Raw genomic sequence first — 63,335 nt, forward strand, 5'->3', positions numbered from 1 at the left:
AGCACCCAGCAAGGTACTGCTCTTCCATTAAGTACCTAAAAACAATCAAAAGTTAAATTATTGCTAACGAGTGAGGAGAGAGGAACATTTATAAATACACTGTCAGATTAAACAAATACCCCTCATCTACAAGTTTTGTGTTATCGTCAGTGATGGCTAGAAAACATGCAAAAGTACATAAATTTATCATACTAGGGCATATATAGTTATAAGTGTCATATGAAGCATGGAAATGGATTTGCATATCTCTGAAATTGCCTTTGTGAGTTACTATTTTGATGTGTCTATCAGAGCTGAAGGGAGACTAACACAGGCTAAGCATGGATAGAAACAGAGTGATTTGGGGATTGGTGATAATTTGGTTTCAAAGCATTCTCTGGGGTTTTTCTCAAGTCTGGGGCAAATATGCGTGACAGGCTTGGGACTTCAATAATCAGAGATTTTCTGGGGAAAAGATGAAAACAGATTTTACTTGTATCAGTGCAATTGCTGCAGGGACCATTTTGTTTAATCTGAACTTTTATGGATTTGGGAAAATATTGTCGCTTAGCGTTACAGCTGTATGGGTGGCCTCTGTCTCCCTACCATCACTTGAGGAAAATGCTATTTAGGAAATGGTTTGGTTTCACACTACTACTTCAGGCTGCACAAGAAAAAAGTGGCCAAGGAGCAAAGGGGTGCAGAGGGTGAACCACCATCTAGAAATACACCTGTAAGTCCAAGTTTGAGGCAGAGAAGTGGAGGAACAAGCATGTCTGTGGACACACAGTAGCTTTTAGTAGCCAGGACAGCCAACCCTGCACTTTTCATAAGCACTAAATTCAATGAGTTTGCATTTGTCAGTATAGTGTGCCTCTTTCCTGAGCCCTTTGATTGCTGCTGCCTTATACGGCACCTGACATATGGGTCATTTCAGCAACATCTAAATTTTTGTTAGGCTGTCTGTTGAGGTAATGCTGCAGCTGATTCAAGATCAACATCACTTTGGCATTTAAGAATTGCAGCATATGGGCTAAAATCTATATCACACAGAATTTAAATGCTTCAGGGTGACAACCCCATGATGCTGCCCTGCAGAATTCTGGGTTGCCCCATGTCATAGGAGTGGTGGCTTGGGCACTAAGGGCCCAGCAGATCACCCTGGCTGGGATAGGAGAACCCTGCACTTCCAGCATGCAGCCCTGCTCTCAGCACTGCCACAGACAACAGCCTCTTAGGACGTGACCTCTGTGTCAAAACTTTCCAGACCGGTTGTGTTTTTATTATATTAACATCAAAGATAAAAGCAAAGCTTTCGTCTTTCAGGGATCAGCCCATGCCCTGAAGTTCAGTTCTGGATTTTGGCTTTTCTATTGGTCAGGGATGTTCTCACCCTGAATGTTTTACTTTCCCTTTTAGCTAAAATGTGTAAGTGTCCACAAAGAACATATATTATACAGTACATGCTACCATAACCTCCAGCAGTACCATGCAAGTATCCATGCCCACCACTGACTCCTAAACCTGGATAGTGCTGGCTTTCCTACACATTGGAACAAAATTATGTAATGAATGTATTGCATGTGGCATCAGAATCTGTCCTTTAGAGGACAAGTAGGTTGAGTTCAATAGAGGTTAAATCATAATAAATTCCAGCCACTCAAGCATGCACATCCCACTTAAAACTCCGCGGAGCAAGGCGAGCACCTCATTGTCTGTGCTTTAGCCTCTGGCCAGAGTGGCATTCACACTGTGATATTATATACAGATAATTATAGCCTGTATCTTTTTAGAACAGTTTCCATAAGCAAAGAAATTGCAGGAATGGTGTTATTCATCAGATACAAGCAGGCCATTTTATTTTCTTTTCAAATGTTCTAGTTAGAAAATTATTCTGCACTGTTGCCTGAGCTCAGTAATACTGCTGCAGGGATTTACCTTGTTTTGTTTGATTTGCGTTTTATTTGCTCAGCATATACTGCTTATGACCCAGGTTCTCACTTGGTAAATAGTGGTGTGATGAAGTTCACTTTGTGGATGTACTTAGATCCCTTATATCTCTTAGCGCAAACAAAAATTTGTGCATGAGGGAGAAAGCTCCACTGAGGTGCTCTGGCTGATACTCTGACAGCCACACACTGTTGATTTCTTAGTAGAAGTAGCCCTCTTTATTCTGCTCTCCAGATCGTAACTAACATCTCATCTACAGCTACTGTTTACTGGATGGAGAATGTGAGGAGGGGACTAGTGGTTTTGAATGATTTTGGTAGAGAACTGCCAAAGTGCTGTCTGCCCACAGTACAGGGGAAAAAAGAGGTCCTGGGGGACAAAGGTGAAGCCCTTTCAGAGCTTGTTATGTCTGGGTTTCCCTCTGCAGCTTCACAAGCAGGGAAGCTCTTTCTCTTGCCTACTTGTTTCTGCCTCCTTGCTCTGTCCTCTGAGCTTTTTCCAATGCATGGAGCACCATAGTAAACCACATCAACAAGCTTTCCTGAGCTGAAAATACCCTCTGTCTAATTATTTATTTATTGTCCTATATTATTTGTAGCTGGGATCAACTCTTTGGCATGGTTCCCTGAGAGGTCCCATGGGAGGGAGAGAGGGAGAAGTGCAAGAGTAACCATGCCCTCTGACTGCTGCCTCAGTCTTGAAGCAGTGAAAAAGTCTGTCTTTCTCAAGACAGCTGGCCCAAGTTCAGAGCTCCAACACTTGTCTGATCCCAAGAGAAGCACATTCAAATGAGTGTAGTTTGTCTTAGGGGTTGTTTCAACAAGCTGGGCTGTTTTATTGTATGATCTGACTGATGCCAAGCCACATAGAGTCGGTGAAGGGCACAGGTGGCCAGGAGGATGCCACCAGGGAAAGCTCCTCCTTCCAGCCATCCTTTGGTTCAGGTGTAGCATAAACACTGCAGCTTTTGCACTGGGCCTGTCTTGAGTATTGGGGCAGATCTTTGCTGGTAACCTCAGAGGTGCAACAAGTGCATTAGGTACATTTGGGGACCCTGAAGAGCACAGCAGGATGACTTATAGTTTTATTTCTGTGAGCAGTCCAAACTGCACCTGCTCCTGCACTGTGTTAGAGTGCTTTCCAAAATCACACTGTTCTAAAGATCAGATATGAGATGCCTAAACTGAGCATCCAAGCTGAGGTTTTGAACAGTCTGAGAATCTGTAATTACTGTTTTTTCCTTGGTTTTAGGATAACATTGCTTAAAATTCAAGATGTCCTCTGGGATGACTCCTTGACTTTTCCAGTCAGTTCAAAGACTCTTCATCCCTGTCCCCAAGAGCAACCAACACTTTTTCCAGAGCAGACTAGCCATATGACAGTACTTCTAACTTTCAAAATGTGACCACTCTGCAGAATAAAAACCTACCTATGACTCTGATAATTTGTGGACCTTGTACTTGAAGCAGACATCAAATACAGATTTGAAGTATGAACTCAATGCAACAGTTAAGTTTGAAACTGGAACAGAAACTAAAACAATAAATCCTGTTTAGAATTTCTAAAGCAAGTGTTAAGAAATTCAGAAATTCAAAATATATAAAAAGGATCAAGCAGCTTAGATGATGTACTCCCAGCCTGTCATAGTGTTCCCATTCACCAGCAGTTGCCGCTCTGATTCCAAACACTATAATGTTTCTCTAGATGTATAATGAGAAATAACTGAGGAATGTGAGTGAACAGCCTTGCTTTAAACATGGCCCAGAGTATTTAATCTGTTATAACTGTAACTCCTAATGCTGATGATTGTACTGAGAAGTACCACATGTTCAGTGAATAGTTTTGATGATTGGTAAGTGTGTTTTTATCACTGTCATTCCACTGTTTTTCCTACTAATAAAGCATCAGTTGTTCAGTAAATCTTCAATAGGTGTTGTCTTTTGTTACTAGAACTGAAACATATTTCCAGCTTTCTCAAGAGTCTTTATTTGCTTTGCAGCACCCCAGTTTGTGATTGGTATTTCTGTGAATTATGGCTCTACAAAACTATCATTTCATATATTCATTTCTCCAAGTTAAAACAATATAATTCTTTCAATATGGAAAGCTGTGCAGTCAGGCTGGGGTTGCATTATGCAAACGATGAGATAACAGCCTCCTTTTGCTCCCACTGAAGAGCAAAGTGGAGCTGAAGGAGCCCCTGGAAGGGGTTGTGAAGTTTTTTACCACATTGTCTTCTGTATCATTCTACTTTTCTCTGTATTAGCATAACTGAGAGATGTGTTCATTTGACCCCTGTAGGGATAGCACAGGGAATGACTGTATGAGTACAGAATTTTTCAGGGTTGTGTCTGGTGTTTTTCTTCAGAGCAAGTTTGCATTTTGCTCATGCATTGCAATCAAATACAATCTTGATAACTTTTTTCAGTTCCTCTAGATTTAATAAAGCAGAGTAATATTATTTCAGGAGGGGATTAATTTTTCCATCGTGCTGTTATAAATATTTGAAATCTCAGTGGTGCTCTGTGTGACACCTCTTCCTTCCCCACCAGGCAGAAATGGATTTGAGTGCCAAAGATGAATATGCCAGAAAATCTAAATCTGTCATACTCCCAAAATGTCAGAGTGGCAAGAGATGTGTAAGCCCTGGAGGTTCAGTTAGACCTTAAAACCCGAATTTGTAGCTTAAGGGGTCCTTCAGGAAGCCCCCCTTCCTTCCTCTGAGCTTACAAGGAGACCCAATGCCCCTGAAAATAATGTAAAATAGGTCCTCAGGAAAGTCACTTTTGGTGACACCTGGCAACATGCCAGTTTCAGTAGTGTTTAGTGGAACTGTATCAATGTCCTCTCTTCGGGAACTGAGTTATGTCTGTGATGCAGAAAACTTAGTGCTACCTATGTACAAAAGCCTCGTATTGCAGCTTTTCTATAACAGACAGTGATGGGCAGTTATTCCAACTCTAAATTCTGGTACATCTCTGTCCCTGGGAAACACTGCATACTTCCTACACTATTGCCATTGGAGTCATGACAGATAATGTTTTTGTTTCTTATGAAGATGATGCTTAACTTACTGTAGTGCTTTTAAAGACAAGTGAGAAACAAATCTTTGCCCTGTAGTTAATTCTTCCTTTCCTTCATGGAGCTTTCTCCTTTCCTCCACAGTTTGTCAAGGGACAAATAACAAGCTGACCCAACTGGGACATGTGGAAGACCATTTCACCAGCCTGCAGAGGATGTACAACAATTGTGAGGTGGTACTCAGCAACCTGGAGATTACATACGTGGAGCACAATCGTGACCTCTCTTTCCTGAAGGTTAGTGCTCATGGCCAATGAGGTCTTCTCCGCTACAACAAATCCTACTCCGTTTTTTAAGTGCAAAGGATCAGCTGCTGATAAAATTCTGTGATGATCCAAAAACATAGCTAGTTAAGGTTCTAGTTAAGCATACCTGTAGGCTGCAGGATGCACTCAACCCTGCTAAAGAAATCAGGTACTTTGAGAAATAGCTTTTCAAGCACTGCGCTGGGTGCCATAGAGATGGGTTTCTTCTCATTTATAATTAGAATTACATCCATACCTATTATCTCACTTCTCAGAGAGCAAAAGGCTTTGTGGTGCTGTTGGGCAAAGCAAAGCACAAAGCGAGTGGCAGATTGTGAAGTGTGGAGACCTTTTTCCTGCCCTCCAAACTGCGATCCTTTCCCCTGCCATAGTGGTGAGTGCCTCTCCAGCCTGAAGTGCTCACACCCTCAGCAGGCAGGCAAGTCCTGTACAATAACTTCCCACATGGATTCTTGAAGTGATCTTCAAGATAATACCCTGTGATTGACACATGGGCTACTCCCATCTCAACATTTGTTTTGTGCACAAGTTCATGGGCAAATTAAGGCAAGCTGAGGAGGGAGTGAACCGGGGATGGATGTTTAAACACAGCCATGGCATGTGGAGGAGCCATGGCTGACATAGGCACCTGCAGGTTCTCCACCAGCAAGTAACAAGCAATATCAAAAAATCTGTGGTTTGAACATATGGGTTACAAATATGATGGTATTGCCATACTTCTTTCCCAAACACAACCTGATTGGGGAGCTCAGGGTTCCAAGGAACATAATGAGTCTCTTGAAAATTTACTGGTAGTCTTCACAGAAGAGGAAAATATCTTTAGTAGCCTGAAGGATTTTCACTTGCAGTGATTTTTGTAGGGGATAGAAATGTATACGTTTCACAATGCAAGACAGGAACAAACCCACATGCAGGAACAGTACCTCACTTGTCTTTTTTTCCTGTAAAGATATAAATTTTTTAAGAAGGAAAAGGTTGCCTAGTCTCTCACTTTAATGAGCATGGGAAGGGACACAGAAGGGACCATGTAAAAGCCTGAATCAGGCAGCATCTGTATGCTGCCAGTTGCTGAAGGCTAGGCAAGTGTTTATGGGAAGCATCACACTTAGTTGCCATTTCATACATGCTTGCCCTTTTCTCCTGCATGCCCTAGTCAGCCCCACTTACCCTTACTTGGAGACAGAACCAGGGGTATGCTGGACCTTTGGAATGACCCCCTGGTACCTGCTGAAAGGGTGAGTTTATACATGCTTAACCACCAAGGTTTTGCACATAGTCCCTTTTTCTTCTTGGATTTATTTTATTTTTAATGAGATTAGGTGATCTCCCATCCCTTAAAATTGAAAGATGGTGGGTTGAAGGAGTGGGAGGAGGAAAGCCATTATTGAAGAGTACTATGGATTAAGCCACTTGTTTCTTCTGTTGCTCTCTCAGTCAATACAGGAGGTTGCAGGCTACGTGCTTATCGCCCTTAACATGGTGGATGTCATTCCCCTGGAAAACCTCCAGATCATCCGAGGCAATGTGCTGTATGACAACTCTTATGCCCTGGCTGTTTTATCCAACTACCACATGAATAAAACCCAGGGACTCCGACAGCTGCCAATGAAGCGGCTTTCAGGTGAGACACGGGCAAGAAGGGGAGGCACCTCTAAAGCCAACTTCAACTGTCACTTTTTGATGTCAAGATCTGTTGGAGATTGCCTCTCAAAGTCATGGGCCATCAAAACCTGCTTTAAAAGCAAGGATCTGAATGTAGTTTTCTAATTGCTCTCCTGCTAGCCAGTCTTCTGCAAAAGACAAAGAAAACTCATCAAGATTCATCTTTGTTCCCGAAACTGGCAAAGAAGCACCCATTTGTTATTTTGTATTATTTGATTCTAGTGCATACATATCGATATTTTCTGCTAGATCTCATTGGGAACTGGTAATATGTGTGTCTCACATGGTCTCTGACTGGGCACACCAGCAGTGCCTACTCTGCTGACCACTGTGGGCCCTAGAGGTGGCACCAGGCAGAAGACTACACATAGTGGCATCTTGGTGGCATCCAAGAAAAGCTGGTTCTGCAGAACCTAGTGGTCTGATCCGGGTCTTAGTTACACCATCAGGAGTCTGATGCCCTGATTGTTCCTTTCTGTCAGTATCATGTGACTGAGGGGGAGAAAGATGTAACTTACTTCTCTTTCTTTAGAGCAGAGAGATTTTGGGGACATCTCTGGGGCAAAATAGGGATTTGCTTCATGTAGCAATTTTTTTTTTCTTTAACAGAAATTCTCAATGGAGGTGTTAAAATCAGCAACAACCCCAAACTGTGCAACATGGATACTGTTCTTTGGAATGACATCATTGACACAAGCAAGAAACCTCCCACAGTACTTGAATTCGCAAGCAACCTGTCTTCTTGTGAGTATTAACTTACGAAAAGTGCTATGTGTCCCCCTCCATTTCAGAGAGTAAAATGAACATCCCACCTTTCATGCAGTGGGTTCCTATTCCAACAATTTCTAACAAAGGCCATCCAGCTCTGTGACAAGAGAAGTGCTTTCATTTCTGCACCACTGGCCTAAGACAGAATTTTTCATGATGGTTAGGTCCTTAACTCATAACTCAGCAAAGTTCTTGGGAATGTTCCTCTTGATTTAGGACAGTATCCTGCATATGTGCTCAGCTCAGAAAGACAGCCCAGAAAAACAATGTGCATTCATTTTCTTTCCAGCGTTCTTCTGTTTACATTGTAAGGCTCTGGTCTAGAAAAACTATAAGGGCAGCTTCATGGAGTTACTTGAAGACTTAGAGCTAGGGCCCAAGTAATGCCACAAAATTCTCCTGTTTTGGGCTGCACAGATTACCCTGGCAAAAGTATTAATAAATAGGTAGATAAATCTGACACTTCAGATCAACAGGGAGATGAGGGGGTATTTAAAAGTTTGTACAGCATATGCTTAGAGCAGGCTCAAGCTAATCCTTCAGCCTTATGAGTCCCTCATAAAATCCCAAGTCATTTCACAGAAAGGAGAGTTTATTTTCATTTCTGAACATTTCATTTCTGGAACTTAAAGTTGGCAGGAAAACATATTTTCTTTATCTTCTTCCAGTTGCATAATTGCCTGAGCTAATAGCCAACTTCTGTGTTGACTTATTTTTCTATGGAGCCCTGGCGTAATCAAGGAGTTGCAAACTATACATGTCAGCACAGGAGTTTGGCTCTGAACACCACAGAAATGTTAGCCTTTAACTTTTCAACTTAAAAAAAATAAAGTTCTTTAGTCCCACACCGAATCAATCAACTCTTGGACAAGTATTGGCATTTGTTCAGCTATTTGATGGCTGATGGGGGGAAGGAGAATCACATGTTGTTAGTGGGAAAAAGCACTGGAGTAGGAAATGTCTTTTAAATGTAGTGAATTCCACATTAATCTCCTAAGACAGCCTTTTATGGCTTTAATAATGATGCCATACTCTAAAATAAGTTGTTTCTCTGGGACTTTGCTTGTCATTAAGAGAAAGAAGAAAGAACAGAGCAAGGAGGGAAGAATGGGAAAGAACCCAGCACTGAATGCTCGAGGTCAGGCAAGGTGTCTGTCCATCCTGCCCACCTCTCCATTAATCATTCATCTGCAGCATAGTCCTGCACAAGGAGTATTTTTGGCAGAGGATGGGAGGAGGGCATAAAGCAGACAAGTCAAATTACTTTGTGGTCAGAGTAGCTGGCAGTTGCCTGTGAATCCAGTTGGATTTGTTTTCTTTTTAGAACTGCCTTGTTCAGAAACACTGATTTACATGTGGCCTGTAGTGAGCAGCTGGCACATGCCTGACTTCAAGCCAGTGGTGACTTGCCATTGCATGAAAACCCCAGCAGAAGGGCCAGCCGGGCAGTAGCTGAGATTCCTGTTCCTGGGAAAAATATTCCTCTTTCGTAAGCTAGACTGACTGGGTATTGTGCTCACTTGCTCAAAGGTGTGGAGGTGGAGAACTGCACGTAGGAAAGCAGAGGTGAACAAAGGATAACAAATTCAGCTTACAAATTTTTTGAGCACTGTTATGTAGGTGCTTCCTACCCTGGTTTATCAGGAAGGAAAGCTCAAGTCATTGTTTTCTGTTGTTCAGGGTACCTTGTTATTTTCTTTGTTTACAGAGCATTATACTCTCTCTTGTGTTCTAGGTCCCAAATGCCATCAGAACTGCACAGAAGACCACTGTTGGGGCCCTGGTGAACAAAACTGCCAGACATGTAAGCCTGTATATTAGTTCAGAAACACCTTGTGTGCTCTAACATACATACTACATTTCTGTCTACTGAAAAAATAACTAATTTTGCAAGTAGGATGTTTCCTTGATACTAAGAGAGCAGAAACATCCATTTACAAGTGCCTGAGATTTTGCAACAGTTTATTTTTACTAAAGTAAAGGTTGAGGGGGAACACCATGACAATTTGTCTCACTGCTTTTTTTTTTCTCTCTAAAAAGTGGGGAAATACACTGGGTTTTGTTTTGTGAAAAGTTCAGTGGAAAAATGGCTGATCTAGACATAATGCAAATGGAAGAAACATCCTACATTCAGTTTTCCATTGCAAATAGTCACCTGAACCTAAGTTTTTTGTCTGCAAATATCAAGCCACATTTGTATGAGTTAGAGCTTGAGGAAAGAGGACCGTATACCTTTCCTGTCTTCACTTATTGCATGCTTCAGTTTTTGTCAGCTGGCTCTGCAGTTTGGCTCTCGGGGTGCACAATGGCTGCGCATACAAAGCCCTTCCTGGGCTGGTTCCTGCAGCTGAGGCTGCACAGCTGTCCCAGGACCTTGCGAAACCTCAGGTCTCAGCCCTGCAAGCTTCCAGCATTTACAAACCCTCACTGGAATCAGGAGTGCATGAAACAAAATCTTTTGCGGGCTCTTGCTCACCTCTCCAGGCATTTGAGACTCTGGCCAACTGAAAACGTATCCCACATTGCCATATGTGGGAAAGTTTGGGGGATATGTCTCTTTCTTCTGGAAATGAACGTGGGATACTTTATATGAAGTAAAAATGTTTGATGTAATGTATGTTTCCAGCAGGAAACTCTAGTCAATAGTTATCAAAGTGATGAGGTGCTTTATTCCCCTGCTAATTCTTACCAAAAAATTGTATCAAAATGCTGTTCATGTAGAACAATGCGCCTTTTATTCCCCTGTTGCTATCAGAGAAACTAATGCATACTGTGGAAATAATCTATTTCCTGGAAAATATACAACCTTGCTTATAGGTCTACAAGAAAAAATAAAATAATACAGTTTGGATACAGAACTGTGTAATGGAAAAAGAATATATGATTTTGAAAAAATCACTGTTATATATCCTGTAGCTGGCTATTTTTTGAAATAATTTTCTGTTAATTAACAACCATGGTTTTCAGACTTATAGGAATTTCTGATAATATTGTAATTCATTTGTGCCAACTGTGAAGTTGATAACAGTTAGCACAGTGCACAGCTGAAATGCTCAGGATGCTGTATGAATCAGAGTAGCCATCAGGTTCTTCTGGCACTTTATGCCAGGCTTCATGGATCAGTAATTTTATTTTTTTTTTAAGAGAACAAACAATCCCATTTTGGGTCTCTGATACAAAAACATGCTAGCCATTCATTTGTGGGGTTTTTAAAAATTGTTCTGATGATCCTTTTCTCTGCTTTGATATTCAAATGAAGAAGCTTTCCCAATTCTCAACAAAATGTTTCAGGCAGTTTTTGCTTTTTTGCAAAAAGTTGGACCAGGGCCAGTTCTTTCCTTTGGGTTGTTGCACTGGTGCAAACCCTGAGGGAGTTAGGTAATGAAGATAAAATTTGGCCAAGAATTTGAACATTAAAGAAAAATAATTCAATGAGCATATGAAATCTGCTTGCTGAGTGAGTCTCCCCTATCTCTGCAAATTTTGGAAATATTTTACTGCATTAAAGGGACGTTTTACAGCACCACACCTACAATGTACAGTTTCCAGTTATAGTACGGAGTCCTGGCAATTCTGTCACATTGTTTTTCCCAAAGGTAGCACCATAATAGTAAATTTTCTCAATGAAATGGAGACAGATGTCTCCAACTCTCTGTTGCCCAGCTATAAGATGCAATGACTCTGTCACAGTTTTACTTGGTGAACAAGGCATTGGTGCAACAGGGTTGTTCTTTCTAAGCAGGACATATTTCCTGGCTAGGATCAGAGTTCTTAGCACCTCATAAGAGCCAAGATAATTACAGGCTGAACATGACCCCTTCTTACCACCACCCACACTCGCTCTCACCCCTCCCAAACTTTGGCCTTAAATGAGGACAGAACGTCCCATGAGGAAAATCTAGCACAGAACCTGCACCAGACCTTTTCTCCATATTTCTTGATCCCATTACAGCAGGTACAGCTGATGTTTTTCATTTTTTCTTGTATCTTCCAGTAACAAAAGTCATCTGTGCTCAGCAGTGCTCTGGTCGGTGCAGGGGAAAGGTGCCCAGCGACTGCTGCCACAACCAGTGCGCCGCGGGCTGCACCGGGCCTCGGGAGAGTGACTGCCTGGTAATGATGCTGCACCACCACCACAATGGCTTCAGTCCCTGACACGGCGAGCAGGGCTTTCAGCTGCATGTTCTCTAGCCTTCTGCGGCCCCAGAAGGCCTCCTGAGAGATGCTGACCTGGAGGGTGCTCCAGGGCTTCCCTGCATGGGTGGTTGTTGGGAGGGAAGATGACATGAACCTCACAGCACCCTGAGCTGGTCTTTACTGACTCTGCCCATGGACCTTCCTAGTGTATTCCAAACCAGTGCTAGTGCCTTTGACTGCCCAGTGAGCTCAACATTGTTGCAGAGCATGCAAGAGTTTGCTGTAGGCAACTTCCCCACGTGAACAAGCCCACAGCTGCCCCTATGGTTATCTGGGCCAGCACAGCTTTGCCTTGTACTCCTTAGCACTAGTCAGTAGTAATCTTGGTTTACTAAAGCAAGAACTTGTAAGGGACGTAAAGAAGTGATGGATCTTTATTATTTTGTATTTCCCCGAACTTCATGCGTGAAATTCAGGTTTCCCTTCCTGCTTTTGACTTGCCACAAAAGCACTGTATTTGGGGAGCCCTGGGGCAGTGAAGAGAGAAGAAACAAATGGAGCTTCTTTAGGGAATAAAGGTCTCATTGCTTTTCAACAAGTGTTTCAGGGATTTGGTGCATGCCATGGTTTTAACTCTTCCCCATGTTTGCACTGCACTTCATTGAGAATTCAGTGACATCTCAGAAATCACCATAGAAATTGTCCAACCTGGATTTTATTGTTATTACCTCTATTTCTGGTTTCCTTTTAGGATGCTATGATCCCCTTCCTGGTTCACAGGGAAGACAGTTACTCTCTCTCATCTGGAAAGCCAGGGGAGAAGAAAGGGAAAAAGGGAGTCATTATTAATTTAATGCAGATTTAGATTGGAAGAACCAACTTGCCCTTCATAAATGCCTGCTAAATTGTTCATTACCTGCAGCCAAATATAATGGCTTGAGTTTAATATTTAGCCAGAAAACTTAGTAATTGGCAGGAAAGGACTTGATTTGATTTAGTTTATTAAAAACTGGCCAAGAAAAGTACAGTTTGTCTTGATCTGGTTGCCGCTTGTAAGGGAAAATTTTTCTAAGGCATGCAGATTTGCTCCTGTTCCCACGTGAATCCCAGCCACTCCCCACCAGAGTGCCAAGGTTTCTTGCTTAGAAAAAGAAAAGCTCATGGTTTCTTTTTTAAAAAATATTGAACTCCATCGCCCAGCCTGAAGCAACCTTTCAACTTCAAAGCCTGAGGGACCATCCCTGTAGCTGCTTGGGGTTTCCATTAGAGCTAAACAGGAAGCAGATGAGGCCATCAGAGTATTTTGAAGACCTGATGTAAAATCACTGTCACTTTTTAAGGAAAAGGTAGTTTAATGTGTGCTGTTGTTCCATGACAGGCATGCCGCAAGTTTCGGGATGATGCTACATGCAAGGATACATGTCCCCCATTGGTCCTGTATAACCCCACCACTTACCAGATGGATGTGAACCCTGAAGGAAAATACAGCTTCGGAGCCACTTGTGTGAAGGAATGTCCACGTAAGTTCATTTCAGGTTGCAGCCCCAGAGGAGGTGGGGAGTTGGAGAAAAGGGGGAAGGGTCCTGTGTCATCCCTCTGTGTTGTGGTCAGGTTAAAAAGCACTTGTTCTCTTCAGTTTCTGTGGGAACAGGTCACAAAGTGAGCCTCTTGAAACAGTCTGCATCCATCACCTTGCCTGGTTTTCAATCTTTGCATTTTGACTTTTGAAAATTTTTCTCTTGGTGAAGAGAATAGCATCTTCCAAAAACCATTAAAACAATGGCTATATGGGATCAATGTTATGGATTACCAAAGCAGTATCAACTCTTAACTGGTTCTTAATTAGGACTGTTAAAAAGTAATTGATTTTAACACTCCATCTCACGGCCTGTAATCATTGTATTCTCTACAGATGCTTGCTTTTCCTTTCTTGCTGTTCCATTTCTGTACTTTTTTAATCCATCAAGACTTTAATGTTGTTTCGTTCTTCTGTGACCATTCCCCTCCCTGTAAAACGGTTGATAGCACTGTATGTTCATCTACCTTCAAATGATGTTTGTGATGTTCATAGTTAATGCCTGTACTTTCCTGAGTGTACCAAAAGCTCAAATCCCTTTTTTCTTACCAGTCTTGAAGTTCTTGTCTGGCCCTCAAAGCATCCCTCTTGTATTTCAGTCACCTTTGTATCCTTGTTTTTTTCCAGACAACTACGTGGTGACAGACCACGGCTCCTGCGTTCGCTCATGCAATGCTGATACTTATGAAGTGGAAGAAAATGGTGTTCGGAAGTGTAAAAAGTGTGATGGGCTGTGCAGCAAAGGTAAAAAAGGCATGGAATAAACCAGTGAGGCTTTGGGATGATAGAGAACTCACAAGGAAAAGTGCAGGGAGTTCTGATCTTAGTTAAGTGTAAATTCAATATAAATCAGATGCAGTAATAGTTTGGAGATCTGACAAGAGGTTTCATCAGGAAGCATGACTGTAGAGCATGCTTTCCAGGTGGGATATACCACAAGTACAGTAGAGAAAACTGTATGTTGTGTGCATGTATATCTTGCACATCAGCCTTCTCCTCCATTAGTCCTTCCCTGTGTCTCATCAAGGGAAATGGAAATGGGACAAAGAGAGCAGGGAATGTGCCAGAGCCTGTGCGCAGAGATGCTCAGACCAGAGCTGCACAGCTGGGCAAGCAGGAAGCAGTTATCCTGTGGCACTTTCTGAAAAGCAAAAATAGGCAAAAGATCTGTGAAACTCATCTTAGAGTGGGTGGTTTGACCATACAGGAATTCTTTCTGAACTTGTGGCACCTCCACATTTCTGCCCTGCCATGTGACTGGGCTTCACTTTTGTCCCCCCTAACTTTTGTATCTCTCCTTTAACAGTGTGCAATGGCATTGGAATAGGTGAGCTTAAGGGGATCCTCTCCATAAATGCCACAAATATCGACTCCTTCAAAAACTGTACCAAGATCAATGGAGACGTCAGCATTCTCCCAGTTGCATTTCTAGGGTGAGTTACCTGCTGGCCATCAAGTACTGAAAGGAAAAAGCTAGGGGAAATCCAGGCTAAGTTGTTCTTTTCCCAATTTCTCATTCTGTTTGTTTCAGTGATGCCTTCACGAAGACCCTACCTTTGGATCCCAAGAAGTTGGATGTCTTCAAAACAGTCAAAGAAATATCAGGTTAGCAGTGAATTTAAGCTGAGGTGTTTTTTGACTGATACTGCCAAAAACACAAATGGGGAGGAGGGAAGTTTTGAGCACATGAAGAGAAGTGCATGCAAAGTGTTTCTTGTCTCTGAGCTAACAAGGGTCACTCTTAACCAAGGTGGTCAGCAGCACATTGCCAGCATTACGCCCACATAACCCATACTGGTCTTCCATCCAAGGTGTGTGGTTTGGCCAGAACATCCCTTCTGTTGAACTGTCAGCCCTAGAGAAGAGTAAAAGCAGTGGAGATCCTCAGCCACCCAAGAAGCGTGTGGTGATGCAGAGGCGTGCCACTCCAGCTAAAAAAAGCCAAGTGTGTTTCTATTTGTGGAAAACCTTTCAGCAGCTCCTTAGGGAAGCGTGCTCAGGGGCTTGCGTCATCCTTATGGAGACACCCTCTCCAGCCTGATGAGCTCTTCCTTGGGGTGAATGTGTCTCCAGGAGCACAAAGCAGCCAGCAGAGCACTCAGCCACCGTCTTGCACCAAGTATCAATTAAAAGTAATTGTGTTCAGCCCATTATGCAATGAATGTAACATTGGGGCTGGGTCTACAGACATGACTCCAGTTCTCCTTTTGTTTCTCTCTCACCTGTGTGGTTCCCTTCAGGGTAGCAATGACTAACTGCAGAGCTTCATACAGCAGCCTGCAATTTTCCAAATTCTCCCCTTCCTCACAAGCACCTCAGCTGAGTGGGGCATTCTGTTTGCCTCAGAAAATACACTACAAGTAGCTATTCTGCTCTGTTCCTGCTTTTCAGTTTTCCTCTTCTCTGAGCTCATCTGCAAAATGGGATGGAGTGCTGCCTTTCTCCCACAGATCCAGAGCCTGCAGCCTCTCAGCCAGGGTATCTGCTGGCAGGAGCTATCATTGCTGGTGACTCGGTGTGGCAGGATGTGCAGCTCACCGACACGCTCTGTTGCTCTCCTAGGCCCTCGTGGTGGGCTAAGAAGTAAACTGTTTATTAAACAGGGTTTAAAAATATCTCCTTGCTCCCTAAAATGTCATGTTAGACTTTGAGATGGTCCTTCAGATAAGCATAGGGAAAGTACAAGCGCCTTCTCCTGGTGCAGGTTTTGCTACAGGAGAAGGTTCTGCTGCCAGTACTAATGGTGAGTTTATTTCCATTATGATTACTTTTTAATCTTCTTTTCCTCTTGCAGGATTTTTGTTGATTCAAGCCTGGCCTGAGAATGCTACTGATCTTTATGCTTTTGAAAATCTGGAGATTATACGAGGCAGAACAAAGCAACAGTAAGTAAATCATGTGCCACAGCCACTCTAAGAGAAACTCTGTTTTGAGCTTCTCTTGTCTGAGCACACCAAGGTTGCAAGCAGTGTGAGGCTCAGGTGTCCCGAAACTGATGCAAAATGGGGTAAACCCTGCAAGGAGTAGAGCACCATCTCTGAAGCATAGATAATGTGCCCTGGGAATAAAGACCCTCAGCTCTGTGCCATGTATGGAGGGCTGCCCTCAGCCTGTTTTCAGGACCAGGGTTTCCCCCACCATCCTGGAAGCACAAGCAGGACAGAAAATGCTCTTTACAGTCTGGGGTAAGTCATAATGTGATCAGAAGCACTATGGGATTTGAGGTAGCTGGGCAGTCATGGATGGAGGCTGCCAAGCAGTGCAAACATCAGCAATGCTTCCGAGTGCCCTCCTAGGCTTGCCCCAGAAGGAAGAGTGACTTGGTGGACAAGAACAAAGTAATAGCTGCTTTACCTACAACCATTGTTCCACTTCATTACTCGTCAGAACATGTGGGTCCTAACAGTTTTAGCTTAAAAAGCCCTTGCAAAACCAGATGTGAGTATTGCAGTTGTTACGTAATAGGCATGGCATGTACATGGCATTAAGTTTAGAAGGGTGAGCAGAACCTTGCTTGAAGAAAATGCAGTTCACAGCAGGATGCATTTGACAACTAAAAGAAAAACATGCTGAGTACATCCTGCTTGCTAATTACCTTTCTTCCATGTTTTTTCTATTTGTCCCACTCCATTTTAGTGGCCAGTATTCCCTTGCTGTTGTTAACTTGAAAATACAGTCCCTAGGGCTGCGCTCCCTCAAGGAAATAAGCGATGGAGATGTTGCCATTATGAAGAACAAGAACCTCTGCTATGCTGACACCATGGACTGGTACAGACTGTTTGCAACTGAGAGTCAGAAAACTAAGATTTTACAGAATAGGGATAAAAAAGAGTGTGGTAAGTGAGTGCTGCATTCCTGCTTACCATCAAAGCTCATGCTGAAATTCAAAAGTAAGCTTGCATTTTCATGATTCAAGTAAGGCTTTTTTCTCCATGTTCCTACGGCTACAAAATTCATCAGTGATACTGCTTTAATGAAAGTGGTGAGGGAAGAGTGGGATTTTTTTTTTCTTCCCACCAAAATGTGGATTGTGGTGTCCAGCAAATCAGGAGCTTCTTCATTACTATGAATGTAGTGAAGCCACATCACTTGAAGGACACAAAAGCTAACTCCTAAACCTGGCCTTTTTTAACAAGGTTGAAGCTGCTGTTCAACCATACTGCTATTGACTGCAGTGGTCCCTGGGCCATAATCTACTTCTTTTTGCAGAATATGAATTTGCTATATTTTAGAAATTTGTCATAGAAATACAGAATCATTTGGGTCAGAAGGGAACTTTAAAGGTCATGTAGGCCCTGTGCTGTGGGCAGTGATGTCTCTCACTAGACCAGGTTGCTCAGGGCCCCATCCAATCTGACCCTGAACTTTGAGGGATTAGGCATCCACCAATTCCGTATGCAACTCAGTGTCTCACCACATTGTAACTATGTCTTCATTGTATCCATAAATCTATCTACTCTTTCTGTTTAAAAGCATTTCCCCCTGTCCGGTCACTACAGACCTTGTTAAAAAGTTGTTAAAAGTGCCCTTCAAGTACAAAAAAGCCCCAGTAATGTTTCTCCAGAGCTGTTTTTTCCCCAGGGTGGATATCCCCAGCTCCCTCAGCCTGACTTAACGTTATTATACATCTGTTAAGCTGTCACAGAGGATATCATTCTTATTTTGAATGGCCAGAAATCACTCAATTTCAGGCTTTGGGATTTAGAGAAGAGTGATTACTCCTCTTCCACTCTACCAGAACCATTCATATCTGCTTTGGAACAGGCTGGGGAAACGGGTTGGTCAGCTGGAGTGAGAATGGAGAGTTTGACCTCTCTCTTACCTCCTTGACATTCATATCTTTTCTTGTCCCTCTTTCTTTCTCAGCTGCTGCCAAGCATGTTTGTGACCCCCTGTGCTCAGATGTAGGCTGCTGGGGCCCAGGGCCCTTCCACTGCTTCTCCTGCAGGTTTTTTGATCGTCAGAAGGAATGTGTGAAACAGTGCAACATCCTGCACGGGTAAGGTGTCTCAGGGGTGCTTCAGGTTTTGGTGATGGTGTGGGGGTTTTGGTTTTTAAAATGTGTTGTAGCTAGAAAAAAAGCAAGAAGCTGGGTCTCTGCCTGCATGGGATTGCCCCAGCTTGCAGAGATGTTGTGTGAACACAGTCCCTAGCTAAGGTACCTCTCCTTCCCCATTCAGTATTTCTTAGGAGTTTGCTCCTGACATGGTGACTGCTAAGAAAACATCCCCTTAAGCCCACAAGGAGACTATCTGGAGGAGTTTAAAGCTCAATCTGTGGCTATCATGTCAAGTAACTGTGTGAGAGCCAAAGCCATTTAGAATCTCTGGGAGCTCAGACATCCCCAGAGCCAGGGCTTCACTGCTTGGTAGATTTCTTTCCTCTTATATTTGCTCAGATGAGCAGCTCACCCTTGCAGTTTGCAAAGTTGAAGGGAGAATGAACTTTCCTCTGAAAATGACTGAGAGCAGCAATTTCAGACAAAATTATTGCCTCAGCCTCACTCAGGACCTGGAAAAAATATTGCTGCCTTGTCTGTCAATTCAACAGGTGATGTAGGTGGAAAAGGCATGTCTAGCAGCAAAATTACAAAGTCTGACTTTTAAAGCTCCTGAGTATTAAGCAAGTACTTGTCAGGGTGTTAATGCCTCTGATGTTTGTATTTCTCTAGTGGTTTGCAGTTTAGCAGCTGTCTTTTTTTTAAAGTGAATTCCCTCTAGCAGCTATTATAACCTGAAGGGCAGATCAGGGCATTATTTTGTGTCAAATGATGGGTAGATTTAATTAATAACACCATTACTTGAAGTGGAACAGCTTTATTGCTATTAAAACCATCTGTTCCCAACTTTCATATTTTAATGATTCATTGTGTGTTGTAGAGAGGACATGAATTTAATTATCAGTGCCTTGCTGTTTAACTTTCCTAATTATTATTTGTAGCCTTGGAATCACTTGAACTGTTTTTGCTGATCTCTTTGCATCACTACCATTTAAAAACCTCTAGAAATGGTTGCGAGTATTCTGTGACATCAGCTTCAAAGGGAAAGTAAACTAATTTGTAGTGTGCAATCTGGAGTGCCATGTGTTTTGCTGTCAACCAAATTTCCCTTACTCTTACACCCTCCTGGTTGCACTGAGCAAGTGCTACTGGTGTAGCCAAGAGGGTCCCTCCTCCTGTCTCAGTACCATCATCATCTCAGTCTAATGTGGAAAAGTCTGGAAAAGGAGAGGAGACTACAGTTTATCACTTGCTATTATTTCTAAGGTTTAATTGTTTCTCTTTTTTTGTTGTTCTTTTCCAGGGAGCCAAGAGAGTTTGAAAAGGACTCCAAGTGCCTCCCCTGCCACCCTGAGTGCCTGGTGCAAAACTCCACCATGTACAATGCAACCTGCACTGGACCTGTAAGAGCAGATTCATCTTAGCAAATTTGAGCCCCAGATCACATATTAATATGTATTTCCCATGTTCAGATAATCCTGAGGTCTCATTTTAATCCTATTTGAGGTGAAGCAGAGAATGGGGGTGGTTAGAAGTCAAGATCTTGGGGCAAGGGAGCAGGATAGGAAACCTCAGGGTGTGAGATTTATTTTCTGACAGGTAATCCACAGTCACAGATATTGTAGAGTCTCTAATATTTTTTAAAATATTAAATGTTGTATTTTTTAAAAAATACTTACTTTGGCAAATATGGCAAAAATTTGAGTAACATGTAACCACTCAACTTCCAAGTCGGTGTGAACACATTAGATCAAACTCAGATCTTAATTGCAAAAGTCCAGTTCTCTTTTTTTTTTTTTTGGAGATCAAATCTCTTGCCTCCATCACAGGTCCACCTCTGTGTTATTTAGCTCAGCTCTTTAAACACCTAAACACCTCTTGCCACCACCAGCAGTGTTTGACCCTGTCTGAGTGTTTGACCCTTGATCACTGTTGTGGTTTAGGAACTCCCCAACTTAGTACTCCCACTGAGACTCTCCAAATGACAAGCCACTCACTCACTCCCTTCCCCTTTCCCCTGTGGCAGGCTGGAGAGGAGAATTGTAGGCATAAGAGGGGAAAATCATGGGTTGAGATAAGAGCAATTTACTGGAAACAGCAATGAGATAAGGAAGGGAGCAGTAACAGCAACTTTAGTACAAGAAAGGTGAAGGATTCTGACGTAATTGCTCAGAACCAGCATTACCCCACTGTTCCCTCTGTCATGATTGCCCAACCAGAAGGAACCCCTTCTCCCCAGGAGAAACTCCTTCCCCCTGCTCCTGGGGGAAGGAGGTATACATGAAGGGGTATAGAATGACCCTCATGTCCTAGCCATGCCCCTCCTGGCTGCTGCAAAAATTAACCCTGTCCTGTCAAGAACAAGGACACCCATCATCAGTTTGAGCAGTCACTGCTCAGTAATGTGAAGCATTTCCATCCTCCCTCCTAGCACCATGGCCTCAAGGATGTTATTTACATTATAAACTCCTTCAGGCAGTGACCTCCTGTTCCATATTTGCCTAGCATCTAGTAATCAGTCTATTATAGTGGCCCTTAGACATTATAGTGATTAAAATAATCTTCCTATAGCGTGTCTTACTTTTGTCCCACTGCAGCCAGCACTATGGATCTGGTCTGGTTTTTCTCCACAGTAGAATTTGGCCCACAATTGCTGGTTCCCCTGCTTTAAAATATTTAGGTCATTAGGTCATGGTGCTGTTACAATCTTAATAAAAACAGTTCTGCCAAAAATGGCTGAAGGCAATGCCTTTAAATACAAAATACAAATTAAGTGCTTTTCAAAGTGGAAAAAAAATGCATGGACTCCTTGGGTTGCCTTCATCATCCTATGCTTCTTCCTAACAGAGGAAAGAACCTGTGCTGAGAAACCAGAAAAAAATTTATTTGATTCCAGTTTTTCAGGGAGGTATCAGGAGGTCTATATCCACTGTTTTAAATTATGTGACAGGAGATTGCACCAGGTAGCAACCAAACTGTCTGCTTTTCAGCTAGCCCCTTATCAAGGTGTCATTAAATTCTTCCCCATTTAAAATGCAAAATGCAAGTTTTCCAACCAGACAGAAGGCAGAGGTGAAAAAGAAGTGACATTATAATGCAAGAAAATATTAGCTTTAAGCAACAGGAACTGTCTTTTGTATGGTCCATCCTGCAAGAGCAATTTCTTGAAAGAATATCAGGTAGCAAGGTAATAAAAGCAGACAATGCTGAAAACTTCCAGGAGTAAAAGGCATTTAGATTTATCTTCTGAATTTCCTCTTGAATGTAAGGGTGTTATAAACAAGTTGTTTCTCTCTGCAGGGCCCTGACAATTGCATGAAGTGTGCCCATTTTATAGATGGCCCCCACTGTGTGAAATCCTGTCCAGCAGGGGTTCTGGGTGAGAATGACACCCTCGTCTGGAAATATGCTGATGCAAATAATGTTTGCCAGCTCTGCCATCCAAACTGCACCCGGGGGTGAGTAAAACCTGGGACTGAATGGTGACAGGGAAGAAAGAAAAAGAGAAACAGATTGTCTTGAGCTCTTTCTCCTCCTGATCGTCCCATGTCAAACCACTGAGAAGAACTAGCAGGGAGCAAGAGAGGTCAGGAGAGCATAGTTAATGAAAGCAGAGTGTGGCAAACTTTGTAAGTAGGAAAAGGTCAGTGGTACTTTGTCTTTATGCAGAAGGAAAGAAAAAAATATTTAAGGGTTTTGAAACAGGCTTGTTTGATAACTTGAAAGAATTTTACAGGACTCAACCACCAGTGATGCACCCCTTTTTTTCCCACTTGGCTTGTCGCTGTGTCCTCTGGTTTTGAGAGGAACATCAGTGACATCTGGTGGATGCTGGGTTCCCAGGGCCCATTTTTCTGTGCACCTTTCAACTTTCAGGGAGGCAAATCCCAGTAGGGTAACACAGTGATTTTCTTTTTTTCCTTCTTTCCATACACTAGCACTTGGTCTGATTTTAAAGCCTTGTGAGTGTGGTTTTTTAACAGGAATCACAGTAAATCCAATCTATATGAGCCATTTTTTCCTCATTTGGGGATAGCTTAGACTGCAACCCGTGACAAGTTGTGAATTGATGTGTTTAACCTACATCACAAGCAATAATGGTCTCCTCTCCTTATTTCCAACCTACAAAAGACATGGGATGCACGGGAAAAGGTTTTAGGGTTTGAGAGCTGGTTATTGGACAGTGATGCTTCCAGAATAAAAAGCCAGCCCACGTTTGACGTATTTTCCTTCACAGGGCTCTGCTTTTTACCCTGCAAATTTGTCTGATCCAAAATCCTTCTATAATAAGCCCATAATAAATGTTGCAAGAGAGGAATTGTAACATATTCAGACCAACCATCACAATGTATATTAGCTAATCCAACTGCCAGTTCCCCACTTTCATGGGAAAAAGGAGATGAAGGGTGGAATCACTCCCTTCATTAGAGGGCAAGTAACAGCCCTTTCCAGTGCTCATAGTGAAATTCAGTGCAGTGGATTTCAGACAGTAGTTATACCAACCTGCTGGATTTGCCACAATTTACAGCTATGGCCCTTGCTTTTTCTATAGTCACACACAAGGCTTATCAGGGCTTCCCACTGCAAGCCCAGGAAGACATTTCCTCAGTTGAAAAGGGATCATAATTAAGTTGCTCTACTACTTCAGTAGTCCTTACTGATACAAACTGGCCACAGTGGTCTGATATCCTTCTTCTAACTGGCCACATGGAAATGCAGCTGATTAGTGGAATAGTGTAATGAGTAACCACATCTGAACAAGGCTTTTTTTCACTGTGCAGCCTCAGTAGTGGGATCGAACACTAGACTGCAGATTTGAAGAACATAATTTGCCAGACAGGGATGTAAAACAAGCCACACAATGACTCTTAGTGCACAAGCAAGTTCCCCAAGCAAAATTGATCAGAGAAGTCAATTCCTGCCTTGCTTTAGCAATGGATGGGGGAACCACAAGAGTCAGGCAGGAGATGAGGTTACAGTAAGGAGACTTTTTAAAAATGAGGGTTACCCAACATATGCCTCAGTGTATTTGGCCCTGTGTTATTAAGGCAGAACATAAAAAGTAGTATAAATTTCATCTTTCACATGAAAGAGCTGGGCTGAGTTTGCATCAGTTACATTGTGAACATGCTCAATAGCCCAAGTCAAATTGATGCCCAAATGTGGCAGATGAAATAGGCTGTATCCCTGAAGGGCCCGAGAGAGCTAGAAGGAGGTAGTGTTGCAATATTTGCTATACAGATGAGACATCTGTGGCCATGGATGAGTAGGGAGCCAGTGTCAGGTTTATAATATGGGAACATGCAGTCAGGCACAGCATTGTCCCTCTGAAGGTAATCCATCAGCAATGCCATTTCTTTTCACGCCTTTCCCTCATTTTGCTGTGGGAATGGATCTGTTCAGCAGTGGGTGGAAAACATCTGTCTCACAAAGCTTTTGTATCCTTAAAAACCACAGTCTCAGCAATTCCTGCATGACAAGAAACAACAACTTCATTTCTGTCCCTGTCCAATTTCACGGCTAGAGCCCACAAAATCTTATCAGCATGATTAAGTGTGCTGACTTCAGTAGTCATGCAAGCAAGGGTTCCCAGAATCTCTCTCTATTTTCCTTATTTGAAGAAGCTTTAAGTAAAAGACTTCTCTTCCCAGCTGAGTTTTGTCAGGAATTTCATTTTCTCACTTTAGGTATGCGTACTGGTTGTACATTGCTTCTTTTGCGATGCCGTGAAGAATCCCTTTGAGTCTCATTTTCTTTGTTGAGTCCATTTTTCAGCCTTCATTAGGAAACAGAATGAAGGATGCTTCCTCCTGCTTAGCTCTCTCAATTCTCCTGTATTCTCTTGGGAATTTTGTACACGAGCTTCCTTTTGCCCTGCCTCAAGTACAGCTGAGAATTATATGCTACAATAAAGAAAGCAACATCTCAAAAGCCCTGGAATTACCCCAAATGTTCATCAGTTAAAGACATTCATCTTCTTAATTAATCTGGTCAGTGTTGAAGGATTTGATTTTCCCTTGCCAGTCTCACAGAGTACAGGAAATAAACTCAGACACAGCCAGTGGAGTGGATAAACAAGGAGGAGAAGAAGCCACCACTGTAGCCAATACCACTGGCTGGCACATCCTGCCTCCATCCACAGTTGCTATCAACACTCTGTGTCTCACCAGTCTTCATTTTAAATGCTAAGGGATTTTTGAGGGAAATGAGAAAGTGGCTAGGGGATCTGAGAGGGAAGGCTGCAGAAGCACAGCACAAATTCTATGCCTTTGTCACTCTTGGAAGGTTACTTAGAAAGAAAAGACAAAATACAATTTTTCTAAAGTTTAAAAAGCCTTAAAAATGGTTTTCCATTTATTTTATGATTGTGAAGTAACTTAGGCTGTTATAGTGTGAGTCCCCTCTGAAAGGCCATCAATCATAACAACTTGACTATATTACATCAAATTAGGAACTATAGGTCAAGGAGAAAGTTGTTAAAATCTTCATGGATTTAGGAAATAAACAGCTGTGTCTGCACTGGGACAAGTAATATTTACATAGACAGGTAAAATGCGCAGTTCAGGATGAAGTAGTTTTCAGAAGCTGTACACAGAACTAATTTTCCAATAAGTAGAGAAATATATCAAAGACTACAACTGCTGTTATATTCATCTCATATATCCATAAGATCTTGAGGCTCTTCATAACATAAGGTCACATTTGTCATTTTGGTTTCTGTAAGCAGAAGAAAAATTACTCAGGAATGGAAAACATGATCGTTTAGATTCCATAAAATCTGGGTTACTTATGTAGGGTGTCATCATAAAATTCCACATTAAGAAAGATAGTTATATATAGTCCTGGAGGGATAATTCTTATGGATTTTGTTTCTTCTCTGACTTGTGAAATTAATCAGAAAACCAAGTGGGATTTGAAAAGCACAAACTGATCTCTCTATTTCTTCCCAAATACCTTTTTACTTTATCCTACAAGACTTGATATTGATGGATTTGTGTGGGAAAAGGAAGGAAACTGATAAAAAAATCTGCAGTTCTCTTGCCTCTACTTTAATGTGTAAGAGAACTGGTCAGTCATTCCTCAGACTCTAGCTATAATCCCCTCAGCCAGTTTTGTTTGCTGTTAGGAAGCACGTAGAGAATTTGCCATCTTAAAGTAGCATGGCAAACCAGAATTTTGAGAAGGAGATACTTTGAGGGACAGTAATCATATTCTGAAATTAAGTGAGGTCTTCTAATTTCTCAGTCTTATCAAGAGCAGCTGCACATGTTTTGTTGCGTTAGAAATTAATGTTCAGGAGGTAGACCATGACTGGATGAGGTCTGGAGTCCTAGATCAGTTTTCCATTGAGCACCTGAAGAGAGAAGCCCAAGGCAAGATCTGCCCCCTGTGACGATAAGCAAGCTGGTGGCCCTGCTCTGCACGTGCAGCCTCTCTGTGCTTCATTACACAACTGAGCAAACAAAGCAAGCTGTATGCTGGTAGGGAAGCTAACAAGGCTGAGGACCCGGAATCCGGGAATTGGTATGCACAGCACTTCCAGCATGTCCAGGACACCAGGATGCGCATTCTTGCATGGGAGCCCAGTGAACTTACGAGACCTTCCAGATGCTGGGTCTTGGAGCACTGTGTTGGCCCAGAAACAAGACAAATACACAAGGGAAGATCCAAGTAATGAAAACAAACAAACAAACAAACTAAAACCCAATAAAATGAGTAGTTGCTTCACTTCTTCCTTCCCCAGACCTAGTCCAAGTTACAAGAGAAGATCTACAACTCTACCTGGCATTCTGAGATTTTTTTGGTTTCTCCTGTCAGTGAGAAGGATTCCATTCCAGTTTTCCTGGCATGGGCTCACTTCTTACCCCCTATTTGACCTCCTCTGGAATTGTTTTGGGATGATCCACTTTCTTTAAGTCAGCACAGGGAGCGGATACCACAAACTGGACTTTAGTCCTTTTCTGTGCTCTGTTTTCTAGAGGTGATGTCAGCCTCTCAGTAATGCTCTCCTTCCTCAGCAGACACCACAAAGACCACAATTCCCATGAAGAGCATACATCTTATAGCCCAGCAGCACTTGGGGAATGCACTGTGCCTGTCACACTCATTAGACCATCAAGTGAACGTAGTCACTGTTTTCATCTGTGGGGTTTTTTTGCACTGCACTACAAAAAATTTGAGCATTTTAAACTCAAATGGAGGGTGAATGACTTGCTAGTAGAGTTCCTGGCTCCCTGGGTAATGATTGTACCTGTTTACATTACCAGTAACATAAGACTTTGGATTCTAAAGGAAAAATACCATGGACACATGCCAACAAACTGTAGCCCGAGAGAGTGCTGTCAAGTCTCATTTTTTGATGAAAGTCCATGTATCTGCTACCCCAGTTTTCCATTGAAACAGCAAGTCTGGAAATTGAGTTCTTTACCTTATCAGGAAGCAAGGATTATGCAGGAGGGTCTGCAATAACATGTTTCCACATGTATTTCTGTCCGTGTAGGAGGAGGAGGCTACTTCTGCCCTCCTCCACAGTCAGCCCTGGGCTCTGCACAGAGATAGGGAATCCATGAATTTTGTGTATCTATGTCCTCCCACACTTCTACCACATGGTAAAAAATTGTTTTAAAACATTCTTTAAACTAAGTATGCAGCATAGCTATTTCTCTAGATAAAAGATTTTGGAGCAAGGTTGTTGACTGATATTTAATGGAGTGTATGACTATTATAAATTCCTATGTTAACACTTGGACTGCTCTGAAACACAAACTTTCAAATCAGTAGCACTCTTCTTAGTTGGAATTACAGAAGTATGTAGGCCAGAGCTACATACAATGTTTGTAACGTTCATTTGTTTTTACAGGTGCAAAGGGCCAGGTCTTGAAGGCTGTCCAAATGGGTGAGTATTTCATCTGCTACAATTAATGGCAGAGCTGGAAGGAATGTGTGTGTGTGTGTTTACATTTCCACAGTGGACACTGCAAGGCTGGGACTAAAGTCTTCAGCTGTTTACAGGGAAGTGACAGACTAAAGCAGGCTCAGAGCTATAAAAATGGTTTAAAGAACTGAGAAACACTGCTACTGGCACAAGCCTTCAAAATCTTGTTCTGCCTACAATTTTTGTCAAGGTGAGACCAGGGATCAGTTACTGAAGAATAAAAGGAGGGGATGGAAAAAGGAAGGATTAAGGGCAGAGAGAGCTATGTTTAGGACTGATATAGTTACCTGTGTTGCAGGAGACTCAGAGATGCAGAGGGTCTTTTCCAGCCCTGTGATCTGAACATCTCCAAATACTGTGTGCCCAGTTGGATTCTTATTCATCACACTCAAACTAGATCTTATATCACACTGCTTGGCTTCATGATGTGCTCGAGGTCATGCAACAAGCAAACAGTCTGACTGAGAGAGAGAGGGATTTAGTTTCTGGCCACAAAGTCATGCTATGGCAAGATAAATTCAGCCCAGTAGTACTGTTAAAAAGTGACTGTATTTAATAGTAATCCCTGGGGCAACTTAGAAAAATGCTGGGAAGAATCTCTAAGTACAGACCAAAAAACAACCTTGGAAAACGGGTTTTTCTTTTCAACTTTAATTTGCAATTACCCAAGCTTTAATAAAGAGGCAGCAATCTGTCTGTACAGTGGGAATGGTACACAACACCTGGCTTCAGACATTTGTACTTCTAAGGAAGATTGATGATCTGACCTTCACTGTGACCCTTACAGCATGCCTCCTTCCCCCCCAACAATGGAGGGATATCAGCTGCACTGCTGGTATCAGACCTGTGGATGCCTTTCTGAGAGGCCTTCTCTCCACATGCTTCATGTCTCTGATCACACATGGGCTGCTCACAGCTGGCACACACAGGCATCACAGATCTGATGCTCATGTGCTTGGTGGGTTCATTGGAGGGAGGAGAAATCCCCTTACTTAAGCTATGAGGATCAGTTCAATTGTGAGTTTGAGGGAAGAGTGAAGACTTGTAGTTTTAAGCCCAGATGGAAATTAAGCACCACTTTGGACAGATTACAGGATGAGGAACTTCAAAATGCAGGTGTGCAAGACATCTGAAATGTCAAATAGGCTTATGTGGGCATCCAGAGTCTAATCAAAACATAAGGCTTCCTGCAACTTCTCTAGGCCTTCTTTAAAGTCTTAACACCTAAGAATCTTTTTCTCTTTCTGTGTGCCCTGCTGTGTTGCAGCTCCAAGATCCCGTCTATAGCAGCGGGTGTTGTGGGAGGGCTCCTCTGCCTGGTGGTGGTGGGCCTGGGCATTGGCCTCTACCTGCGCAGACGCCACATCGTCCGGAAGCGCACCCTGCGCCGCCTGCTGCAGGAGAGGGAGGTGAGCACTGCCAGCACCCCTGCTCCACCTGGCCCACCGGGGTACTGCTCCTTGTGCCAGAGGATTAAAGCACCCTGCATCTGTGTCCTGAATCCTTGTAGCTCAGCAATCCCTTGGGATGGGGAACGAGGCAGTTGCCACGCCACTCAGGAAAGGAGCGGCATGCACCTAACACCTTCTCAATCTCAAATCTGATCCCTCTGTGTATAATTTGCGAAATATTTAAGGGATTGGGATGTCTCAATCCCAAGGATAGTCATTGAGATTGTCTACCCCAAAAAAACTACACCTTCAGGCTGAGGTGCAATGTGTTTGCTGATCCGTACTACCTTTCTGTGTAGACCTTCAGCCTCAAATCGTGTGTCCCTCCAGACGAGCCTTGGGGCTCCTCTGGCAGCTTGGGATGCTCTTGAAAGTATTTCCTCCTTGATCCTGTGGAAAAAAAGGAGAGGAGGGAAAGGAATTGAGGAAGTGTTTGTGTCTTGTCTTTGCTTTGTTTTTAGCACAAAAAGCCCACAAAGCCATCAAAGTGAATGGTTCACCCTGTTGGGCATGAACAAGGTTTCTGCACTGCTCTTTGTTTTTGTGTGCATTACAGCATCACCCTCTGGATACCTCATATACAGCAAAATTCCTAATCCTGGGTGGAAGCTGCTCTTTTGTGGTTAGCCCCCTTCTCTTTCTAGTCTGGTTCTAGTAAATTAGCCAATTGTTTTTAACATTCTGCTGAAATCCCAATTGCAGCTTCATTCTGTACTTGCCAGCTTTGCAGAGTCAGCTGCTAATATCCTTAAAAAAAAAAAAAAAAGAAGAAAAAGATAAGCTGGCTTGTTTTTCATTGCACTATAAAACTATATTTTACATACTGCTGTATTCTGCAGTTGTGGTAGTAGAGTTCAATTTCTGCTCAGCTCATATTGTACCCTCTGGACTCCTCAAAATGAGGATATTTCATCACAAGTGAGAGGGTGCTGGTCCTCTAAAATCAGATTGAATCTAGCTAAATATGGTTTCAGTTGAAGAAAAAGCAAAAGGAAAAACACTGAGGAAAAAGCTGACTTATGCATCATAAAAGCATTAAATATCTTTGGAAGGGCATTGCCACTGTTTGCAATTAGGCGAAGATAAAATTTTGAAAAAAACAATAGGCAATTCAACATCCCTTTTTTTGAGGAAAGAACCACTGTCAGAGTTTCAATTGCTGCTTGTACACTGCGTGATCTGAGGGAACCACTGGTACCCTGGGAATTTTATCCAGTTAAACAAGAGCAGACATGAAAGGTTGCAGGTGATTCTTGCCCATTATTTTAAACATTTTAATAATTTATTCACTAGTTCAAAACAAAAATAATCTCCTTTAGCATCTGTGGTAATTACATGATTTTTCATGCTATATGTTTCAAGGCTTTGAAGTCATAGCCTCCATTTGAGAAGAGGTATTCCTTCACTTTCCTTCAAAATGGCAGCTGCCACTCCATGCTTGATTTTTGGAGTGGGTATTTATTCCTGCAAATCAGAGCAGAACTCTCCTCCCAACAACTTCACATGGAATCATATGTTCATTATTTTAAAGGAAGGATTTATTTACTTCCCCAAAGTGTTCAACCTTCCAGACTGTGTAACCTTCTAACATCATCTTCTCTCTGCACCAGCTTGTTGAACCACTGACACCCAGTGGAGAGGCACCAAACCAGGCTCATCTGAGAATTCTAAAGGAAACAGAATTTAAAAAGGTCAAAGTTTTAGGCTCTGGAGCTTTTGGCACTGTTTATAAGGTAAGATCATTGTTTTTCTATTCCCCTTTTCATCCTGCTCCTTCCTGCAGAAGCTGCCCAAACAAAGCAAGAACCGGGAGCTTCAATCATTGTGTAGATATTTTTTTTAATTAGATTTTATAGCATGTATCTATCTATTGAAGCATAGAGAGATTACTCAATCATCATTAGTTTTGTTAGAAATTGGTAACTGGAGCAGGTTTACATAAAAGGTTGCCAAAGTCATACTGCTGAACCTGGAGAACAAAGATCATGACTTAAAACCTACCACAGTCAGATACATCCACTATAAATATTAAGAAGAAAAATAAATGCATTGTGGTTAGCTCAGTGCAAAACCATTTTTCTGTGTCATCTGGGATCTTCTTTTTATAATGTTCAATCATTCTTTCATTAGAACTGATTCCGATGTGTGAAAGTGTCTGCACACCTTCAGTTGTGTAGGTTCACAAGTTATTTTTTCTCGTGATGTTTGTTTATCCTCTGTGCTTCTTCATTAAGTTCCTCCTTTTATTCAGGATATGTGTTTCAGGCTTTTCCATTAACTGTAGATTCCTATATCTCTTTATAAAGCGCTATATTCCGAATCAGGCTTCCAGCTATGATTAGGAACTTCAGGGGCACAAAAAGATGTGCACTTGCACTGCTGGGGGTTTCAGGAGCATGTCCTCCCACATGCCACAGTGTGCCACACTGCCACAGCAGTGCCACACTGCTGACCTGTCACCTAAATGGCTCCTACTTTAGATGTAGATCACTGCACCGGTGGGACATAGACTCCCCTACCACTGCATGTGTATGGCTGGATTATTTGTACATCACAGGTGCCATCTGGTTTTAATGAGAAAATGCTAATTATTTTCATCCCATGATTTATAAATTGGAAGTGGCAAGGTTTTGCACATGCAGTTGCTGTGAAGCTCTAATTAGTTAGATTTCCATCCACAAATGTTGCTCTTTATGCATCTCTTGGGCTTCTTACAGAGGCATAGTAATGAACATGTTTTTTCAAGAAAGTATGGTAGAGGTGACTGAAAAAGAAGTAACACCCCATTAACAGGAATTTGGTAATACGCACAAGACACATTTTTTTGCATGCTTTTGTTGTATGCCATGTCTTTCCATTGCTCAGAATATTTAAGTCTACTCAGAAGATGTAAAATATATATGTAACTGTGAGAATTAACCTGTTAGATATGAGACTGAATAACTCTCTGTGTTTCTTTTTGGTAGGGACTTTGGATCCCAGAAGGAGAGAAGGTTAAAATTCCTGTTGCTATTAAAGAGTTGAGAGAGGCTACATCACCAAAAGCCAACAAGGAAATACTTGATGTGAGTTTTCATGTTTATTTTCTCAAGTTGCCAGTGGTCTGTGGATTTTCTTCTCTAACAGCTAGAGGGGTTTCAGGAATTTGTGTGGGAAGAAATATTTTGCATCCTAAACTCAATTGTCCATCTAGAAGTTCTGCACTTTGCAGCCCACTCTGTGAAGTGCTTTTGTGTCTCTCATTAATCCAATCCCAATACAGATTTTATACTTGTGGGGTAGCACCTAAGGAGTAGTTAGGACCATACATTTACAACTACTTCTCTTTTTTTTTTATTCTGATATTTTAGGCCTTAAGCTGTAGCCTTTATTGTCATTACGGTAGTACAACTAAGCCAAATAACAACAGACCTAGTGATTTATGAATCCTGCAGGTTGTCATAAACTACTTGCTTGATTAAATAGAATTAAATTAACTATAAATCCAAAATAAAATTTAAAAATGCCAGCTGTCTGATTTATCTGCCATAGAATGCAAGAAATTATCTCACCTTCTGACAGAAGCTTGGGATTTTTATTTTATTGTTTGGATAGAGCTCATAGCTTCAGAAAACAGGAGAAAATGCTATGGGACACTGATTTAGGAGTTCATAAATGTTTGAGTTTACAATGAGTGAGCCAGAGTCCTAAATACAAAGTTTCCTGAACCTGGAGTTTATGAAAATCTTAACTAGAACCAAAGCCATGGAACATGCAGCACCCAGGATATATAAATTTGTGTACACGAGACTGCTGAGTGAGGAGAGGAGCACTCAGAAGTTCAGTATAACTTCACATTTCCCATGCTGTGGTTCAGTCTTAAGCAACAAGAAGAGTATGTCTGTTTGATTCTGTTCTGTCCCTGGTATGTCCCAAATGGACCTGTTTGTCTGGAATTGATGGTGCTGTTAATCAAGCACACAAGTCCTTCAGCCATGGGGAAAATTGTGGTATTGTTTTTTTATTTTGGTAGGGACTGAATTTAGAAGATATTTTTTCTTAAATCCAGTTGTGGCCAGCAAATGACACCTCAGGTAGGAAGGTTCATCTCAGATGGCTGAGGCTGGTAAAGATCTTAACAAAAAGCCTATCCTTGTAGTGAGAAGTCTCAGGATAAATATCTGTGAACAAACCACTACTTGTGCTACTGACAATAATAAAGCTCACTGGATTTTTCAAGTCATCCTGAATAAACAGTGTTATTCCAATACATTACTCTCCTTCAACAGATTGTGTGTTATGCACCATATGATTTGATAGGCATATTGCAGCAGTGCAGAAGAACTGGTGGTCCATCTGCAAATCCATACAGGAAGCAATATCCATTTTGGTTTTAGTTTAGTTAGATTCCGAACAAGTCTCAGCCCTTCCCCAGGTCTTACCTATGTGGCCCTCATTCCTGCCCCTCCCTCCCTTCACTGACATTCCCTCCATTGAGGAGCTGGCAGAGATGCTGCTCAGCTGCCTGCCCAGAGCTCTGCCCCACCGTTTGCTCTTCACAGTGATGAGGAGCATAACACAGTGTTCACAAAGGATGCTTTCGACTTAACTGCATTAAATTCCTGAAGGCATGTATCCTGGAAAAAGGGTTAGTCAACAAGCCTACAGTACTTCATCCTTCCTTCAGCAGATCAAGATCACTGGACAGGGCAGTAGATGCAGGGACTGTGTGCTCTTGAGTGATATCAAAGTGCATTATCTTCTAAAAGAAATTTCTGTAGCAAATCTCCACATTTTCTTTTCCTTTGAATTAGGATGTTTATCAAAAAGCTCTTGCTTTTCCAATCCAGTTAATTTTTAGATAATTTGGTCAGTGGAACTCTGTATTTCAGAGCTAAGTTTTTGAAAAAAATACAGAACTAGTGAAAGAAGCCAGAGGGATGACTCCAAAAGCACTTCTCAAAACAGATTTTTGCTACACAACCAATTTTCCAAGGTCACTGGAACCTCAAAGATAATAATGTCTAATTAAAGATGATTTGTCTTACAGAATCACACTAGGTATAGAACTAGCACAGCAGCTTTAGCTCTTACAATCCAGGCAAGCTCTGGCTGACTTTATTAGGGTAGGGTTAATTGAGAAGGTTGTTGTTAAATACCAAGCATACTTGGAGCAGGTCAGATTGAACCCAAAGAGATTTCCAAGATAAACAGTTGAAACAAAGACCCACTTTAATGTCTTGGGCTACTTAGACGGACCCACAGCCACACAATAGCTCTGTTCTGCTTTCTAAAAGGAGGAGGCAGTGGCCTGTTTTCCTCTGCAGTATCAAATGCAAGAGGCAATCAACACTTGGATGCTCTCCAAAGGCTGTGGCCCAAACTCCCACCACGCTCCTGCAGCATCCCAGTGCTCAGCCCCCAGGTCAGCCCCACAGGGGCTGTGCAGCAGATGGGCAGTGAGAACAGCTCCTGCTCTGCAGTCTTCCCCCCACCCTAACCTGCCAAAATGAATACAATATGGATATGAATCCCAGCAGGAAGCAAGGCATCCTTCATCATTACAATGGCTCAGCTTGGAAGCATAGGGAAATGAAGTTGTTTTGGTCTCTGCTTATGTCTGAGTATTGGATAACAAATTTGGAAGAATCTCTAACAAATGATGCCACAAATATATACAAACTGAATAGCAGATTGTGTTCCTGCTTTATCTTTCCTTGAGCTAGCCCACACAATCAGTGGGCTGTTTGTCAATGGTGTGCCCACATCATGCAGTAGGCTGATGAGCTCTTACTAAATCTGGCACAGATCCTATTTAACCTGTCTGCCTGGAGGCCATTTTCATTCTGAGGGCTCCAAAACAAAGATACCAAATGCAGAACTAGTGCCTCAAAAGAGGCTGCATTACATCATGTTTTGCTTAGACTGGCCCATTAAGCAACAACACAGAGGCCAGAAAGTATTGCTTAAGAATTGGGGTTGCTTATTTCTTGAACGTCATTGCCTTAATAACTTTGTTTAATAATAGTTCTCACCAGCTATGGCGCTATGTGACATCTGTTTGCTAGATGATGAGTAAAGTGCCATGGCATTTATTTTCTTAAGCTCTTAGAAAGAGCAGATTTGCTCTTTCCCTTGTACTATTCATGTCTTGACTATGATTTTAGGCTTTGAGGGATTGCTAGCCTGAATTGCCAAGGGGTGATAAGGTGTTACTCCAGAAGCTGAATCAAGATGCTGACCCGCTCACTGAATGGAAAAATTCCCATTCATTTCCCCTTGTGTTACTTTTCAATCAAATCACTTTTAAAATATCTAAAAGTGACATACTGTAAATCAGACACAAAGTTAGTTAAAGAAACCAAACAACTGCAGCTCTAATTTTTTCCCCTTGGAATCCCTTCTTTGAGCTGCCACTTGACCATGGATTTGAGTATAAATACAGATCTCAAATTTCAATCTATAAGTAGTTTTTGCATACAAAAACCATGAAATCAGGATTTTTTACCCCATGGCCATGTTAAATAATGTATTTGAACCAGCCTCTGAAGGGGTCTTTCCCTTCCCACAGAAGAACAAAAGAAGAGGAAGTATCTTGCGTGTTGTAGATAGGTACCTAAAGCTACACAGTGTGTACCCATATTTGAAAAAAGAGAGTTTCACATATTTATGAAATTAAACCCCAAAATTCCAATTGACCAAAGGGTCTGTAATGCTTGGGCTCCCACATTCCAAGTACCTTTCTAGTACAATTTACCTTTATATATGAGTCTAAACAAGCTTTTCCAATTGAGGGCAGTATTTTCACCATTGTTACTTAAAGAAAAGCATTCAAGCTTCTAAAGCAGCCAATTGATTATTAATCTATTTGGTTTGACATGGAATGAAGAACAACATGGTCAAAAAGAACACGGTCTCTTAAAGAATGAGACTGTCAGTCGTGTTCTAGATGACAACTTTGACTTTCTGGGTTAGTACCAACCTTGACAGGGGAGCAGAATTCTCAAAAATACTGATTTCCGGTCAGTTTCATTAAAAGGTCTGTGGAGAAAAAAGCCATGTTCATAAAATGTGTTGCCCTTCCAATGAGGTGCTCAAAATTATGAAATCCCATCAGCTTCCAGTTGATGTTCAATTTGTTAATTCCTCCTTCATCTGTAAGTTTTAATCTCCAGGATTTTTTGTCCAGCATTTGCTTGATGTACAGTAGTGAGAGACTGGCTTTTCTGTAGCATTTCAGTGATGATTTAGTGTTGAAAATATGGAAATTCCACTGAATGGAAAAGAATCAGTCCACAGAGTGGGAAATATGTGTATTTTGTATGTGATATGAGACAGAAAGTTTGCATATAGTATTTTAGCAACTTCTTGGATGACCAAGTTATTTTAAACTGCCTCTAAATATTCATGCCATGCCAAAGGGAGAGTTACATGTTTCTTTTTTTGCCTTTCTTCTCAGGAAGCTTATGTGATGGCTAGTGTTGACAATCCTCATGTGTGTCGCTTGCTGGGAATCTGCCTCACTTCAACCGTCCAGCTCATCACCCAGCTGATGCCCTACGGCTGCCTCCTGGATTACATCCGGGAGCACAAGGACAACATCGGCTCTCAGTACCTCCTCAACTGGTGTGTGCAGATTGCAAAGGTAAGCAGAGCTCCAGATCAGCTAAAACTCAGAGGTTGGACAGCGTGTAATTACCCATCTCTGCAAATCTTTCTGTTTCGCCACCTGGATCATAGGTATCTTATACATGGCAGTAAGCAGTTACTTTTTCTCGAACAATTTACTATTTTCATGCTGATGAGCAAACATTAACTATTCTTCAAAATGCTTCTAGACACCTTAATATTATCACCTAGACATTTATGTCCAAACCAAGCACCCAGTATTGAAAGGATAATGGGATGCAAATGAGATGCAGCGCAGGCAGCAGGGAAAGCAATAGAAGAATTTGTCAATTTCCATAGAATAATGCTGCTTCCATCAGTGGATTTCTTCAGGCTGTGTCACAGGACAGTGATGTTGAATACCCCTTCTTGTGTATTCAACTTGGAGAGTTTCATGCTGAAATCTCTGAGGCCAGGGATCACAACTGCTGACTACTGAATCCCATCTCCATCCTTGCTCAGTCGGGCTTTCCACCAAAAGGCATTCAGGCAACCCAGAGCTGTTCTGTAATTCATAGATGCTGAGCTGGGGTCTGTAATCTAACTGCAATGGCCATAAAAGTCTTATTATCACACCTGGTACTGTTTGCCAAAGAGCAGCAGAGGAGCTACAGTACAGCCTCTAGCCCAATATGCTGTGTTTGGATGGTGGTTAGCTGTTTGCAAACATAGAAAATCAATGCAAAATCAGCAAAAAAATAACTGCAATTTGTTGGAGATTCATCCTATGAGATGGCAGTGTCCACACAGCATGGTTGCTTTAATGCTACTTATTTCAGGAATGCTGGTCTGCAGGAAAACCACACACTTAAAAACTTATCTGTCCCTTGAGGCCTTGTGTACATGCCAGGCTTGCCCAGCTGTGGTTTGCTTTCAGGAAATATGCTGAGGACCTCAGAAATGTATCCACCAAATGTCTATAGAGCACATTTTTCATCTCAGTGTACGTTTTTTGCTCCACAACAAGTGAAATCTAATTTATGTGTCCACCTGGGATGTGAGTTGCTTTTTTTTGTGACTTTTTGTGTATCTTTTGCTTTCTTATTTAAAATCAATTACTGCTCTCTCCTGGTTTCAGTCTCTTTGGAGGGTGAACTGGAGGCTATATTTCCCTCCTCCTTCTTCTCCTTGTTAATTTTTAAGGTGGGAAAATGTATCCCCAGATGGGTTCTTGGGGCATTGCTTGCCTGAGAGATTGCCATTCACAATTGTTTGCTTTCGTTTGATTTTTTCATGGTGGTTCAACATTTGCCCATAGCAACTTCTACCCTTTCCAGTGATGCCTGACCTTCAACATAACTCCTTTGTGCTAGTCCACTGAAGTTCTTTTCAAAGCACTCATAAATATTATGTACAGTTTTTTCCCACCAATGTGTCGGGTGCTACTACTCTGATAAAGTTATGCCAGATTTTTGAACATTCTCTGACACTTTAAAAATTTTTTACTTATGAGTGGAAAAAAGAATTGAAACAAATATATGTCTGGTAACTAATCAGCAGGAGGCAAGTTCCCTGGGAAGCTTATTTTTGTTACTGTTTTCATAGCTTTGAAATAAGTTTTCTTTGCATCTTTTACAAACATTATCTTTTCCTGAGGTATGGAGTCCTCTCTTCCAGGCAAGATGTTATGATAGCATAAACACTCCATGTGCAGAAACACTGTGAAGGAACTCTTTGAACACAATGGTCTAATGCTTAGTGATGAAAAATGGATTAAACTCCAAGCCTGCACACAATTAAAAATGTGCTGAACTTTCTAAGCCGGCAGTTCAACATTTTTGGTGTATGGTTATGCATGTGCAGGAGTATTCAGCGATCAGCACCCTAAACAGCTTAGTGTGACACTGATATTCTGCCTTTCAGCAGCTCTGTGTCTTATTAGCCTCTGCAGCAAGTCAATTTTAGCAGGGCATTTTTTGTCCTACTGGGGCTAGATTATGCAATTATTATTTTTTTTAAGATAGTCTGTTTTCTGTCAGCAGCTCAGAAGTTTTTGTTCCAAGAGCTCTGCTTGCTAAAGATCTATTTGTGTGATTCAGTGCACGCTCGTAGTGGCACTGTGCCAGTTTGTTTGGGTGGTTTGTTTTGGCAACATTAGCAGTGCATGGGTGAAGTTCTGCTGAGGGACTTGGAAGGAGGATTTGATGGTGGTCCAGCTTAGAAGTGGGCTTAGGAAGCGGGTGGAGGATGGAAGGCAATTATTCCCTCCAGTCCTTTTCCATCACATCAACACTATCTTTTTGGTTCTTTGTAGGTTAAAAGTAATTTTTTATCAATTCTCTTCATCAAAATACAAGTGCACAACCTACCACCAGCAGAAATGCATGAACTGGGAATAATAGTGGATTTTGGAGAAGATATTGCAGGAAACTTGCAAATCATGAACTTTTTGTTTCCATATACCAAGAGACTGGTGTTGAGGGAAAGGGGAGTAACCTCTGTGGTCAGAAACACAGCTGTTAAATTTATGCTTTAGAAGTCAAACCAGTACAATTAGTTATATTCTTCCTTGAGAGGCAGTGATACCAAAAAAAGCACGTATGCTATGGCAAATCCAGCCTAATCATTGGAGGTAGTGAAACTGGAAGAACTTGCCTTTTTCAAAGAGGACTGGAAAATGGATGCAGCTCTGAGTTCAGACCTAGAATGAACTTTTTTTGTTTTCCCCCCATTTTTCCCCTTGCAGTGGACTGCCTGATTGCTAGCAGGAAGAGGCAGAGTACGCTGCCTGTAATAAAACACAGTATGAGCAACTTTGAGTAATTGTCTAAATACTCTCTGTAGGGCCGGTGTGTGTATATAATGGCAGGGGATAGTTAAACTCTGTACTGTGCTCTCCTGAACTCATTGGGTTTGCACAAGTGCAGCCGAAAGAAGACTTTGTCCCTTTATTTCTAAGTTCCATCCTGATTTTGTATTTCTTGAACTAAGTTCCAAAGGAACCAGATCCCCTGCTACTATCTATTCTACCCACTACTGCATCTTTGTCCTTCACCACTCCGCCAGTGCCTGGACCCACAAGAAGGTTCCTGCAGGGTAATAGTAACAGTCAGTAATGTTACAAGAGTAACCCTCATCCTCACCCTGCAATAAACATCATGTAAATGGAGAGTGCAGGTGGGATAACTCACCACGTGTTTATGGTGATGTCTGTGGTTACCACAGAGCAGCTGAGGTTTGGTGACTTGATTGTACCAGTGAGAGCTGACCAGCAGTGTGTTACATTGCAGGGAATGAACTATCTGGAGGAACGGCGCCTAGTGCACCGTGACCTTGCTGCCAGGAACGTCCTTGTCAAGACTCCTCAGCATGTGAAAATCACGGACTTCGGGCTGGCAAAGCTGCTCGGTGCAGACGAGAAGGAATATCATGCTGAGGGAGGCAAGGTAAAGCATGCTGCACAATGAACTACTGCTCATTTGCTGGTGTTTGTGCTTGCACACAAGCCCCAAACAAAGGGGGGGGAAAGAGAGTGTGTTTTTCAAAGCTCTCAGCTGCCATCCCAGCGTGCTGCCTTTGAAGCCTGTGGAAGTCCTCTGAAATCAGCCAAAGTAGCATCAGGCCAGTGGGAGTGCAGTGGGAGCAGAGGTAGCAGAGCAGCAAATGCTTTTGAAATTCCCACCCAGAATGTCTGGGAAATTCATCAGTGTAGCCAACACCAATAAGACTGTGCAGTTTATAAAGAGAAAGGGAATGTTGTATATTTATAGCAGAAGAAAGACCTGTCAGACTTGGTTCAACATGCTTTTGTGTTGTACTGCGTGCTGATGGAGAGAATGTGTCCTGCTGAGAAATTGAAGAGAAGCTGCTTGCAAATATTGCAGAGGCCATAAATTGAAACCATATGAGTGTAGACCAGTCATGTAGCCTAAGACTGGATTTGTGTCTTGTTCTGATAGAAGGCTAAAAAGTAGTTATTTGACTGTTTAAAATACTGTCAAACTGTTTAGTAAGAGATATTTCTGATACACCTAGTATTCCACATGTTTCCAGGTTCTTAACAACATATGAAAATAATAAAGGGGAACTCAAAAGTTGTCTGTTCTACCGTTCAGCTGGTTCTGTTGGCTGTTTTTGTTTTTTTTCCTTCTGCAACGAAACTATTGATTTACACACCACCTGGTGGTAAATATCCCTGATAAATTTTGGGTCAGCTTCTTAAGGATTATTTGTGAATTTTCCTAGGTTCCTATTAAATGGATGGCATTGGAGTCAATTTTACACCGGATTTACACTCATCAAAGTGATGTCTGGAGTTATGGTGAGTTTAAAAGCAGTTACAATTATTGCAGATAGGTTGGAAAATTTCATTATTTGCTGGTGACTCTATACTGGCCTTTTTACTTTGCATTGTGAGAAGAGCAAGAGACCAAATATATTAACACAGTGCCCAAATCACCTATTCAATGAAGTAAAATCCCCATGAAACTGCATGAGGTATAAGATGTTTCACAGAATATGCTTTGGGTAATCAGCCCTCCCCTGAAAGGGGCCACAGGTAGGAGACTCTGGTCTATTTGCTGAAGTTCTGTTAAACATTTTATTCAGCAACTTCACAGGAAATATAATGGAGCTGGCAATAGAGATGGATAACTAGGAGGACTTAAAATCACTGGTCATACTATCAGTTGGTGTCAATCAGTGTAACTCTGCTGAGGCCAAAAATGTTTATGCTGTCCTGGTACTGAGAGGACAATGCTAAAAGGGAAGCAGTGTGATAACCTCCTTAGAGAATTTATTTTGTATTTGGTATAGTTCATAAAGCCAGCTTGAAAGAAAGAAGCAGAAAGGAAACTTTCCAAAGCAACCTATTGCAAAATTTCCCCCCATGGGCTCTTATATTCCTGGAAAATATTTAATGCAGATGTTCAGATCCTATGTCCTTTTTGTAACAGTACACCCTCTGGTCTTCTTAATCCAATTATGTATCTTGGCATCCAAAATCTTGTTTTGTATCCTAAGCTACTGGACAATCACAACGGCTACATCACAAGAGTCCATGGTATGTCAGCAAATGACGCTTAGGCAGCTGGTTTACACGTCTTTCAAAAACTGCTTTTGCTCATCTCCAGAGAGATTGTTTTCAAACAAAAAGAGAACTTCCATTTTTAAAACCAGTTGCGGTGTTGGAGTTGGGAGACAGTAACCTGCATTTCCTTTCTGTGGAGCCAGGAAGCCTGTAGAATGTTCAACACTGATATATTAGCTGAGATATAAAAAAAAAAAAAAAGGAAAAAAGCAAAACCTTAAATGGAAGCAGGATGATTTCAAAATGTTATATATAATCTCTTTTTAAAATCATGGCAGAAAATGGTTTCTCAGGTTGGGGTTCTGGCAAAACAGTGCTTCCAGGGGACCCCTCTCTGCTTGCTACTTCTCCACACCTATTCAGAGCAGTCCAGCTCCTGGCAGTTTCTTTCATGATCTTCTCTTCCCACCCTACAGGTGTGACAGTTTGGGAGCTGATGACATTTGGTTCCAAGCCATATGAAGGGATTCCTGCCAGTGAGATCTCCTCTGTGCTGGAGAAGGGCGAGCGTTTGCCGCAGCCGCCCATCTGTACCATCGATGTGTACATGATCATGGTCAAATGTGAGTTCCTACCTGGGCTTGTGGCTGCTCACAATCTGAGCTGAATAAGTAACTCAGTTGCATTTTATGCTGCCTTCCTGGTAATGGCACAGAAACAGGGTTGTGTGAAAAGAGTGGTGACACCAGAGTGTGTTCCCACACCTTGAGCTTTTCCTAGGAGCATGGGATGTGGCTTCATGAGTCACTCATTCAACCAACTAAGGCTTTTTTCACCATTCACACCACTGACTGATATTGTCAATTAGTTTAAACTTATATGGTCAGGGACTATAAATTAGCATGACACCAACCTCTGTGCCTCATACTCTGGTTTTGTATGCCTAGGAAATAAAATCAGCACTGCCTTCTCCTCCAAGCACCCCCTTGGTTCAGTAATGTGCTTCCCACTGCAAGCACACAGGTGGATTATTACTAAAGGACTGTCGGGAGTGCAGGCACAATCATAAATTTAGATATACATGAGGATTTAGAGTGCCTTTTCAAATTTCTTCCTCATTTTTGGCTGGTCCCTTTTTGGCATGCAGCTCAAGGGCAGAGGGTTTCTGAAGCACTTTTTGGCTGGTTTAGGACACGTCAAAGGACTTCTGAACCTCAAACCCCCTTTCCATCTATATCATCTACTAAATGTCAGATTACTACCTGTTTCCTGCACATCTCTAGGCTGTGACTGCCACATCCCTGCTCACTGCTGTGAGGATGTGATAAGCAGCCCACTAGGTGGCATTTAAGACCTTCTCACTGGAGGAATATGTACCTGTTCCTGAAACAGGAGCTATGAACACTCTGTAGTGCAGCACTTTTGGGGAATCCTAGAGCACACACATATTGCTGTGATGGGACAAGCACCACACTAGGTGAGCCTGATCCTATGCTCAGCAGGGCAACAGGAACCACATCCAGAAGTGTGCACCTAGCCTGGGAGGTGCCCAGACCCCAAAGCAATGTCCTAGAAACTCCTCCTCAGAGATTCTGAACCCTACTGAGACTTCAGCCCCTATCTTTCCTTAGGGTCAGTCCAGATGTAGAAAGGAGGCATTTTGCCAGGCACCTGATCTGGTACCTGTTGCTTGTAAAACACAGCCAATGGAGTGTCCCCATCCTTTCCATGCCATTACACTGAATTTAAATGCAAGAGTGTGAGCATCTGGGGGCTGAGCCTTCCTCCTGGCACAGGACTCGGTTGCACATCTTTTGCTGCTCTGGTCACCTCATGTTTGTAGGCTACAGTGCCGACCCTTTTGAAGCTGTGCCATTTCATCTAAAGGAATTCAGGATTCCCAGTCACCTCTTTTATAATCAGAAAGTATAATCTGAAATGTTCAAAGTTATTGCAAAATAATTACTAATTTTTAAATTTAAAAACTAGCATTTAAATATAGGCAACTTAGAGATAAAGTCAGAAACAGTAGATTCTACTCCTGCAAGAACAGTGAATTCCCAAACACTCAATTTTGTCTAATAGCAAGAAGCATTTCTTTCTGAATTAGTGAGGAATGATATTTCTAGCTGGTAAAAAGTCACTGGAAATGTTGAGATTTTGTCTAACGTGGATCTTTGTCTAATTCAGATTTCAGAAGGCATATAACCCCTTCATTTTCCCATTAATATAGATCAGCTGTTTCTTCTGAATTCCTCTAGACATACTAAGCTTGACCTTTATTATTTTTAATTTTAAACACAAGAGTCTCAAGATCAGCTCATCTGTTAGTTGATTACAGAAAATGTGGGTTTCCTAACTAATATCACATGTAAAACCTCCAGTATCTATATTTGAAATCTCTTCTAGCATTGATCCAAACTAAGCTGTAAGGACTTACTTTTGTTGAAGTCAGTTTACTAATTAAATACAGCTTAGTTGCAGTAATCTTTCAATATGTCTCCAGTGAGGATGTTTTGTATTTTAGAAGACATCTGGTACAGAGGGAGGCTTCTGCTGTAGGCTTCCCAGGGCTTCATGAAGCAGTCCAGTGACTGTCAGACAGCAAATTCTGGTACTGCAGGCACCCACTGGTGTTAGTTTGATTCCTCTCCTTCAAGAGCTTTTTTCAAAGCAATCTAATTGGGATTATCCCTCAGGTGGGACCTGCCTGCCCACGTGGATGTAGACTCAGCCTGAAGCTTTTTCAATGTGGTGTTTTATTTCTGTCTTCCCAAAACTGCCAAGATCTGCATTTTAAATGATGAAATTCACACCCGTGGCTGGTGAATTAACTTTTATGGTGGTCACTTAGGGGTAGCTCCTTTCTTTTTTCCACACATGGCACTGCTTTTTTGCTGTTATATTTTATTTTAGACTCTGTGTTTGATCACCAATACAATTTTGTTTGTGCATTGCTTTTCCCGCAGGCTGGATGATCGATGCAGACAGCCGTCCCAAGTTTCGTGAACTGATAGCTGAATTCTCAAAAATGGCCCGTGACCCTCCACGCTATCTTGTCATACAGGTACTAAACACAGTGGTGGGAAGTGCCCTCTGATGGGCATTTAATCTGAGGCCTCAAGTAACTAGTAATGCATATGAGAACATATGATATGGATAACTGAAGGCCAGATTTATTGTTGCTTTCCAGGTTTTAACTCATTCAGCTAGAGCCACAAACAAAATGTCAAGACTGGTCACTATTTTCTTAGTACTGGTCTCAGTCTAGAACCAGAAACAGTCCATGAGAGGAGAACATAGTTTGATCCTCTTCAAAATGCAGTTATTTTACAGCACATGGACTGAGATTGCAGGTCTAGGTTCCCCTAAACTCTAGGTAAATTTGGTTAAACACACAGATTGCTGAATGGGCCATTTACTTAAACATTGGACTTGCCTTGTGGGTCCCTTCCAACTCAGATTCCAACATAGATTCTGTGAATCTATGAATCAAGATTTTGAATCTTGTGCCTCTTGTTAAATGACTTTGTCTCAGAGAGAAGGGGAGAATGAGGGCTTGAAAGGAGTCTGCAAGTTTTGTCTCATGCTGACTTTTTCAACAGGGAGATGATAGGATGCACCTGCCCAGCCCTACGGACTCCAAGTTCTATCGCACCCTGATGGAGGAGGAGGACATGGAGGATATAGTGGATGCAGATGAGTACCTTGTGCCACACCAGGGCTTTTTCAACAGCCCTTCAACGTCTCGCACTCCCCTCTTGAGTTCATTGGTATGAAAATTTTCCACTGTGGAAATATGACACGAAATTTTAAGAGTGAACTGCTTCTCAAAATGTCTGTATTTTCTTTCTCTGTCTTTTAAGAGTGCTACCAGCAACAACTCTGCTACAACCTGCATTGACAGGAACGGGGTAAGTGGAATGACCTTTAATAATGGAGTAAATCCTCCTATGTGGATCAGCTTCTACAAATCAGTCCCTTTAATATTGTTTTTCTCTACTTTCATCCTAGCAGGGGCACCCTGTGCGGGAAGACAGCTTTGTCCAGAGGTATAGCTCAGACCCAACAGGTGCTTTCTTGGAGGACAACTTAGATGACAGCTTCCTACCAGCCCCAGGTGAGTACTTTTCCTGTTTTTCCATCCCATGGCCACTCATCCACAAGCCCTTTGCTTGTAAATATAATCATTTTCCTTCCTTTTCTGTAGAAATGAAGCAATTCAAATGCTTTCTACCCTTTTGGCTCAGTAAATGGGAGTGGAAGCGTGTTCACATACCATTTTCCTAGCCTTTAGCTGTCTGCTTCTAACCATTTCTCATTTCAGTTCCCTTATGAGCCAGATTCCTTATGTTAGCCATGTGTGCCATCTAGGCAGGGAGTTTGCATGTGTGGTTATATGTTTAAAGCTTTCTACTTGAGAAAATAGCCTCTAAAAATTTTGGATTCATTTTTTTACCATTTCAACAATATAAAGAGCTTTATGGCTGTTTCATTGCTTTCACAACTTAATTCACAGAAGGCAGTTCATGGTTTCACGTGGACTTACAGTGTAGGCGGCCAGAGAGAGAGCCAGTGAGCACTGATGGAGATGGGGCTGGATAATGCAGTGATGAGGCTTTGTGTCCTTAAAAAATCCCAACCAAGAATATGCCATAGCTAAAAAGGGTGAAAGGCCCTGCGAGGAATAGCACTGACGTGAAATGTGGAGTCAGTGTTACTGCCAGTCCTGTATTTTCTAGGCATTTTCCTCATCTCTAAACATTTTTTCCAGGGAAACAGCTTCTGGCAGCTAACCTCCTAAACTGCCATTTCAGAACACTATCTGGGACACAGCCACCCACGCACCACTAAAATCAGCAGTAGCTATCTCACTGTCTCATGGTCCAAGCCATCTTTCTGCTGGTTGGCAAACAAAATTCTTGAAGGTGAACCTCGGGGCAGCATGTTTGGTGCCCCAGAGTGGCAGTCCCTGCCTTTGGCTCTTTTCCACTCTGGGAAATTCAGAGATGTGCCATGTGCAAAGACCAAGTGGCAGCTGGGTTGAAACTAAATGTCAAGTGACACAAATGTCTGCATTAATTTTATATCTTCCTTTTCATTCCTTCTCATTTTAATTTCCTTTTTATTCTAGAGTATGTAAACCAATTGGTGCCCAAGAAAGCATCTGCCTCAGCAGTCCAGAATCCAATCTACAACAACTTCTCTCTCACAGCAAACTCAAAGGTTCCCACAGACTCCAGCTACCAGAATTCACACAGCACAGCTGTGGACAACCCTGAGTATCTCAACACCAACCAGTCTCCCCTGACCAAGACAGTCTTTGAGAGCTCTCCCTACTGGATCCAGGCGGGCAACCACCAAATAAACCTGGACAATCCTGACTACCAGCAGGACTTCTTACCGAAGGAAACCAAATCTAATGGTCTCTTGAAAGTTCCTGCAGCAGAAAACCCAGAGTACTTGAGGGTAGCAGCACCAAAAAGTGAATACATTGAAGCCTCAGCATGACCATAGAGAATTTCTTCTTGCAGCAAGGCAAGCTGGATAAGTGAACTATTGACTGCTGCAAGAGTGGACTCTGGCTCAGAGCAAATGGCAACCACAATGCATCAAAAAGCACCTCTGCTTTTCAGCATGGGGCTTGGAAACTGCAAAGCCTGTCTGATGGTAGTTTGGGTCTTTCCCTCCCCATTTCCATGTAATAACTGAGGCCCATAGCCTGCGCTCAGACGCATGTTGGGATGGAGCAGGATCTTCCTGGACTGAAGAAATATGGATGCATTCCTTTCATTTTCAAATGGTAGCATGGTAAAAAGCCACTCTGGGATGAACTCAAGAACTGTACACATTGTACAGTCAAATTCCTTTCTACATTCTGTATTTTTATAAATGTTTCTAACAGAAGTTTTGGATCTTTTACAAGATCAGATGCTTGTACTGCTCGTCTGCTAAGTGTTGCTCAGATCACCAGCAGGGAAAAGAATTATGTTCCAAATCTTCTGGAACTGAAACTGTTATTCCAAACCACCAGATTTTTACAAATTGGCTCCATATACTGCCTTTTGACCCAAAGGTGAGAAGTGCATCTGAGGGACGTATGGGCGATTCTGCCCAGGGCAGTATGGAGTGGATTGGTCTGGGGAAAACTAGCACAAGGAGCAAAATAGCACAATGCATCACCTGCTGACCACTACTGCTACAAACTGACAAGAGGAACATGCCTCCAAGTCACCTATACATGATTATAAAGTGCTCACTAGTCTGTTTTCTGATGGTCAAACCCAAGACTTTTTTCTGTTCTGATCCTTTATGCAGCTGTCAAGTTGTCAAAATGCCTTTCTTCTTCAACAAAACTGTTGAAGATGTTGCCATAACTGAAAAATGAAGTGTCAGATAATCTTTAACAGATTTCAATTAAATGTCAAGGAAATGCAAATAGTGGCAAATTGGAGCACTCACAAGACAGACTGGAAGAACTATACTAAATTAAACTTGACTAAGGCAAGAAATACAGGTCGTTCTGGCCAAGCAGCTTTATTTCCCATTTTAAAGGGACTCAAAGCAGAAATAATTTTCCCTTAAACATTAGGCAAAGAAAAGGGGTACTATCTAAGTAGTACATTTCACTCACTTCAAGGCAAAATACTACCAATTGTTGGTAGTAGGCTGGGGCTAGTTAAATGTCCCTTTGGGGTTACTATTCTGGCAATGCAGGAGGAACAGTGAGAATGAATTAAGGAAAGAATGAATAATCTAGAGTGATGGAAAATATTATCTCCCTCTTCTGAAGCACAGGGTTACCTACTGCTTCTTTGAAATATGCAGCATCATCTTCTGGTTATTAGTGTGATATAGGCAGGCAAGGCAAGGCTAAGATCTTGGCTTGACAGTATAAATCAGTCACAGCAGCAAAAGCAGCTACTTTTTCCATTGACCCATAAAATTATTCCATCACTAACATTTCTTATGAATGTAGGAGGAATAAAGTGCCTAAAGTGTGAATTTAGTCAGTCCTTTAGATGCATCCCACCAGCATCTTGGCAGTGCTATTTTAATCAAACCACTAGATCTGAAAGCAAATTCTCATTTGGGGACAAAGGCTCTTGACTAGTTGAATGTTGGCAACTTGCTTGAGGATAGCATAAGCAGCTGACTTGGAGAGGATCTGTAGTCTATATTAAGTAGCAAGAAATACTCATATTTATGCTGCTGCTGTGTTTAGAATACATCATTATGTGTTTCAGTTCAGGTATTCCATCTGAAGTCCAGGATCAAGTAGCAAATCCTTAGAGCACTATTATTACAGAATTACTGAGGAAAGGAGACCTTCAGTCATGTGAAATGAGCCCTTTTTAAAGTAACATGCATTAGCAGTTTGTATGTGTACAGTTCATGGGTCCCGCTACAGTACAGGGTGAAGTGGCATGTTGGGTCAGAATCCAGAGATTGTTCTGTTTGGTAGATGTGTCTCACCATGACCAAGTCCCAGACACAGCAGTGTGGAAGATGCAATGTTTGACTTGGATTATCAGTGGCTTTTATTTAAAACAGTAACCAAAATTCAGTTCCCACGTCCAATTAGCAGCAGATTTCTCCTTGCATTCCTGGGAGCAGATTTGTTGTGTTGCTCTCACAAGTGTATAACATGTGCACACAGGCAGTGCTGCTTTTCCCTACCCACTGCCCTGGCAGAAATGTACATAAAACCAAAAAAAGTTCTTAACAGAATTCACAGATAATTTTTCAATTTGCTGAAGATGTTATGTCTCCAAGCAGAACACTAGAAAATCACATAGTGCATATTCTCCCACAGAATCTTTCAAACACTACTGCACAAAGGAATTTACTGATTTTAATCTGTTTAATCTGTTAGCTAAAACAAGAAAACCACTGAGAAATAGCATTATGTATCACCAGCATTATGTAGCATGAATAGAGATTAATGCCTGCCCTTTTAAAACAATTCAGGAGGGATTCAGTAGCAGCTCAGTGCTAGAAACAAGGAGATTCATCTAAAAATTAAGCAATCTAAGTTTGAAACAATCTCTCTTTGAATGTGATGTTTTTGATGAAAAAAGTAGGAAAGAGGATGTAGGACCACAAACTCTTGATACAAATGTAGATTCCAGACTGGTGGGATCAACTCTATTGTGAAGTATTTCTGGTAAATGGCATCTTGTAAGCCATGATTTGTAAGTTGGCAGCTCAGTAATGATTCAAAAGCCAGCAAAAACTAAAAACTAGGTAGTGCCTGCAGGGGCAGATACAGTGGCACTGAGAGCAGATGGGACTGTGCAGAGATGACTGTGGCTGGAAGCACAGGTGCTGTGCAGGCTGATGCTCACAGGTAACAGATAATAGCAATATACCAAATAATTTCCACCAGGATTAGGAAAAAAAAAAAAAAAACCAACAAAACACAAGTAAGCAGCAGAAATGCCCTGGTTTACAGCCCATTGCAGCTCACTGAACATCAAACAGCAAGGAGACCCCAGCAGATTGTGTGTGCTCATACAGGAGATCATGGTTAAGCAGCATAAATCAACATCCAGAAATAACTCGAAAGGTCAGCTGGAGGTGTGGGTAGAAAAGGCTGATTTTAAAGACACAGCTAAATAGGGAAATGTAGCATTCCAAAGCCTCTTCTGAAAGCTGACAGTCTTACCACTAGAGAAAGATAAAATTTCCCTCTTTACTGTATTTCTCATGGAAGACCAAATAAAACACTCACAAATTATTCCTTAGCATCTATGCTAAAGCTGTAGTTATTACAGAACTCCTTTTGCAATAATAATTTAGGACTTTTAATAACTTCTGAGTGTATGAAAATGTAAGTTAAGAGTCTTCATCTTACTTTGATGTTTTCCAGTGACTGTGTGCAGTGTCAGCACACTTGATTTCATTGTGGTCCTTGGGTTGTTTTTTCTTCTGCTGCAAAGGGAGTTGATCTGGAAAATTTTCTTCATGTTGCAATAGATTTTGTCAAGTAAATTCATCCAGAGGCCAGGGACTTGCTACTGTTCCCAGCTGACAGTCAACACTGAAGTAAGCTTTTTTAGAGAGAGCAATTGGAACGAGATGTTGGTTTCTGGAATGCCTCAGGGTGATGCCCCATCCCACCCACCTCACCACAACTTGAAGCCTGCCCTAGCATTAGGAAATGTGGTCCTGTGGTTTGTTTGAAAGGAAGGGACTTGTATAGGGAGAGTAATGCCAGGGAAGGGCTGCAGCTGACCAGTCCATACCTGAGAGAGCTGCTGAGTTTGCACAGGGACATCACTGTGGCCACTGGCTGTTCCTGCAGGTACAGGTGCTGCTGTCCCTGAACCCAATTGATGTGAAGGGGGGTTGCAGAGATTGCTTGTGCCAAAACCAATGTACATGGCATTTGTATTATGGGGGGTATCTCTTCTCTTCCCTGGGGGACATAGTTAGGGTTACAACAATGTCACAGGACCCCAAACAGCTTGAAGAAATCCCATCAAAAAGTGCCTGGGGTGTTCCTGGTCTGTCTGCGGGTGCTCCAGGGTGTCAAGAAGAAACTTTGCATTTCCAGACAAGCGCTCATTTTTCACATTCAGGGTTCCACATTTTCTGTTAGTATGACCACTGCCTGTCAAATGACCAGCCATTGTTTCCCCCAAAGTTTCTCTATGAGAAAACACTTGAATCAGGACAAAGTATGAAAATATACCTGTGTCCTTCTTGGTGGAAACTGTATACTCATGAAATGTCAGACTTTGTGTATAACACTTAGCAAGACTGCTTTGTAATGTTTTATCACCACTAGTTCAAATTTTTATATTGGGATCCCATTTTCGAGCTTTCTTCTTATAAGTGTTCCCTCTTTGTTCTGACATACAACTTTCAAGAAAAACCTTTTTAAATAAAAAAAAAAGAAAAAAAAAGTTTATACAAAAGAAGAACTTGACACTTTTAAGTAGCTTGTCAAATGGGCTGCATTAGGACCAAAGATGTAACGTCTTGTTTTCTTGCTTTAAAGGAATAAGGTATTGATCATCACTTCCACAGCCTCTTTTTATAGAGAAGAGCTACAGAGCTGCACCCTTCATTGGGGCAGGATCAGACTTCCACTGAGCAAAGAGAGCTTAGCAGGAGGGTGAGGCCTGTCCATAGAAAACCAAACTGAATATCAGGACCATGTATCACTTCAGGGCCAAACCTACAACCTCTACTTTGTATTGCACTTAATGCATTATCTAAACAGAGACACAGCCAAGAAAAAAGAAGCAAATAAATGATATTTTGGCTCAGTATCAGGAAAAAATACGATGTGAAGATGAGGCATGATAAAATAACTTCTTTGTGTGAGGAAGTGTGTAGGCAGGCAGTGAGACTTTAAAACAGTAACACTTTTGGTTATGTATTACTTTAATTATGCAGGGGAGTTGAAATCACAGAGCTTCCATGATATGCTTTGCTTTCTGCCATGTCTCCTGCCTACATTTGATGTCTGTTGTAGGCAGATCACCACCTCTATCACCATGGCCCTGTGGACTGAGAATTGTGAGTTGGTGCAAGCCCTTCTTTTTTGAAGGGAGAGAAAAGTGCAGCCCTAGTTGGCTGTCCCACAGTTAGTGGTCAAGCTAAGCCCTCAACAGCATCCAAAAATGGGTTTCACAAGGCGAAAAATTGGCAGCTGAAGACCTGCCTGGCAAAAGACACAGCACTTGTTGTACTGATGAAGTCAGCAGTCAGAATGCTGAACACCTTCGGCCAAGATTTGGGCCTGGGGCTTCATCAACTTTGCTGTCATCTTCTAACATGGTGCAGATGGGGCAACACAGGTCCTATGGTCTCTTTCTATCTCTCACCTTGAAGTAATGGATTTTTCTGATTAATAAGGTGTAAACCAGAAATCAAAAGAAAAAAAAAACCAGAAATCAAAAATGCTTCTAACAACTGTAGTGGTAGAAGGTGTTGTTCCTATGCAGCCAATAGAGTACATAATTTCCAGTCAGGCTGGAATTTATCCAGACTCTTCTCCTTACCTCCCATAAGCTAGGTGGAGAGTGTGCATTTGCAACCACCATCAATGTTATCCTCATATTTTATTAAAGGGAATAATCAAAGTAGTTGTCTACAATGGTAGGAGGCTTGGCTCACATACCTACATTCCCTTTTTAATCCTACATTCCTAATAGAGTTCTCCTTGAAATTAATGGGATGTTGAAATTGATTACACTGAGAGTATAAAACAAGGCTAATGTTGAGTGATTTTTGAAAATCCCTCACAATAATCTGAGATCCTATGGATCCATTGCCCATTTTAGGCTGCTTTGTACTGATGCAATCAACTGAATATAAGGTATGATGACTTGGATTTAATAAACTGTCAAGCAATATATCCACAGATACAGATCCTCAGAACATTGTAAAGTTACTCAACTATGAAAGCACTATTTGTAAAATAAGAAACTCTTGACTTTTATATGGTTTAATGGTTTATACTGTTGATCAAAGATTGTTTGTATATGAGCGATGAAAAAATGAGGTGTATATTATTCTTTTTAATTGTTTTTAATTTTGGAGGACTTTTATTGTAATATACTGTTGTATTTGGGGGGAACAAAAAGCAGGGGCTAGCTTGTAGCTTGTAGCCAGAGGAGAACTCACAGTAAGGGTTCTTTATTGATGGACTTGGATTTTTTTTCTGGTTAAATTTATCACCTTGGGGATTTATCCAGAGCTTAGTGAAGCTAGTAACAGCCCTCTTTCCTCTCTTCAAGACTCTTTGGCTCTCTGCATGCACAGTGCTGGAGTTTCATAATGTGACCAATAATACAGGCAACCCTTGTGACTAGTGGAAGTGCAATATGAAAGCCCAGGTGCTGCTTATCAGGGCCTAAAAAAAGCTGCTCTTTTATGTGTCAGGTTCCCACTTCACTTCCATGACAAGAGCAGAAGCAGAGTGAAAGCAATCCCTTAAAGGCTGATCCATGTGTCATATGAAGCAATAGTCTTGGCCATTTCCAAAGTGCATAGCTAAGGCAAAATAAAGTCTCAACCAGAGTCACACTGATGACTTAAATTGTTGTACTATACTAGGCAGGAAGAGAAATTCTCTTAGCAAAGGCTGAGCCAAATGAAGCCCCAGTGTACCCTGAGTATGGGTGTGTAATATCCAACTGGTGGAACACGTGGCTGACAAAGATTAAAGGAATTGCAGGGTCTTCAACATAACAGAGCAAAATACACTGCAAGACAGTAAAGAAGAGAGGAGCTGGAACTCTCAGTATGCACTCAGCCTGGATAGGTCCCTGGTATCACAATTAGTAAATGAAATAATTTTTGTCTTTATAGATTAATTTTGTACACAGAAAAAAAAAGCCACAATAGCACCTTTCTCATTTTCATCTTTCCATCCAGACCCTTCCAGTACATAGGCTGCATGTTTTACCAGCTCAACCCATTTTATGCAGAAATTATGTAGTCTTAATCTTCATATTACTGGTTCTCAGAAATGTCTAATGCGTATTAATGCATGATATTTTTATTTTAATAAAAGTAATTAAATAAATATTTGCTCTCTTGGCACATTATTTCCTTCCCCCCTGCTTTGAAATCAGCTGCTTGATAAGATTCTAGCTAAGTTAGTATTGCTCTGAAGAAGAATAATTAGTATCAAGAAGGAAATTAAAATATACATTGTACATCTATGCACCTCCTCTGAAGATCAGAAAGCAACTTGTAGATTTAAAAGTCCTTATCAGACAGGAAACTGCTGTTGTCTCTTTCTGACAGAAGCAAAGCAATGCCTCTGCATTTACCCCAGAGGGGTTAGGACCCTGACTTGCTAAATCCCACTTTCAAAGCACCAAAAGAGAGGAACTTAGAATGAAGAATGATGTAAGTATAGAAAGGCGTGGGTGTTTGGGAAGGATGAGCATTCAGAAATTCCACTAAGTTCAGTGCAGTCAACTTCAAATAAACAGAGAAGTGATAGAGGGTGCAAGAATAGAAGACAGCCAAAGAAACACAGCTGCAGTTTAACCTCCCTATCTGCCTGCACAGGATATGGCAGATTAAGATAAGATATAGAAAATTGCTATTAAAAGATAGGAGAGGAATACAAGTCTGTTCCATAGGCTCCATCATTATTAACAGCAGCCCTAAGCAAGCCTAACCCTTTGGCACTCCTGACCTCGACCTAGGAAAACAACAAAGCCAGCCTTTGGGGAATGAATGCCCAATCATTACATCAGAACATATCAGAAATGTACAAGGGAGCCAGTAAAAGATAATGCTCCCTGAGGAGGCTCCCAGCCACAGCTGGACCACCTACCATGGCAACTGGGACAAACCCACTTAGCTCCTACAGCACTGAACATGGAAGGGCTTCACCATCACTGAGACAGTCACATTGCAGCAGTAACTCGTCACAAATGGCCTTGTTTATTCTGGTCCTAAGGCTGCTGAATGGGGCAAGGCTTCTGCAGCAGCATTTGGTAAGGGGTGTTTGCACCAGGCATTGGTCTGGCAAGAAAGAGGGGCCTTGCAATTGCCAAAGGTGGGGGATGGGAACAGCAGTGAAGGTCTGTGGTGGTGTTTTCAGGGGTCCCAGGATGAGGGAAGAGACAAGAATCTTGACTCCATGTTTCAGAAGGCTGATTTATTATTTTATTATATATATATATATATATATTATTAAAACTATCCTAAAAGAATAGAAGAAAGGATTTCATTAGAAGGCTAGCAAGGAATAGAAAAGAAAGGAAAATAAAATCTTGTGACTGACCAGAGAGTCTGAGAGAGTTGGACTGTTATTGGCCGTTAATTAAAAACAACCAACACGGACAAATCACAGATCCACCTGTTGCATTCCACAGCAGCAGATAATCATTGTTTACATTTTGTTCCTGAGGCCTCTCGGCTTCTCAGGAGAAAAGATCCTAACAAAAGGATTTTTCATAAAATATGTCTGTGACAAAGGTGACTCAGCTTCCTTAAAGTGGCATTATGTTTCCCGGACGAGATGGGCTCAGTTCTTTTGTCAGCACCCTCCTGCATCAGACCCCCAGGAGGGGTGTCACTGGCATGGCAGGCACAAAGGGACCTGTCCTGCTCAGGGTGCTCAGTGGGCTGGCTGATCTTGCTCCCCACATGGTCTGCTTGGACCCCATCTGTAAATATAAATGAAGGCCCCAGGCCCACACTGTGACTTATTGCTGTTTATTTGAGAGAGGAGCTGGAATTGCAGATCAGGTGGTGCTTTAAACTGTTTGTTGGAAATTGAAGTCTCTCTAATAAGCACCATCTGTGTGAAGTTCAACACCAGAGCTCTTGTTGCAGAAATCCTTTTACTTGAAAACCAGTTTTCTTTCTAAAGAGAGCAGAAGGAATGTTATTTAATGTGTGTCTTAACCTCAGAGACTGCTTTCTCCAGTGAGTTACAGCCCTGAAACTGAAGTAGATCAGAAATAGCACAGTAAGTGTTGTTCATCTTTATCCTGTACTGTATGCATATATTTTGTCTTTGCACCTTTTTTTCCTTTTCTTTTTTGAAAGCACACAGACTAATGGATTGCTCTAGACTTCACTGGACACTGTCCCTCTCAGACAGGAGCAGTGATGATACAAGAGATGGATATCCTTGTCTCACAGACAACTTTTATTTAGCAGTGTTTGTCCTGGCACTGGTTTAGAGACCAAAGTACAGCTAGTAAGGGTCACAGCTGGTTGTACAGATTCCCATCTAGCTCTTGGAGCCTGTTAAGTCATCAAAAGCTGAGGATCTCTGTGTGAATTTGCTGGTTGCAGGTAAGAAATAAAACAACGTGTAACCTCTACTGCTGCCCATGGAGGCTAGGCTAGGTCAAACCAAGCCTGGCTGGGCATAAATGTCAAGGGAATGCAGCTCTGGCACAGCACAGTGGTGAGATCCTTCAGGCACAGCCCTTGCCCCTGTGGCCAGACATCCTATGGGGCACTCATAGAGCACATCTGCAGCTATTTGAGATTTCCAAAAGGAACCCAAGCTTGCAAAGCCTCTATGGGACTATTCCTATTACCCCTGCTTCAAAGAGCAGCAGAAGGAAAGCTAATGGTGCCCTCTCTTGGAAGGAAAAAAACTCTGTCCAGAGCACACATAGCTTTAAAATAGGTCTCCCAGCAAACCAAGCTGAAAAAATGAGCTTGCGTGGGCAATTTATTTTCCAGTCCATTGGAGTACAGGTTCATGGTACATTTAATCCAACCTACGTAAGGGATGCTGCTGGAAAGGGCTGCTGCACTGATCCGATGGAAAATTAATCCTTCTCTTTGGCAGCTGAGTTTTAGCAGACTTGCAAGACAACTGCATACACCACAGAGCTGACTTCTAACATGGCAATGTACATGCAAAGGACACGACCATACCCCTTGGTGACAAGTGTACAAGTGACAGCATCATAACTAGTGTGACATTCTCCTGCCCTCAAAACCTCTTGTGCATGTTACTGTAAATAATTTTATTTCCCCAATTCTCAGTTACTGGTTTTCTCCATGTCTTGCAAGAAAAGCAATATTGTGCAGATGAGGCTGTGAAGAATCTTAACGTAGTGCAAATAGACTCTGTCAGATCAAAGAGATCTAGGTTCAGGTTTGGTTTGTGATCATAATACTGCTAGTAGGTGAATTCTTCATCCAGCCTTTTTCTATCTTATGGGAATGCTCCAGCATGAGTCTAACACAATGCAGAATGGCATTTTTAGAGAAGCCATGGTTTTGCCTAATGCAAACACTGCTTCCATATACTTTTAAAATTAGTGTATTGGCCCCTGGGGCTTGCTAAAGCAAGATTATTTCTAGTACTTGTTTTGTTGGTTTATTATCCAATGGGGATCTGCCTAAAAAATCTGGCCACTTCATGTTTTACTGCCGTGAATAACGATGCTGAACAGAATTGTAAACAACTAAGACTTTCAATTATTCTTGGGTTTTGAGTGCTAAGCTAACAAACCTAGCTTCCATCAGGCATGAGTTGTACCAATGGTAGAAAGTAGCAAAATGTCTGTGTGCCAAAACCTGGGAATATTAGGAGCAGAGAGTAATGGGCATGCCCCTGAGGCATGTGTCTATAAGCAATATGTAACAATTCAAGAGCACAGACACAGCTGCCCTCCTCCCAAAAGTCAGGCTGCTTTCTCCTCTGTCTCATATCAATGCCTGATGAGGAAGCCTTTGTATACCTACAGGGCCTTCCCCCACCACAGGGGACGCAGCAGCAAGGGACACCTTCATAGTTACTTGATGGTCAGGCTGCCTCCAATGGGCACTTGAAACCAACACAAAAAGGCAGGCAGGCAGGCAGGCAGGCACCAGGCAATTACTGGGAGAATCAATGATCTATATGTAATTAAACCAAAAGTGATTAGGCAATAGTTATTAGAGGTAACACTGACTACAAATTCATCTTTGTAAGCAGCCTTGTCAGCATGCTAATTGCACTGGCTTTCTAATGCTTCCCTTCAATAGAAACTGGTGCAGATCAATAGGTCACTTCTCCCAGAGGGACAATGCTCACTGGAAAGCTTAAAATAATTATTTAGCCAGAGATGAGCCCATTGAAATACTGGTGGCTGGGCCAGATCCATCAGAGGATTTTCACCAGGCTGGTTTACAAGGGGGAAGCCAGAGGAAGGAGATTAGAGGGTGTAGGTGGGAAATTCAGACTGTCCAAAGAAATCCTGAAGAGACCTTGGAGGGAGGTGACCCTGTTTGCTTCACAGTATGTGACTCATATTTAGTCTTGCAAGGACCCTGGGAGGTAGGAAAGCTTGTTACATACAGGTAATAAAAATAACTTTTTTTTTTAACTTTAAAAGGGTTGAGAGAAAGAAACACAACCTGGCCTAGTGTGGGATGGCCTAAGAAAAGGGAGCAAATAGGTGTTGGCAGGATAGAAGTGCAGATTTTTTAAGGATGGGAAGAAAATGTGGTGGTGGGTAGAGCTAAGAAGAGGTGTGTCAGAGACTGGTTGACTGATTTGGGAAAACAGGTATTTTCTTTACAATAAATTTGCACCAGAATTTGGTTGTGGTTGAGTGACCAAAGGCACGTGCACACAAAGAGCATTTTATTTCCTAAATCATTAACTAGATCCTTTTACACATGTGGGTTTTTTTTTTATTTTGCAACTAAGGTTTGAGCCCTCTGGAGATGTTTTGGACAGGATTGGATAATTTGCTTTTTGGATGGTCTTTTGGACTTGTATTACTTAGTGGAGGACGATGTAGCAAAGGGCATATGAGGCAGTGCTGCAGAAAGAAAACTGTAGGTCCTGCCTGGAAGAAGTGTGGGCTGTAGCGGGACACAGTTTGGAGGAAGTACCTACAGGAGTCAGTTTTTGAGCCCATGCTTAAGACTTTAGCTGAGGTGGTGGCAGCCTTTTATACAGTTTCTTTATCAAAGGATCAGTGCAATTACACAAGTATGAGCTCTGTAGCTGAACCACATACAGGCTGCAGGCTGTTCTGTGCACTGCATGTTTCTTGGCAAGGTTTTGTAGGTACTTAGCACAGTGAGGTCCCTTTGAAATCAGACCCCTGGATTTTGTGTGGGAAAAAATATCCCAAGTGTGCCTTCTGAAAAAAGATGCTGGTTGTGTAGTCTTCTGGTCTCACATTTCCATGCAAAAAGGTTTGCACAGCAGGCAGAACAAGCTACAGGCAAGTATACATCCTCTTGCAGGGTGCAATTTCCTTTTTGCAAGCCTATCACCTGCTTGCATAGAGAAGGTATTACCTTGAGGAGTCTTTAATGGGCTCAGAGTTTATATTTTCCTCAATGCTTGCTTACTGTGTATTGAAGTTATCATTCAGTTATCATTCAGTATCATTTGCTCAGAAAACTTTCTTGGGTGAAAGACTGCTATTCTATTAAAATCTATTTCAAACTCAGTTAATGATCATGACTCAAACTCATGCTTTCTCACAACAAGAAACAACTAAAAATTACCTAGAGGCTATCAGTGTTATGAATAAGAAGCTTGACTAGGCCAATATTCAAGCAGCAATCAATTTATTATTTAATATGGTAAAGTATGAGCAATACAGCATTGGGTACAGTGGGGGAAGTTTTCCCTCCAACTGCACACCAATAGTTGAGGGTTACAGGTATTTCTAGGGGTACTCATCAGCTTTTTCAGCAGTTTCTATTTCCAATTTTTTACTCATCAACAATTTTTTATTCCAAATTATTACATCACAATTCTATACACTATTGTGATCCTACTTTCTCAGGATGTATCTCAAAAGGAGTATCCCAGATGGTGGCTGTCCAGTTTCCAAAAGAAGAAAGACGAATCCCATCTGGTGGAGTCCAGCTCCCCAGATGTGGGTCCACCTTTTAACTGCAGAGACTACAAATCATTACAACAGTGATGTCCAGCTTCCCTTTGGTCGAAACCATAAATCCTTCAGGTGATGTTCATCTTCTTTTCTCAAGCTGTTTTTCTCTGCTTCAATAAGGCGTGAGATGAGCATATTTCCTTTATGTATATTCCAAAGCTATAGTTTCAAGGATACAAGTAATATTCTAAAATTATACTTCAAAAGGTTATTATTGCAGAGCTTTTTTATGGATTAAATGCAAGCAAAAAGCAACATCCTTAACACCTTAATTCCAATGCTCTTAAATCAACCAGGGTTAATTGCAAACAAAACATAGGTTCAAAGGCCTTTCTCTATGCTTTATTTTCCTCAGTTATTATTAGAATTCACAGCTCTCCCATTGTCGGGGTCCACACATTTTGCATTCACAAATACACACGTCACTTGTTTGTACCTGACATGAAACACAGCTTTGTATTTCACATCAGGACATTAATAAATAGGTTCATCATAAACTGAATTATTCCAAGACCGTGGATGCCTTCTCTTCTAGGTTCTTTCATTGAGAACCTACCTTTTAGCCACTGGGAAAGTATTTTGCGATATAGACCTTTGGTCTGATGAATTTTAATACTACTGATGGAAATTTGAGGGAAACCCTGGCTGCAACTATTCTTGAAACATTTTTGGCCACCAAGCAGAAGAGTTAGTTCCTGGTGCTGGGGCTGCTTAAGCTCTCCAGTGAGTATAACACAAAAGGGTCTGATTGGAACCCTTCTGGTTTACAGCCACTGAGCCAGCAGGGCTTTATATCAGTTTAAAAATGTATGGCTTGTCTTCTGCTATATTGACCATGATTTTTGCCTTGAAATATCTAATGGGTACACTCTTTATATTGAAAACATAAATATAGAGAGACTGCTTATCCATATGTGCTGGGAAATTAGTGCTCAATAAACTAATAGTGATAATTTATAATATAATTTCAAGAAAAAGAGGGAGAACTATTTATGTAGTATAGAGGCCTTCCCTCCAACATCATATTGCTCTAAAATAAATATTTTAATACAGATTGGGCTAAAGAGGATTCTTAGCTCTTTGCTGAGGAAATGCCTTGTTTTTTTCATTTTGTAAAATGAAATTTTACATTTACTTTTTTTTTATTTTAGAAAATTTTCAGTCTGCACATTGCAAACAAACTGGTTTGCTCTGGCAGTGGGTTTTTGTCATAGTTCTCTGAATGATTTTTCTTATAGGGAAAGTGCATTTCACCCTACGCAGAAGCAATGCAGGCAAACAAAGCAACATGCAGTCAAGTAACTAGCAGTGGCTAAGGTGAAGTCCAATGATTGCTGTTTGCATCTTCTCAAGGTATCCTCATGTCTGAGCTATAAAAACATTCAAATATGTAAATATCCCAAAACATATTTTCAGCACTATAAGCTGTTTCATAAACCCACTTGTACAGGTGGGTACAATACTGCAGTGGTCTGATGAATGAAAACTTAATAAATTTGACCCATCAAGATTGCTGGTGGAATAACATTAGCTAATTTTACTGAATATGAAAGTATACTAAGTTGTGTGATGAAGGAGACTGCTGTTTGCCTTGCTCCAGTTCCTAAGGAAGTGTAGGTAGTAGATAAAGAACAACCTAATGAATTCAATGAAGTTTTTTTATTGAAAGACCAGGAAGCTCAGAGAATTAGACTCAAAGGCAGTTGTTGCTGCTAAGCTCTCATATTTAAATGAATAAGATGCACTAATGCAGACTGTTTAGTACTTGACTCCTTAAATATTGGTATTTTGTACTGGATTTTGTGCAAAGAAGGTTTTGTCAAATTTGCCAGAGACAGAGCTGCTCTCATTTTTTCAATCTTGCGTGGTTAAGATGTATTCTACTAAGCAGAATGGCAGGGTGGGTTGCCTTTGTAGATGAGATGAGCTGGCCCCACAGATCCTGTTCAATAAGAACAGTTCATTTCCTGGGTTGCAAGGTTATGTTTCTGCTGCTCGTTGAAGTCAAGGAGTAACTCTGATGGACTTAGAGAGAATGAGTTTCTTTCACTTGGCCCACTGTGGGATTCCTAGTGGTGTGCAGGGACATCAGCCAGCCTCCTCAACAGTGCTGCTCCAGGGGGAAGAGGGCAGCATGGCAAAAGGCAGCAGCAGGTAAAGCAGATAAACAAATTACTGAAAATCTGGCAGCAAAATGAATTCACGGCAGACCACTTCAGTGCAGCGTGCAAAACAAAGAGGCTGACAAAAATCCCACCTTTATAATCATCAGCATGTTTAGCTCAAAAAAAAAAAAAAAAAAAAGAGAAAAAAAGAAAGAAAACAAGCTTTTCATCTTCAAAATCCTTTAAAAGCCTTCACTAATTAACCTTCTAAGTCTCATTATTGCAGCTATCATGGGAAGGGCCTTAGGGGAAATGGTAGTAAAGCTTTTAAATATCCCTTTGAGATATCACCTGAGCCACAGATTTTTTTTTTTTTGGCTCACTACCGAATGCAAAACACTTCTATAAATACTGCAAATAGCACTAAGCATGCTATTGAAATGCATATGTGTGTGTACAACCTGTGTAAAAAGTAATGCATCATCTATGTCCTTGTTAAGTCTTTAAAGCATGACTAATGGCACATTACCCTCTCTGCTGGAGTGAACTTCTCTAGGCTGGTCTTGGAAGGCTTGCATACAAGATTATTTCTGTAAAGTAGTCCCACAGAAGCTCAGTGAAGTCATTCCTGGGCTAATATGGGAATGTAACCTCAGCATGAGCAAAGCCATGATGAGTGTAAACTGGCTTTTGGGACCATTTCTCTTGTTGGCACACACTGGTAGGTCCTTCAGCCCTGCTGAGGTTACTACTCTGACTCTGTTTTTTTCCGGTCATCCTTACATCTGGGGAGGCACCTTGGGGGCTCCCTTGAAGGCCCAAGCCAGAGAGTGCCTCAAGAAGTCTCACCACAGCAGGGTTTGCTGCCTTGCCACCAATAAGAGCATCAATCATTTGTGCATGATATAAAAGCTGAGTTCAACTCACTAGCTTATGATTTTTATCCAAAAGTTAAAACTGTGTTTTAAACTGTATTTTTAATCTGTATTTTAACCTACACAGTTCTGTATAAACTTCCTCTTAGATGACATCAAAAATACTGTATGGCATAATGTTTATCCCTCAATGAAGGCTCAGAGAAATAGACTTCTAAGTAGCTGTCTCTCTTTTACAATGAGATTTTGAATAACCAGATCACTTTTGACCCAATTCTTCAATGCACACATACACTTAGACATTTAGACAGTCTCCTAGCAGTTGGATTACCATCTGACTCCCACTGTTTTCAAAATGTAGTTCTCATTCATTTATGGAAACTTCGATTTACTCTTTTCTCATAAAACTTCTTAGCTATTTTAGAAAAATGGTCATAAAGTTTAGTTTCCTATTTAACACTGAGTAATGTCTTCATAGAAGGGGTTTCTTCCTACACTGAATTAATCTCTGGAAATCTATGACTTTCTCATATACTTTGTTGGCTGATACTGTCGTGACTATTTTAGAATCAACTTTGCTGA

General features: G+C 41.6%; 1 protein-coding gene across 2 annotated transcripts; it reads left to right on the forward strand.

The window, feature by feature from the left end:
- The first annotated feature begins 5,120 nt into the window (after window positions 1–5,120).
- Window positions 5,121–46,931, forward strand: EGFR (epidermal growth factor receptor). Of its 2 annotated transcripts, XM_066572309.1 has the most exons (27): window positions 5,121–5,246; window positions 6,711–6,897; window positions 7,548–7,682; window positions 9,442–9,510; window positions 11,701–11,819; window positions 13,222–13,363; window positions 14,047–14,163; window positions 14,726–14,852; window positions 14,951–15,024; window positions 16,214–16,304; window positions 17,056–17,255; window positions 18,286–18,418; window positions 19,722–19,821; window positions 21,719–21,876; window positions 27,279–27,314; window positions 28,621–28,762; window positions 30,415–30,537; window positions 31,771–31,869; window positions 36,243–36,428; window positions 39,682–39,837; window positions 40,637–40,712; window positions 41,897–42,043; window positions 44,390–44,487; window positions 45,026–45,193; window positions 45,287–45,334; window positions 45,435–45,540; window positions 46,555–46,931. In XM_066572309.1, exons 1-27 carry the CDS (start codon window positions 5,166–5,168, stop codon window positions 46,929–46,931), a joined length of 3,495 nt encoding a protein of 1,164 aa, XP_066428406.1. In that variant the 5' UTR covers window positions 5,121–5,165. The 2 variants fall into 2 exon arrangements, with proteins under 2 accessions (XP_066428406.1, XP_066428417.1); XM_066572320.1 differs by lacking the exon at window positions 7,548–7,682.
- Window positions 46,932–63,335: the final 16,404 nt, after the last annotated feature.

The sequence above is a fragment of the Molothrus aeneus genome, chromosome 1 (assembly GCF_037042795.1).
Source record: "Molothrus aeneus isolate 106 chromosome 1, BPBGC_Maene_1.0, whole genome shotgun sequence".
Lineage (NCBI taxonomy): Eukaryota > Metazoa > Chordata > Aves > Passeriformes > Icteridae > Molothrus > Molothrus aeneus.

Coding starts and splice junctions, on each gene's coding strand:
- EGFR (XM_066572309.1), top strand. CDS start 5,166: ATGTACAACAATTGTGAGGTGGTACTCAGCAACCTGGAGATTACATAC. Junction 17,256..18,285: donor TAGGGATAAAAAAGAGTGTG/GTAAGTGAGTGC, acceptor TTTCTTTCTCAG/CTGCTGCCAAGCATGTTTGT. Junction 27,315..28,620: donor CTTGAAGGCTGTCCAAATGG/GTGAGTATTTCA, acceptor GCTGTGTTGCAG/CTCCAAGATCCCGTCTATAG.